Source organism: Leucopleurus acutus (genome assembly GCF_964270905.1).
Source record: "Leucopleurus acutus genome assembly, chromosome: 1".
Lineage (NCBI taxonomy): Eukaryota > Metazoa > Chordata > Mammalia > Artiodactyla > Delphinidae > Leucopleurus > Leucopleurus acutus.
In genome coordinates this window covers 157,696,877-157,768,965 of record NC_139142.1, presented here as the reverse complement: position 1 = coordinate 157,768,965, position 72,089 = coordinate 157,696,877, and the positions used below count along the sequence as shown (strand labels likewise).

Genomic DNA, 72,089 nt, shown 5'->3' with positions numbered 1-72,089 from the left:
TACTTATATTCAATACTTGTGAACAACAGCAATGAGGTGATAAATTCTTCCACAAAATTTTATAATTATATAGAGATAATTCATTCAAGAAATCAGGATATATATATATATTTAATATACAATGTTCATTTTAAAATGAATTATATGTATGTATATAATACAAACACACACATATAGACAAATGAGAATTCATTAAGCAAATGGACCCTCAGAGGACAAAGCATTGATTTAAATCATCATTTTTATAATGTTACTTAAATATATAAAAGTATAAAACTGAGTACATAATTTTCATGGTTATAATTTCTTTACAACTAAAAATTCTAAGCAAGTTTATAAATGCATGGAAAACTATAAAGTCAGGTATATCTAATAAACCATTGTTTTTAAAAATTAAGTATTGTTGATTTACAATATTATATTACTTGTACAACATAGTAATTAAATATTTTTATAGATTATACCCCATTTCAAGTTATTACAAAATTTGGCTATATCCCCTCTGCTGTACATTACATCCTTATATCTTAATTTTATACCTAATAATTTGTACCTCTTAATCCCCTTCTCCTATCTTGTCCCTCCCTCAATGTTCATAGCACCATTATTTACAATAGCCAAGATATGGAAGCAACTTAAGTGTCTATCAACAGATGGATGAATAAAGAAGATGCGATATATATGTGTATATATATATATATATATACACACACACAATATATATATATATACATACAATGGAATATTACTGAGCCATAAAATTAATGCAGTTTTGCCATTTTCAACAACATGGATGGACCAGGAAGGTATTATGATTATGAAGTAAGATAGGCAGAGAAAGACAATAAACCATTATTTTTAACATAGTGGATTATTATTAAAACTAAAAAGTTGAGGTTCCTATTGGACACATGTAACCTAAGATATGGTTCATCATTAAATTTATATTTGTGTTTCAACTTCAATATTATTATTCCAGATTTTTTATGTCATATAATAATGTATGTACTATACATAAAACAATTGCTGTAAGACTTCTCTTGCAATTCCGGGAATTATTGAGACTCAAACTTTATTCAAAATGCACACAAGTAATATTCAAACACCAATTCTAATGAATCATTTGATATATATGTAAGACTTTTTTGTTCACTGGAATATAATGTTGGTGTTATGGAATTATTGATAATTGTGTTAAATGGGCATCTAATTCAATTGTTGCTGAAACTGGGAATAGAAAAAACTTTCATTGATTTTATTTTTTTTAATCATTACACCTATTGCTAATGAAATGGCGTTATGCTCTTCTGCTTAAAAAACATTATCCACTCAATATGTCTGCCTCCAAGGTGTATATGGCATTCCTCCTTAAAATATTTTTGTTTAAGTAATGAACTAGAAGCAATTTGACCTTCATTTCTGTTTAATACATCAAAAACAAAAAAAGGCAAATTATAGCACTGAAATTGAGTGGCAGAATACTAATTTCCAGACAGTCCAGAATATGCTTATGTTGTTTTGTTTCTAGAATCATTTAAAAAATGAGAAAGTTTGTGTAGATGGTGGTAGATCCCAGAAAATGGGTTTCTAGAATGTGTTCCAAGTTTAGAAATCCTAGTTTAGTGGAAGACATGTTTAAAACTCAACTTCTTTTTATTCATTAATTCAAGATATTTAGTAGTTCTTGTTTTTTTTTACATCTTTATTGGATGATGGTTGCTTTACAATGGTGTGTTAGTTTCTGCTTTATAAGAAAGAGAATGAGCAATACATATATCTACATCTCCATATCTCCTCCCTGTTGTGTCTCCCTCCAACACTCCCCATCCCACCCCTCTATGTGGTCACAAAGCACCAAGCTGATCTCCTTGTGCTATGCAGCTGCTTCCCACTAGCTATCTATTTTACATTTGGTATTGTATATATGTCCATGCCACTCTCTCAGTTCGTCCCAGCTTGCCCTTCCTGCTCCCCATGTCCTCAAGTCCATTCTCTATGTCTGCATCTTTATTCCTGTCCTGGCCCTAGGATCTTCAGAACCATTTTTTTTTTTTTTTAGATTCCGTATATATGTGTTAGCATATGGTATTTCTCTTTCTTTTTCTGACTTACTTCACTCTGTATGACAGACTCTAGGTTCATCCACCTCACTACAAATAACTCAATTTCATTTCTTTTTATGGTTGAGTAATATTCCATTGTATATATGTGCCACATCTTCTTTATACGTTCATCTGTTTATGGACACTTAGGTTGCTTCCATGTCCTGGCTATTGTAAATAGAGCTGCAGTGAACATAGTGTTACATGACGCTTTTTGACTTACGGTTTTCTCAGGGTATATGCCCAGTAGTGGGATTGCTGGGCTGTATGGTAGTTCTATTTTTAGTTTTGTAAGGAACCTGCATACTATTCTCCATAGTGGTGATATCAATTTACATTCTCACCAACAGTGCAAGAGGGTTCCCTTTTCTCCACACCCTCTACAGCACTTAGTTTTTGTAGAATTTTTGATGATGGCTATTCTGACTTGTGTGAGGTGATACCTTATTGTAGCTTTGATTTGCATTTCTCTAATGATTAATGATGTTGAGCATCCTTTCATGTGTTTCTTGGCAATCTGTAAGTCTTTGGAGAAATGTCTATTTAAGTCTTCTGCCCATTTTTGGATTGGGTTGTTTGTTTTTTGATATTAAGCTGCATGAGCTGCTTGGATATTTCGGAGCTTAATCCTTTGTCACTTGCTTCATTTGCAAATATTTTCTCCCATTCTGATGGTTGTCTTTTCGTCTTGTTTATGGTTTCCTTTGCTATGCAAATGCTTTTAGGTTTCATTAGATCCCATTCGTTTCTTTTTGTTTCCATTTCTCTAGGAGGTGGGTCAAAAAGGATCTTGCTGTGATTTATGTCATAGAGTGTTCTGCCTATGTTTTCCTCTAAGAGTTTTATAGTGTCTTGCTTTACATTTAGGTCTTTAATCCATTTTGAGTTTATTTCTGCATATGGTGTTAGGGAGTGTTCTAATTTCATTCTTTTACATGTAGCTGTCCAGTTTTCCCAGCACCACATATTGAAGAGGCTGTTTTGTCTCCATTGTATATTCTTGCCTCCTTTATCAAAGATAAGGTGACCATATGTGCGTGGATTTTTCTCTGGGCTTCCTATCCTGTTTCATTGATCTATATTTCTGTTTTTGTGCCAGTACCATACTGTCTTGATGACTGCAGCTTTGTAGTATAGTCTAAAATCTGGGAGCATGATTCCTCCAGCTCTGATTTTCTCTCTCAAGATTACTCTGGTTATCAGGGTCTTTTGTGTTTCCATGCAAATTGTGAAAATCTTTGTTCTAGTTCTGTGAAAAATGCCACTGATTTATTGATAGGGATTGCATTGAATCTGCAGGTTGCTTTGGGTAGTATAGTCATTTTCACAAGGTTGAGTCTTCCAATCTGAGAACATGGTCTATCTCTCCATCTGTTTGTATCATCTTTAATTTCTTTCATCATTGTCTTATACTTATATGCATACAGGTCTTTTGTCTCCTTAGGTAGGTTTATTCCTAGGTATTTAATTCTTTTGGTTGCAGTGGTAAATAGGAGAGTTTCCTTAATTTCTCTTTCAGATTTTTCATCATTAGTGTATAGAAATGCAAGAGATTTCTGTGCACTAATTTTCTATCCTGCTACTTTACCAAATTCATTGATTACCTCTAGTAGTTTTTTGGTAGCATCTTTAGGATTCTCTATGTATAGTATCATGTCATCTGCATACTTTGACAGTTTTACTTCTTCTTTTCTGATTAGGATTCCTTTTATTTCTTTTTCTTCTCTGATTCCTGTGGCTAAAATCTCCAAAACTATCTTGAATAATAGTGCTGAGAGGGGACAACTTTGTCTTGTTCCTGATCTTAGTGGAAATGGTTTCAGTTTTTCACCATTGAGAACAATATTGCCTATGGGTTTGTCATATATGGCCTTTATTATGTTGAGGTAAGCTCCCCCTATGACCACTTTTGAAAGTATTTTTCTGCATCTTTTGAGACAATCATATGGTTTTTCTCCTTCAATTTGTTATATGGTATATCACATTGATTTATTTGCATATATTAAAGAATCCTTGTATTCCTGGGATAAACCCCACTTGATTATGGTGTATGATCCTTTTAATGTGTTGTTGGATTCTGTGTGCTAGTATTTTGTTGAGGATTTTTGCATCTATGTTCATCAGTGATATTGGCCTATAGTTTTCTTTCTTTGTGACATCTTAGTCTGGTTTTGGTATCAGGGTGATGGTGGCCTTGTAGAATGTGTTTGGAAGTGCTCCTGCCTTTGCTATATTTTGGATGAATTTGAGAGGGATAGGTGTTAACTCTTCTCTAAATGTTTGATAGAATTTGCCTGTGAAGCCATCTGGTCCTGGGCTTTTTTTGTTGGAAGATTTTTAATCACAGTCTCAATTTCAGTGCTTGTGATTGGTCTGTTTTTATTCTCTATTTCTTCCTGACTCAGTCTCAGAAGTATATGCTTTTCTAAGAATTTGTGCATTTCTTCCAGGTTGTCCATTTTGTTGGCATATATTTACTTGTAGTAATCTCTCATGATCCTTTGTATTTCTGCAGTGTCAGTTGTTACCTCTCCTGTTTCATTTCTAATTCTACTGATTTGAGTCTTCTCCCTTTTTTTTTGTTGAGCCTGGCTAATGGTTAATCAATTTTGTTTATCTTCTCAAAGAACCAGCTTTTAGTTTTATTGATCTTTGCTATTGTTTCCTTCATTGCTTTTTCATTTATTTCTGATCTGATCTTTATGATTTCTTTCCTCTGCTAACTTTGGGTTTTTTTTTTTCTTTCCCTGATTGATTTAGGTGTAAGGTTAGGTTGTTTATTTGAGATTTTTCTTGTTTCTTGAAGTAAGATTGTATTGCTATAAGCTTCCCTCTTAGAACTGCTTTTACAGCATCCCATAGGTTTCGGGCTGGTGTGTTTTCATTGTGATTTATTTCTAGGTATTTTTTGATTTCCTCTTTGATTTCTTCAGTGATCTCTTAGTTATTTAGAAGTGTATTGTTTAGCCTCCATGTGTTTGTATTTTTTACAGATTTTTTTCCTGTAATTGATATCTAGTCTCATAACGTTGGGGTCAGAAAAGATATTTGATACAATATCCATTTTCTTAAATGTATCCAGGGCTTGATTTGTGACCCAATATATGATCTATCCTGGAGAATGTTCCATGAACACTGGAGAAGAAAGTGTAGTCTGCTGTTTTTGGATGGAATGTCCTATAAATATCAATTAAGTCCATCTTGTTTAATGTGTCATTTAAAGCTTGTGCTTCCTTATTTATTTTCATTTTGGATGATCTGTCCATTGGTGAAAGTTGGATGTTCAAGTCCTCTACTCTTATTGTGTTACTGTTGATTTCCCCTTTTATGGCTGTTAGCATTTGCCTTATGTACTGAGGTGCTCCTATGTTGGGTGCATAAGTATTTACAATTATTTTATCTTCTTCTTGGATTCATCCCTTGATCATCAGGTAATGTCCTTCTTTGTCTTTTGTAATAGTCTTTGTTTGCAAGTCTAATTTTTCTGATATGAGAATTGCTACTCCAACTTTCTTTTGATTTCCGTTTGCATGGAATATCATTTTCCATCCCTTCACTTTCAGTCTGTATGTATTGCTAGGTCTGAAGTGGGTCTCTTTTAGACAGCATATATATGGATCTTTTTTTTTTTTTTTTTTTGTATCCATTCAGCCAGTCTATGTCCTTTGGTCAGAGCATTTAATCCATTTACATTTAAGGTAGTTATCGATATGTATGTTCCTATTCCCATTTTCTTAATTGTTTGGGGTTTGTTATTGTAGGTCTTTTCCTTCTCTTGTGTTGTCTGCCTAGAGAAGTCCCTTTAGTATTTGTTGTAAAGCTTGTTTGGTGGTGCTGAATTCTCTTGGCTTTTGCTTGTCTGTAAAGGTTTTAATTTCTCCTTCGAATCTGAATGAGATCCTTGCTGTGTAGAGAAATCTTGGTTGTAATTTTTTTCCCTTTGATCACTTTAAATATGTCCTGCCACTCCCTTGTGGCTTGCAGTTTCTGTGAAATTTCAGCTGTTAACCTTATGGGGATTCCTTTGTAGTTATTTGTTGCTTTTCTCTTGCTGCTTTTAATATTTTTTCTTTGTATTTAAGTTTTGATAGTTTGATTAATATGTGTCTTGGCATGTTTCTCCTTGGATTTATCCTGTATGGGACTCTCTATGCTTCCTGGACTTGATTGAGCATTTCCTTTCCTATATTAGGGAAGTGTTCAACTATAATCTCTTTAAATATTTTCTCAGTCCCTTTCTTTTTCTCTTCTTCTTCTGGGACTCCTATAATGTGAATGTTGGTGCGTTTAGTTTTGTCCCAGAGGTTTCTGAAGCTGTCCTCAATTCTTTTCATTCTTTTTTCTTTATTCTGCTCTGTGGTAGTTATTTCCACTATTTTATCTTCCAGGTCACTTATCCGTTCTTCTGCCTCACTTATTCTGCTATTGATTTCAAGAATTTTTAATTTCATTTATTGTGTTGTTCATCATTGTTTGTTTGCTCTTTATTTCTTCTAGGTCTTTATTAAGTGTTTCTTTTATTTTCTCCTTTCTCTCTCCTAGATTTTGGATCATCTTTACTATCATTACTCTGAATTCTTTTTCAGGTAGACTGCCTCTTTCCTTTTCATTTGTTTGGTCTGGTGGGTTTTTACCTTGCTCCTTCATCTGCTGTGTGTTTCTCTGTCTTCTCATTTTACTTAATTTATTGTGTTTGGGTTTCCTTTCTGCAGACTGCAGGTTCATAATTCCCATTGTTTTGGTGTCTGTCCGCAGAGTCTAAAGTTGGTTTAGTGGGTTGTGTAGGCTTCCTGGTGGAGGGGACTGGTGCATTTGTTCTGGTTGATGAGGATGGATCTTATCCAGGACCGTATCTGGTGGTGTGTTTTGGGGTGTCTGTGACCTTATTATGATTTTAGGCATCCTCTCTGCTAATGTGTAAGGTTGTGTTCCTGTCTTGCTAGTTGTCTGGCATAGGGTGTCCAGCACTGTAGCTTGCTGGTCATTGAGTTGAGCTGGATCTTAACGTTGAGATGGAGATCCCTGGGAGAGCTTTCACCATTTGATGAAGCTGGGAGGTCTCTGTTTGACCAATGTCCTGAACTCGACTTTCCCACCTCAGGGGCACAGGCCTGACACCCAGCTGGATCACCAAGACCCTGTCAGCCAAAGGGCTCCCACGTCTTCACTTGCTCCCAAAGTCCACAGCCTCAATTTTGGGGTGATTTGTTGTAGAGATGCAAGGTACATCAAGTTGATTGTGGAGATTTAATCCAGTGCTCCTGTGGCTGCTGGGAGAGATTTCCCTTTCTCTTTTTTTCTGCACAGCTCCTGGGGTTCAGCCTTGGATTTGCCCCACCTATGTATGTATGTTGCCTGATAGCATCTGTTCTTCACTCAGACAGGACGGGGTTAAAGTAGCAGCTGATTAGGGTCCTCTGGCTCACTCAGGCCCAGGGTGAGGGAGGGGTAGGGAATGCAGGGCGAGCCTGCGGAGGGCAGAGCCCAGCGTGATGCCCGCAGCCTGAGGTGTGTCGTTTGTTTTCCCGGGGACTTTGTCCATGGATCACAGGACCCTGGTAGTGGTGGACTGCACAGACTCCCGGGAGGAGAGGTTTGGATAGTGACCTGTGCTTGCACACAGGATTCTTCCGGCATCAACAGCAGCATTAACATTTTATGCCTGTCTCTGGTGTCCACTCTTATAGCCGCAGCTCATGCCCATCTCTGGAACTCCTTTAGGTGGTGCTCTGAATCCCCTCTCCTCGTGCACCCCAAAACAATTTTCTCTTGCCTCTTAGGCAGTTCCAGACATTTTCCTGACTCCCTCCCAGCTAGGTGTGGTGCACTAACCCCTTTCAGGCTGTTTTCATGCAGCCCACCCCAGTCCTTTTCCTGGAATCTGACCTCCGAACCCAGAGCCTCAGCTCCCAGCCCCCACTCTTCCTGGTGGGTGAGCAGACAAGCCTCTCAGGCTGGTGAGTACTGGTCATCACTGACCCTCTGTGCAGGAATCTCTCTGCTTTACCCTCTGCACCTTTGTTGCTGTGCTCTCCTCTGTGGCTCCAAAACTTCCCTCCCGTCACCACTGTCTCCACAAATGAAGGGGCTTCCTAGTTTGTGGAAACTTTTCCTACTCACAGCTCCTTCCCAGACGTGCAGGCCCTGTCCCTATTCTTTTGTCTCTGTTTTTTCTTTTTTCTTTCACTCTACCCAGGTATGTGGGGAATTTCTTGCCTTTTGAGAAGTCTGAAGTCTTCTGTCAGCATTCAGTGGGTGTTCTGTAGGAGTTGCTCCACATGTAGATGTATTTCTGTTGTATTTGTGGGGAGGAAGGTGATCTCCATGTTTTACTCCTCCACCATCTTGAAGGTCTCTCATGAGTGTCTTTTATGTCCTAAGTGGGTGCTAGGTGTTGAGTGAGTGAGAAAGACTTGTTCTAAGGCCTCCTGGAGCTCACGATTTAATGGGAGTTAATATAATTGGGGAGAAATTAGACTCTCTTACCTTGTGATTTTGAACTCTCTGGGTTCCAACTTTCTCAGTTATCTGATGAGGCACAGATGCACTCTAACCATGAGATGAGAGTCCAGTAAAGTTTTAAAGTCCTGGACAAAAGGCAAACATTGTAAGTCACACTTACTCATGCCACATCAAATCATATTCAACATAACTACTGGGAAAGTCATTTCCAAACTCGTTCAACTCCCATCACAGTACAGTGATTACAGTCAGCAATATTAATAATTTTATAGCTCTAATTCCCTTTGAAACTAGCCTGTTTGAACTCTAAATCCAAAATGATAGTTCTGATGACATTATTATGATCAATATTAAAATCAGTCATGCCTGGAGTGTGACATGACAACTGTCTGGCAGCTGTATGAAGTACTACAAATAGATGAGGATGGTAACAGGAAAGCAACTTCTTTAGATGAAATTTCAAGAGGCATAGCATGTGGCTTCCTAGCTTGGAATGCCTCCAGGATCATTAGAATTACGAACCATCCTGCACTCGTGGAACATAACATGGGTGCTTTAATGGTCATCTTGACTTTCCATCTGAAAGACATCATCTCTCACAGCCAAAGGTCTGATGGTTATAGCACAACACATGAGGAATTAGTGGGGTAGTAAATCACTGCAACACTTTCTGCAAGTAAGGTCTTGCTTCAGTTCTTTTAGTATGGAAAAGAGTCTGAAGAGCTTGAACTGCTAATGCCCTGAGCTTACTTTTACTCCATAGCTACTTTCCCCACCATTAGTGGGATTGTGCTCAGGGAGTGCTAATTTTAATATTGCCTTAAGAAAAGCATAATTAGAAAGGTAAATCTGCTGAGGGGACAATCAAATTATATCTTCTGTGTGTGTTTCTGTGTGGGTGCTTTAACCAGAATATTCCAAATTATGTCCATTCTGCTAGCACCATGGTTGATGAATGTATGCATTAATCTCTTCCAATATTCAAGTATAATCAAAAGATGAATTTTATGGCTATCCATGTCTAAAGTTGTCTGAAATCAGTTTTGAGGTCAAAGCAATGTGTACATAATTGCAAATTATATGTATATAAAAATTTTAAGTCTATATATATTTCTGACTTTAAAAGTAGTAGAAGCTTTCAGTAGAAAAATCTTAAAATATAAATAAGTAATTACTGGAATAATAACTACAGTCAGCCCACTATATCTTTGGGGTCCATATCCATGGATTCAACCAACCTTGAATCAAAATTCTTCCCCCCAAATCCAGAAAGTTCCAAAAAGCAAAACTTCAATTTGCTGGCAACTATGTACATAATATTTACATTGTATTTATTACTTTTAACATAGCATTTACATTGTATTAGGTATTACAAGTAATCTAGAGATGATTTAACACATATGGGAATCCTCCCATATAGTTATATGCATGTACTATGCCATTTTATATAAGGGTTGGTTCCTGGAATACCCCTTGCAACTATCTAGGGATCACTGTATCAGTAATCTGCTTATCCACTGATAACATTATAGGATTAACATGTTGATGTATTTCGCTAATTTGTATGCATGTACATAATTTAAATCACATATGTGTTTGTATTGGTATTAGAATGTTGTCATTCATTGTACTAGTCTTTTTTGGTGGTGGTGTTGTTTCCTGATGCTACCAAAATTGGAGTCTTCCCTTATTAAAAAATGAGGGAAATATTTTCCAGAATAAGTCCAGATTTATCATCAAGCAAATATATTAAATTAAATGTTTAATATAAAAGAAATTAGCATGTTGTGTCTTTAGGAAAAGTCTACTAAGCCAATTTAATCTTGGGTCAACACAATTCATCAAGAAAGGGCAGAGAGGACTAAAAGTGCTATAAAATTTTTTTCACCTTTATTATAAAATAGTGCTCATTTGTGTCCCTTTTTATTCAATATAGTTCTGCTGGCTTTGCAGCATAAACCAGAGGTGCCTGGAAAGTTTATTTAAAAATTTGGGAAAAGAAGTGGAGAAAAGTGTAGTGATATTAATGTGTCTCATTAATTGTAGAGAGTGTAACCTCATTTACTCAACTCCCTTGGGGAGACTGTTGCTGCTTTAAATGGAGAACAACCAGCAAAATTGGGAACCAAGAGTCTGAAAGTTTAAAACAAGCTTCTCCTTCAGAGACAAAAAGTCATGTTCCAGAGAAAGCATAGTCTCTGCTTTGTCCATTTAAAGCTGAACAAAATGTAGTGGAATTGAAGAATGCAAGGGAACATGAAACAGCTGTGAAATCCTGGGGGTTGAGGGGGAGAAGAGGCTGAGTAAAAGTGGAATTTTTGATAACTACATCAGCATTATCTTTCCCAGTGGTGACTGCCAAAATTGTATTTGTTTATATTTCCTTGAAGATAAAGAACTAACTTTGAGCTGAGGGAGAAATCCTCTATTTCCCTGAGAAATGAAGGCATTGGAGATTCTCTTGCAAAGTCTGGAAATCATGCCAGACAGGCCTGCCTGTGGGGTATTTCCTGCCTAATTTGCAGTCCTGAGGGGTGATGCTATGCTCCAGAAAAACATCCATATTAAATTGTGCTATTAATTGGGGAAAAGTTCAGAGGTGGGAAGGATACACTCGAATGCAGTTTGCCTAAGTAGCCTTGAGCTTGCAAACTAGTGTCTTTCTCAGGCTGAGTTTCTTCAGATTAGCCCTGTGTTTTGGGAGAAATATGGTTGACCCCTGGTTTGTGAGCCTGTAATTCATTCCCTCATTGAGTCATAAAGTTTCCATCATGTTGTGTTACATTATTTTATAGAGCTTTACATAGAAACAAAACTCTTTCATATGGTGTATGACACCCTCCATGATTCAGCCTTGCCTCCAACATCCTTCTTCCTCTTTCTCAACATCTTTCTCATGAGCTAGTCATTCTAACTTGGTAGTTCACATCTGTGCTCTAACTAAACCATGCTCTTTGGGGCATGCAGATAATGTCTCGAGCTTTGTAACGCCTGCAACTAACACAGATCTTTGCACGTTGCACTTGACAGAAACCAATGCACATTTATTTATCCACTGAATTTTCAGGCTACTGCAGGCAGCAGTGAAATGCTCATTGTCAAACATATGTGGCTAAAAATGGCCTTTTTTCTTTTTCTTACTGAAATGCTTCATAGTACCTGATTTGTTTTCATAGAACATAGGTGTAATAAGAATTTTTCTTTCCCTGTGATTTTTCAAAGGAGATAGTTCTACTAATATGGAAAAAATATCTAGGGTGAGTGATCAAGCTTCAAATGAGATTCAGCACTTTTTGTGAGTTCCGTAATAATAAAAGCCATGTTCCATAGCAATTCCATAGCACTGTTATTGTTCCATAACAATGAGTAAGAAATAATTCTTTCCCTTAAGGAGCTTAAGAGATGGGAAAAGATAAGCATACCCACTACAAATAGATTTGATCAGATAAACTGTGGTCAGTATTGTGGAACCCTGAGGAAGAGCGATGAATTCCTACTGGTTTTATGGAAATGTGACAGTAAATGTGGACCCCAAAGAACATGTAGATTTGGTAGGTGGAACCAAAGCACAGGGCATATTGGGAGGAAGAGATAGACTGGGTAGAGATCCAGAAGTGGCAGAAGTGTTTGTAGCTAAGTTCACCGCAAGTTAGGGAAGATGAAGAATATCAGGAAAAATTGATAAAGAAATAGGGAATGGCTAAGCCCTCATTCTTCTGGGACCATTTTGGGAATATCAAAGTGATGCTGCATAAGCTAGTGATGCTGAAGAGACAAAGCTGGTAGAACCCACTGTTTTAAGATGTTGTTAGGTACAGAAGTAGCAAGACTAGGTCTCCTACCAAAAAAGAGTCCAGGACCTGTGAGGTCAGAGAGATGGCTTAGTAGACAGGCTGGGTTGCTGTGCATCCTCACCTGGAAAGCAGAGTAGGGGTCCTGTTATACAGAATTTAATACAAGGCTACAAACAGCTGATTCACCCAAAGAATCACTAGTTGCCACAGGGGAGGAAAGCAAAGTATATGAGAAATGTACATATTAATGATATTATATTTGGGATGGGGAGATGTAATACCCAACATAAATAACAGTTCATATGTTATTTCTACACAAAACTGGTGAAACTTTACTGGGTACAGGTGGCAAGCTAGGAAGTAGAAACCCAAAGTTCAATATAGCACTTGTCTGTAGGATCTCCTGGTCCACTGGGGAAGATGAGTGCATATAAATGAATTGAAATTTGATACAACAGGGATTTTCTTTTTCTTTTGAATAAAGTATTTGTTTATTTATTTTAACATCTTTATTGGAGTATAATTGCTTTACAATGGTGTGTTACTTTCTGCTGTATAACAAACTGAATCAGCTATACATATACATATATCTGCATATCTCCTCCCTCTTGCATCCCCCTCTCACCCTCCCTATTCCACGCTTCTAGGTGGTCACAAAGCACTGAGCTGAACTCCCTATGCTATGTGGCTGCTTCCCACAACTATCTATATTATATTTGGTAGTGTACATATGTCCATGCCACTCTCTCACTTCGTCCCAGCATACCCTTCCCACTCCCCTTGTCCTCAAGTCCATTCTCTATGTCTACGTCTTTATTCCTGTCTTGCCCCTAGGTTCCTCAGAACCATTTTTTTTTTTAGATTCCATATATATGTGTTAGCATACAGTATTTATTTTTCTCTTTCTAACTTACTTCAATCTGTATGACAGTCTCTAGGTCCATCCACCTCACTACAAATAACTCAATTTTGTTTCTTTTTATGGCTGAGTAATATTCCATTGCATATATGTGCCACATCTTCTTTATCCATTCATCTGTCGATGGACACTTAGGTTGTTTCCATGTCCTGGCTATTATAAATAGTGCTGTGATGAATATTGTGGTACATAACTCTTTTTGAATTACGATTTTCTCAGGGTATATGCCCAGTAGTATGATTGCTGGGTCTTTTCTCAGGGTATATGCACAGTAGTATGATTGCTGGGTCTTAAAACTAAAAACATTTTCTGTTTTTAGTTTTGTAAGGAACTTCCATACTGTTCTCCATAGAGGCAGTAGAAATTTACATTCCCACCAATGTTTTCTCCACACCCTCTCTAGCATTTATTATTTGTAGATTTTTTGATGATGGCAATTCTGACTGGTGTGAGATGATATCTCATTGTAGTTTTAATTTGCATTTCTCTAATGATTAGTGATATTGCACATCCTTTCATGTGTTTGTTGGCAATCTGTATATCTTCTTTGGAGAAATGTCTATTTAGTTCTTCTGCCCATTTTTGGATTGTGTTGTTTGTTTTTTGATATTGAGCTGCTTGTATATTTTGGAGATTAGTCCTTTGTCACTTGCTTCATTTGCAAATATTTTCTCCCATTTGGAGGGTTGTCTTTTCGTCTTGTTTATGTTTTCATTTTCAATGCAAAAGATTTTAAGTTTCATTAGGTCCCATTGGTTTATTTTTATTTCCATTTCTCTAGGAGGGGGTCAAAAAGGATCTTGCTTTGATTTATGTCATGTAGTGTTCTGCCTATGTTTTCCTCTAAGAATTTTATAGTTTCTGGCCTTACATTTAGGTCTTTAATCCAGTTGAGTTTATTTTTGTGTATAGTGTTAAGGAGTGTTCTAATTTCATTCTTTTACATGTAGCTGTCCAGTTTTCCCAGCACCACTTATTGAAGAGGCTGTCTTTTCTCCACTGTATATTCTTGTTTCCTTTATCAAAGATAAGGTGACCATATGTGTGTGGGTTTATCTCTGGGCTTTCTATCCTGTTCCATTGATCTATATTTCTGTTTTTGTGTCAGTACCATACTGTCTTGATGACTGTATCTTTGTAGTATAGTCTGAAGTCTGGGAGCATGATTCCTCCAGCTCTGTTTTTCTTTCTCAAGATTGCTTTGGCTATTCAGAGTCTTTTGTGTTTTCATGCAAATTGTGAATTGTTTTGTTCTAGTTCTGTGAAAAATGCCACTGGTTGTTTGATAGGGATTGCATTGAATCTGCAGATTGCTTTGGGTAGTTTAGTCATTTTCACGAGGTTGATTCTTCCAATCCAAGAACATGGTACATCTCTCCATCTGTTTGTATCATCCTTAATTTCTTTCATCAGTGTCTTATAGTTTTCTTCATACAGGTCTTTTGTCTCCTTAGGTAGGTTTATTCCTAGGTATTTAATTCTTTAGGTTGCAGTGGTAAATGGGAGTGTTTCCTTAATTTCTCTTTCAGATTTTTCATCATTAGTGTATTGGCAGAGTGTAAGAGATTTCTGTGCACTAGTTTTCTATCCTGCTACTTTACCAAATTCATTGATTAGCTCTAGTAGTTTTCTGGTAGCGTCTTTAGGATTCTCTACGTATAGTATCATTTCGTCTGCATACAGTGACAGTTTTACTCCTTTTCTGATTTGGAGTCCTTTTATTTCTTTTTCTTCTCTGATTGCTGTGGCTAAAACTTACAAAACTATGTTGAATAATAGTGCTGAGAGTGGACTACTTTGTATTTTTCCTGATCTTAATGGAAATGGTTTCAGATTTTAAATATTGAGAACAACGCTGGCTGTGGGTTTGTCATATATGGCCTTTATTATGTTGAGTTAAGCTGCCTTTATGCCCAATTTCTGGAGGTTTTTTATCATAAATGAGTGTTGAGTTTTGTTGAAAGCTTTTCTGCATCTATTGAGATGGTCATATGGTTTTTCTCCTCCAATTTGTTAATATCGAGTATCACATTGTTTAATTTGCGTATATTGAAGAATTCTTGAATTCCTGGTATAAACCCTACTTGATCATGGTGTATGATCCTTTTAATGTGCTGTTGGACTCTGTTTGCTAGTATTTTGTTGAGGGTTTTTGCATCTATGTCCATCTGTGATATTAGCCTGTAGTTTTCTTTCATTGTGACATCTTTGTCTGGTTTTGGTATCAGGATGATGGTGGCCTCATAGAATGGGTTGGGAGTGTTCCTCCCTCTGTTATATTTTGGAAGAGTTTGAGAAAGATTGGTGTTAGCTCTTCTCTAAATGTTTGATAGAATTCACCTGTGAAGCTATGTGGTCCTGGACTTTTGTTTGTTAGTAGCTTTTAATCAATCACAGTTTCAATGTCAGTGCTTGTGATTGTTCTGTTTATATTTTCTATTATTTCCTGATTCAATCTCAGAAGTTTCCCAGGTTGTCCATTTTATTGACATATAGTTGCTTGTAGTAATCTCTCATGATCCTTTGTATTTATGCAGTGTCAGTTGTTACTTCTCCTTTTTCATATCTAATTCTATTGATTTGAGTCTTCTCCCTTTTTTCTTAATGAATCTGGCTAATCAATTATGTTTATCTTCTCAAAGAACCGGCTTTTAGTTTTATTGTTCCTTGCTTTCATTTCCTTCATTTCTTTTTCATTTATGTCTGCTCTGATCTTTATGGTTTCTTTCCTTCTGCTAACTTTGGGGTTTTTTTGTTCTTCTTTCTCTAATTGCTTTAGGTATAAGGTTAGGTTGTTTATTTGAGATGTTTCTTGTTTCTTGATGTAGGATTGTATTGCTATATACTTCCCACTTAGAACTGCTTTTGCTGCATCCCACAGGTTTTAGGTTGTCGTGTTTTCATTGTCTTTTATTTCTAGGTATTTTTGATTTCCTCTTTCATTTCTTCAGTGATCTTTTGTTTATTTAGTAGTGTATTGTGTCACTTCCGTGTGTGTATATTTTACAGATTTTTTTCCTGTATTTGATATCTAGTCTCATAGTGTTTTGGTCAGAAAAGATACTTGATATGATGTCAATTTTCTTAAATTTACCAGTGCTTTATTTGTGACTCAAGATATGATCTATCCTGGAGAATGTTCTATGAGAACTTGAGAAGAAAGCGTAATCTGCTGTTTTTGGATGGAATGTCCTGTAATATCAATTAAGTCCATCTTGTTTAACATGTCATTTTAAGCTTGTGTTTCCTTATTTATTTTCATTTTGGTTGATCTGTCCATTGGTGAAAGTGGGGTGTTAAAGTCTCCTACTATGATTGTGTTACTGTGGATTTCCCCTTTTATGGCTGTTAGTATTTGCCTTATGTATTGAGGTGCTCCAATGTTGGGTGCATAAATATTTACAATTGTTATATCTTCTTCTTGGATTGATCCCTTGATCATTAGACACTGCCCTTCTTTGTCTCTTATAATAGTCTTTATTTTAAAGTCTCTTTTGTCTGATATGAGAATTACTACTCCAGCTTTCTTTTGATTTCCAGTTGCATGCAGTATCTTTTTCCATCCCCTCACTTTCAGTCTGTATGTGTCCCTAGGTCTGAAGTCGGTCTCCTGAAGACCACATATATACAGGTCTTTTTTTTTTTTTTTTTAAATCTATTCAGCCATTCTATGCCTTTTGGTTGGAGCATTCCATCTATTTACATTTAAGGGAATTATTGATATGTTTGTTCTTTTTCCCATTTTTTAATTGTTCTGTGTTTGCTATTTTAAGTCTTTTCCTTGTCTCTTGTTTCCTGTCTAGAAAAGTTCCTCTTGCATTTCTTGTGAAGCTGGTTTGGTGGTATTGAATTCTCTTAGCTTTTGCTTGTCTGTAAAGGTTTTAATTTCTCTGTCAAATCTGAATGAGATCCTTGCTTGGTAGAGTAATCTTGGTTGTAGGTTTTTCCCTTTGATCTCTTTAAATATGTCCTGTCACTCTGTTCTGGCTTTCAGTATTTCTGCTGAAAGGTCAGCTGTTAACCTTATAGGGATTCTCTTGTATGTTAATTGTTGCTTTTCCCTTATTGCTTTTTATATTTTTTTCTTTCTGTTTATTTTTTGATATTTTGATTAATAGGTGTCTTGGTGTGTTTCTCCTTGGATTTATCCTGTATGGGACTCTCTGCACTTCTGGACTTGATTGACTATTTCCTTTCCCATATTAGGGAAGTTTTCAACTATAATCTCTTCAAATATTTTCTCAGTTCTTTTCTTTTTATCTTCTTCTGGGACACCTATAATTTGAATGTTGGTGTGTTTTATGTTGTCACAGAGGTCTCTGAGATTGTACTCAATTCTTTTCAGCCTTTTTTCTTTATTCTGCTCTGCGGTAGTTATTTCACTATTTTATCTTCTGGGTCACTTGTCTGTTCTCTCTCAGTTATTCTGCTATTGATTCCTTCTGGAGAATTTTTAATTTCATTTATTCTGTTTTTCATCACTCTTTGTTTGCTCTTTAGTTCTTCTAAATCCCTGTTATATGTTTCTTTTATTTTCTCCATTCTATTTCCAAGATTTTGGATCATCTTTACCATCATTACTATGAATTCTTTTTCAGATAGACTGCCTATTTCCTCTTCATTTGTTTGGCCTTGTGGGTTTTTACCTTGCTCATTCATCTGCTGTGTATTTCTTGTTTGGGGTCTCCTTTTTGCAGGCTGCAAGTTTGTAGTTCCCGTTGTTTTTTGGTGTCTGCTCCCAGTGAGTAAGTTTGGTTCAGTGGCTTGTATAGGCTTCCTGGTGGAGGTGACTTGTGCCTGTGTTCTGGTTTATGATGATGGATCTTGTATTTTTGGTGGGCAGGACCATGTTCAGTGGTGTGTTATGGGGTTTCTGTGAATTTATTATTTTAGACAGCCTCTCTGCTAATGGATGTGGTTGTGTTCCTGTCTTGCTGGTTGTTTTGCATAAGTTGTCCAGCACTGTATCTCTCTGGTCATTGAGTGGAGCTGGGTCTTAGCGCTGAGATGGAGATCTCTAGGAGATCTTTTGCTGTTTGATATTACATGGGGCTGGGAGGTCTCTGGTGTTCCAATGTCCTGAATTCAGCTCTCCCACCTCAAATGGTGAGGCCTGACACCCGGCCAGAGCACCAAGACCCTGTCAGCCACACAGCTCAGAAGAAAAGGGAGAAATAAAAGAAAGAAATAATAAATAAATAAAATTTATTAAAACAGAAAAAAATATTAAAAATAAAAAAGTAATAAAAAAGAAAGAGAGAAAGAAATAAGAGATCTACCAAACTAAAAAAAAAATCCACCAATGCTAACAAGCACTAAAAATTCTCCAAAAAAAACCCAAAAACAACAGACAGAATCCTAGGACAAATGGTAAAATCAAAGCTATACAGAAAAAAATCACACAACATAGCATACACATACACACACACAAAAAGAGAAAAATGAATAAAAGTATATATATATATATTTTAAAAAAAGGAAGAGAGAAACCAAATCAATAAACAAAGCTATGGCTGATAATAAGCTCTAAATAGTAAACTAATATAAACATAAAACCAGAAATAAATTAGATGCAGAAAGCAAACCCCAAGTCTATAGTTGCTCCCAAAGTCCACTGCCTGGAATTTGGGATGATTCATTTTCTATTCAGGTATTCCACAGATGCAGGGTACATCCAATTGATCATGGAGTTTTAATCCACTGCTCCTGAGGCTGCTGGGAGAAATTTCCCTTTCTCTTCTTTGTTCACACAGATCCTGGGGTTCAGCTTTGAATTTGGCCCCACCTCTGTGTGTAGGTCGCCTGAGGACATCTGTTCTTCACCCAGATAGGATGGGGTTAAAGTAGAAGCTGATTAGGGGTCTCTGGCTCACTCAAGCTGGGGGCAGGTTGTGGTACGGAATGCGGGTGAGCCTGGGGCGGCAGAGGCCAGCCTGACATTGCACCAGTCTGAGGTGCACTGTGTGTTCTCCCTGTCCCTGGATCATGGGACCCTGGCAGTGGCAGACTGCACAGGCTCCTGAGAGGGGAGGTGTGGATAGTGACCTGTGCTTGCCCACAGTATTCTTGGTGGTTAAAGCAGCAGCCTTATCATCTCATGCCCATTTCTGGTGCCCATGCTGCTAGCTGTGGCTCACGCCCCTGACAGGGATTTTCAAAGATTTAGTTTCAGAACACCTTTACACTCTTAAAAATTATTGAGGGGTCTCCAAGAGATTTTGTTTGTATGGATTATATCTTTCAATATTCTCTATATTAGGAATTAGAAGGGAAAAAAGCTTAAAATATTTATTCATGAAATTTATTTTTAAAAGACTATTAGAAACCCGTCACATATTACCATCAGAGTGGTGATGTCATCCCATACCCTGTAGCTTCTGGAAAATGCCACTGTACGATTTTGAGGAAAGGAGAGTGGAAAAGGCAAATCATGTTTTAGTCTTCTTATGAAAAATAATATTGGACTCACAAATCCCTAAAAGGATGTCAGGGATTCTGATAGGTTCCTGGATCACAGTGTTACAACAACTCTAATAGGACAAGAGCTCTAATAAGAAAAAAATGGGTAAACTTCAGCTGGTACCCAAACTATAGGACAGTTTGTACTATTTTGTGTAATGTAAGAATGAATAATAAATGTTACTAGCTGTCAAACCCATATATCTCATATAATATTCAAAATGACTATCAAGTATGACTTAACGTCTGTACTTTTCAGATGAAAAATTTAGCTTCTGAAGGTTTAAATAAATTTCTCAGACATAAACAACAAGTTAGTGGCAGGTCTGGAATCCAAACCAGGCCCATTTTACTCCACATCCACAACTATGACTCTGGCTAGCAGCTCAGTGTATAATTACATAACAGTACTATCCAATTCTTAATCAGGCCTTATTATTTGCCAATCATTGGGCTAAACCTCTATGCTCAGAATCATTATCCCATTTAATTCTTACAACATTAGAAGGTAAGTGTTCTTATTATCCCCACTTTATGTATGTGTAGTCCTGTTGGAGAAGCTAAGTAATTGGTCTGAAGTCATAAAATTAGAAAGCAGTAGAGCTAACATCAGTGCCCAGATTTTCCTGATGTCAAAATGAGGTTTTTCAATACAACACCCTGGAAGAGTAACTATCCCAAATAACAATACAATAATAGCTAAGATGCATCAAGTGCAAAGCTTTTTTGATACACTAACCTATTTAATTCTCAAAGATGAGTCCTTGTTAAAGATGGAAAATGCTAGAGAATCAAAGTAGTATGAGATCTGAATGACACATAAGAAGTGAAGAAAACAAACCAAGAAATAGCTTTCCAGAAGACATGGGTCAGGAAAAGACCATTCACAGGCCATGCGTAGGACATCAGGTGTCAGGTATGGGTGGGAAATGGGATTCTTAGGGCTCATCTAAGTCCTGGAGGAAACAGCTCATGATCTGAAAAGAACGAGGACCCCAAAATTTTAAAAATCAATATTCTTTGTGTCATTCAGAAGGCAAGCGGTCCATTTCTATTTTGTATATAAGTTCATTTGTATCATTTTTTTTAAGATTCCATATGGTTACCAAAGGAGAAAGGTGGGGGAAGGGATAAATTAGGAGTTTGGGCTTAATATATACATGTTACTGTATATAAGACAGATAACCAGAAAAGACCTACTATATAACACAGAGAATTATACTCAATATTTTGTACTAACCTATAAGGGAAAATAATCTGAGAAAGTATATATATATATATATATATATATATATATATATATATATATATATATATATATACACATACATACATACACACACTCTAAGTATATATACTAAATATATATATATGGGTGTGGTTGTGTTCCTGTCTTGCTGGACACCTGAAACTAACACAAATTGTAAATCAACTATACTTCAGTTTAAAATAAAGGAAAGTGGTCCAATTTCTTCCCATCCCCTTCTTGCCTTTCTTCCTCACTTAATTTGACTACAAAGTGGGTTTCTCCCTCTATGGTTCTAGCCAGGGAGGATGCCTCAGGTTCTGCTCCTAGTGGTGAAATGTCACCACAGTAGGCTATTTGCAATGCAAATCTCCAGACTTCGGCATCCGAGATTGATGTCCCCAGTGAGAACATACTTAGCTTCTGGGCTGGCTCTGAGTGTAAGTAACATAAGGTCTCTTCCAGCCTCGAGTGGTTGTCAGAGGTAACAAAGCAGGGCTGGGGAGAGATGAGCAGTGTGTCCTTCAGACACCAGCCATTAACAGCACATGGTATTAATGCATCTAAATCTGGTTGGGGCCACCAAGTCTCAGAGGAGGGCAGATGGCATACCCAAGCTGGAGCAGAGGACAAGGGGACTTTCCACAGACTATTCTGGAGCCTAATGAGAGGGAGCAGAACCCATAGAGGCAGAGCACCTGTCTGCGTCAGACTCCCATTTACATTCCCAGCGTTTCTGGGCAGCTTACGGTGGTGTCCTGTGGTCTTCAGGCAGGGATCAGAGATCCCACAGTTCCCTGGGAAACCAGTCCTGACGGCTGAGATGAGCTGTGTGCCCCCGGGGTGGGGTGCACGGGATAGTGTTGGGGTACTTGAAATTGAGCTAGGCTCTTTTGGTGCAAGAAATTCACGAGAAAGTTTGGAAATGATCTGGAAAAAAATTAAAATCCATATGAAACCCATCTTTTCTTTTATGCTGTAGTTGTAATTTTAAAAAGCAGCTTTTATTTAATACATTATCATCAGTGGAGAGTTTGATTTGCTGACAGCTATGTGGAAGGAGGCTCTCTGTCAGGGCCTAGGAATTACAGTTGTGAAACTATACCTTGGCTCATTTTCTAGATTTTTCCTTAGATTAATGTTTCTAAGAACCCCAGGAAAAAGAAAACATACACCAATGAGAAATAAAGCATAACCATGAAACTCCTTTTGTAACTGTAGTTTAGAGGATCAATATAGAAAACAGAAAATATTAGTAGAAAAATTAATTTCTTTTGGGAGTCACAAAATATCTAAATATCTAGAACTGATGACTGTGAACATTTTGTCTTTGGCTTTCTAGATGCACACACACACACACACACACACACACAAATGCACACTCAGCTTATAAATTAGCATAATCACGTGGCAATTGCAAGAAATAGGAAATAGCAGGAAATAGCAATTTTCTATCATTTTAACAGCTGCTGAGTATTAGATTATACACATGCACCACCATCAGACTTACTTGTCCCCCAGAGCTGGGCACTGAAATTTGTTTTGCTATTTAAAAAAAATTACAATAAATGTTAACATGATTTCATCTTTAAGCATTTGTCTGGTTAAATATTTTTATTTCTAAATACAAAATTGTGGAGATCATTTTTTACTCTGTTATTTTCTATTGGTCTTTCTTATTTGCACTCATAACTTCCAGGCACCTTTTAAATAAAATGATTTGGAAGAAACTTTCTCTTTTGGTCAACATAGAACTGACAACATTTCTCTCAACTTTCAAATTTGGGCTACCTTGGGAACAGGCAGAAACAAAAGGATGATGTAAATAGTAAGACCCTGGCATTGTTTTTTCTCCTACCATTATCAGGTTGAGTTTCTATATCTATTAGTGAAGATAATGTACAATATTCAAATGTGTTAGCCTAAAAATTCATTTATAAATTGGACACTTGGAACTGGGAAAATATTTTTCCATATAAATAATACAAAAAATATGTGTACGTCTCCCAAGAGAATAAAACGAAGCTTACAAAACCCTTGCAATAATAATACTTAACATTATAGAGCACCTTCTATATGTCAAGCAATTTATACAAATCACCTTTAATCCATATGGACCCTAAATTATTTATATTTGTAATTTTTCATTGTAAACAGTATGATGAAGTTACTTTTTCATTTTTAACATTATACATACATTTACTTTGTCAATTCATGATGTATTAGAGAATATTAAAAAATTTCATATTTGTTAAGTCATCATTCTCTATTTTGTTATAGTCTTAAAGAACTTGAAAAATAAGCAGCGAAGTTACATAAGAAATAGCCTTTATTTACTTAGGCTTTATTTACCTTTATTTGCTTTATTTGTTTGAGGTAGGAGGTGATCCTGTGAAGTTTCCAAAGAGGCCCTCTGATACACTTTCAAGGACTTTACTGAGTGTCAAGACCAGGGTGTCCCTGATCCTTTACCAAGCCAAAATTTCTTTTGCAATTTATGAAATTTTTACCTTGATTGATACAATTAACATAAGTCTACTGCTTGTCATGGATGAGGTAGGCTTTCAGAAACACATGAATTAAAGGTAAACCTTCTTGTTTCACTCAAGGAAATAATTTCTTATATAGCAAGAAATTATAAGAAGACAGCATATGGTAAACTCCCATTCAATGTTAGCTTCATAATTATTTATTTGTGAATTTATACATATGTGTATTAGGAGTGTTTCCCCTCAGAAAATTCTGCTCTTGTTCTCTTGACTTCCTTTACTTTTTGTTTCTCCTAGTTTCTCCTGGTGTTTCACCCCATCTTCTTTGCCTCTGTTCTTTGGTTTTCTGTCTCTGAGTTTCATGAATTGCAAAAGGAAGTTTCACATAGTAAAAGATCAGGGTCATCCTTGGTTTTGACGCTCAGTAAAGTCCTTGAAAGTGTATCAGAGGGCCTCTTTGGAATCTTCACAGGTCACCTCTTACCTTGAACACTAAACAAATGTAAATAAAGGCTATTTTTCATGTAATTTTATTGTCTTTTATTTTTAGCTCTTTGTTTAGTTCTAACAAAATGGAGAATGATGACATAACAAATATTTTCTTTGGTTTATGTCTCTGAGCCTCATAGCTCTCTCCTCTGACATGGCCTTTTGGCTTAGTGGGGAATACAGGGGAGATAGCACAGGAGGATCAATCCTGATGGGGGTCATACCCTCGAATGCCCCTCAAAGTTCTAAATTATTTCTGAACTTTATACACGTCTTTTCTCTGACTACAGGGTTAAGACTTTTTAAAAGTTATTTAAAACAAATAATCCTAAAAATAAGTTTGCACAATTAAAACACTTTAATTTTTTTAAATTATGGAAATTACCCAATTCATGAAGATCACAAGCCACATCTATAATATATCAGCAATGATCTTCAATTCTTTAAAATGGTGTGTAGCGAGTGCAGTAACATGGCACTTGCTCAGCAAGTTAAGCACACTGTCTTACATGGTTTTTGCTGTTATTTCACATTAGTTTTATCATCCATACTTAATTCCCAACAAATTTTTTTTTTTTTTTTTGCGGTATGCGGGCCTCTCACCATTGTGGCCTCTCCCGTTGTGGAGCACAGGCTCCGGACGTGCAGGGTCAACAGCCATGGTTCACAGGCTTAGCCACTCCACGGCATGTGGGATCTTCCTGGATCGGGGTGCGAACCCGTGTCCCCTGTATCGGCAGGCGGACTCTCAACGACTGCGCCACCAGGGGAGCCCCAGCAACAAATATTTTTGATGATTGTTATGAACTGTGTGTTTGTAACCCTCTCAGATTCATATATTGAAGCCCTAACCCCTAATATCATGGTACTAGAAGGTGGGGCCTTCGGGAGGTAATTAGGTTGAAGCACTCATGATGGGATTCGTGTCCTTATAAGAAGAGAAAAAGAATAGACCTCTCTTTTGTCATCATGTGAAGAGATTACAAGAAGGCAACCACCTGCAAATTAGGAAGAAGGCTCTTACAAGAACCAAATTGTCCAGCACCTTGATTGTGGATTTCCCAGCCTCCAGAACTGTGAGGAATAAATGTTTGCTGTTTAAACCACCCAGTCTGTGGGATTTTTGTCATAGTAGCCTGAAGACAATGACTAAGACAGTAATTTTCTTTTATCTTGTCTCTCCCAAACTATCAATTTAATTTTTATAGTAGCAACAACTCACGCTCATATTTCATCAATTTACATATTCATTAATTAAAGTATATAGTTGCAATAATGATAAACCTGCCATAAAAAGATTTTGAACAAACACACCTGATTTTTGGTCAGAATAATATTAATTCTTTTTAGGCACTGTTCCAAATTTAGCTAAAATGTCTAGGTGTGGCAGCCCACTGAGTAGTCTCCTTAGTACCAGAACATAGGTATACATGTGTATATATATATATATCTGTGCTGTAGTGAGAAATAGAGAGTGTATAATATCCTGTAATTCATGATATGGAGGCTGGTTCAAATCTTCTATTCCACTTTTGACCTTGAAGGTATCAGAGAAAGGAAGACCCTGTTCTCAAAGGGTGAGATATCGAGAAAGGAAATTGACTAAGTCCTCTGGTATGAGGTAGCAGACATTCTCCCCCTATTCTCAGTAGAATCTGATATGTATCCAGTGGGGGTGTTTAAAAAGCTCAGAGAGGATCTGTGAGACAGAGGCATGAAGAAAACAGAGGTAAACCTTTAAGAAAGGGAGACATGAGGAAACACTGATGGAAGGCAGTATTGACAAGTAGCACTCACAAGAGAAGGGTTGAACAGGCCAGTCCTTCCATGATGTAAGTAAAAATATTCCTATACTAAAGCTTTTATCACAAAGAGAGAGTTGAGCTCAAGTGGGCCTAGAAAATGCTCAATGACCACAGAGGAATCAGGGCAGCAAAGAAAACGAATAAAAAGCTGACATTAGAAGACCACACAATGAATAACCATGGTGAGTTACCTTGGATGTCCTGACTTTGGGACACACTCAGAGCTTTATTTTTCTTTAATATTCAATAACAGTGTAATAAAAGCAAATGTATACAAATTGCTTAAGACTCAGGATTCTTTAAACCCAGAGGCTATTTAATCATTCTAATAATTTTATGAAAGGGATGCAATTCTCATTTCCGTTATTGACTGATGAACCTGAGGCTTAGAGGGTTTTAATAACCCAACTCAAATAGCCTGAAATTCTCACCAAGGTCTCTCACTCCAGAGCCCTTGCTAGGAACTACTGCTATACTTGGTAATGCCCATATTCACATGTACCTTGAAGGTTCTGGTTTTTGTTTATAATTCTTAATTGAGATGGTAAGAGTAAGAGAGGCATTTGGGGGACAGAAAATTTGAGAGAAGCTGCCCTTTTGGATACAACGGTATACAACCAAAGCCATTCCCCTTCGTGCCTGGCAAAGAGAGTGGATTCTAAATTTCCCTCTGCTCTCTCTGTGGTCTCCATTAGAGATTACAACAGTTACTAGATAAAAGACTCATGTAGTGATCTTCACATTAATTGGACTGTAATGTATAGCCTTGGTCAAGCACATCTTTCCCAGCACTCCTCTCTACAGACGGCAATCAAGCCACTTACAGAAGATGCATTGACTACCGAGACCCCAGGGCAACCTTAAGTTTCACTGGCCTTTTAGCGGAAAACACACTTAATTTTGATACTGAAGGGCTATTAAGACTGGGGTTAAAATAAAAAATCTTTTGGAACATAGAATGTCAAATATTGGATAGGAAATGTTTTTCCCTCATATATTTTAGAAGCCCATGAGCATGCCAACCTCTGGTAACTCCACTTCAAGTTGCCAAATTCCTGTTTCATTTTGGTAAATGTGAATTGTAGTGAATAGCTGTATTAGCTCTGTTGCTATTCTGAAAGGAGATCGCTTCCATCAACTCTTTTGCAAGCAGTAGCTATGAAAAACACATGTGTGCCTGGACACCTGTTACATTCATACATTTGTAGAAACAACTACACAGATTTTCTAAACGCATGCACACATCCGTAGATAACACACCATGTGTTCCAAGTTGCTCTAGCTAATTTCAGCTTAGAGAAATCTTCCTAGAAAAAATGTTTTTGTTTAAATAAAAGGACACTCCAAAAGTAGGAGGAACACGCTGCTGTTACACATCGCTTAGAGAAGCAGAGATTCAGTAATTGGAGGATTAATTGGAAGAAAAGTGGAGTAGTGGAGAAAGTCTGCATGTGGACTTGGGAAATGTGCATTAAAGCTACTTTGGATCACTTACTTACAAGGTTTCTAACTACCAGTTAGTCAATTAACCTCTCTGACTCTATTGGTCATGGGAGTTTCTTTTTCGGTGAATTTTCTATTGACTCTATTGGTCATGGGAGTTTCTTTTCCAGTGAATTTTCTATTCACATTTATTTTCCCATTTTTTAATGGGAATATTTTTTCTTATAAACTTACAGAAGGTTTCAGTAAATGTGCATTCTGGACACTGATTTTTTTGTTGAATATATGCATGTCAAATATCTTGACCCAGGCTGGTTGTCTGATTCCACCAATATATGATTAGAATTTGGGAAAAGCTAGTGGAAATGCACCTTGGTACCACTCTTTTGAGCTGGACATTGCATATTTTATTATCCAGAAATTTCATGAGATATGTATGAGGGTGTTTCCTGCAGCATCGTTTATAATAGGAACTAATTCTTGCCAAGGCATTACTGTTTCCCAAGAACTCTTTTAAGATTTTCATTTGTACTATGTAATTTAATCCTAAAACTTATGTGGTAGGTACTATTGTTATATCCATATGAGTAAATCAAGGCACTGCAGTTAAATAATTTTCCCCAAATTACAAATAAAAGTAACCCAAAAGGGATTAGAGCCCAGGATTTCTGGCTTCAGAGCTCACACCACTCACAACAACTGTCCTGAAGTGTCATTGGTATAAGACTGAATAAATAGAGTATATTTGATAATTTAATGAAGTACTATTCTGTTAAACTATAGATTTATATGCAACAGCATGGATAAATGTCAAAATGACAAAGAAATGCTAGTTTCAAAAAGAAATGTATAAAAGTAAGCTATCATTTAAAGAACACACAAGACAGTATACAGATATAGATAAATACACATGTATTTTTATGCATTGATGTACCAAAGTTTGCAAATATGATTAGCATTAACAAATGTGAACCTCAAAAGAGAAGTAACCTCTTTAGAGGGTAAGAAGGAAAAATAATCAACATATTTCTTTCTTTCAAAATAAAAAGAGAAAAATGAAGCAAATATGGCAAAATATTTTATCTGTTAAATATGGATAGTGAGTACAAGAATACACTATAAATTGTTTTCCCTACATTTTATGTTTAAAATATTTCACAAATCAAAATTTAAAAAGAAAAAGAGGTAATACATGAGGGTCTTTTGTAAAAACTAGCATACTATACAAATGGGAACTATTTGTTTTGATCATCAAAAGTGAAGCAGAGGGGCTTGATTTCCAAATGTCTGAGTAAAGACTTCTGAAAATCCTCTCCCCTATAAAAGCTATATAAACTCTGCAAATGAATTAAAGGCTTGAAAAATCCATGGAATGTTTATTCAAGAAAAAACAACTAAATTTTAGTCAAAACAGTGAGCCCTGCAGTCTTTTAGCTTGCCATAATCCGATCACTCTCTCCCCACCTCCATGGGAGCTTTGAAAAGCAATAGTCTCACAACTATAGTAACTGTGAAATCAAGTAGTCTAGCAGCCACCGGAGGAGCCAGAATAGTTTGGAGCTTCCTAAAAAGCCCCAGAGAACTGTCACCCTTTGACTTGCTTGCAGCATGATGAAAAGTCCAGTTTCAGTACTTGTTTTTACTTGACCCAACTCAGAACTCACTCTCTGTCAACAGCCCTAACCTGTATGGTATTTGCTGAAAAGAATCAACAGCAATTGTTTAACATAACAGTTGCCTGAGGTAGTGACACCAGTCAGAGGTAAAACTTAGGACTTTGTCAGGCTCCGCATAATCAGGAAGTGAAGGCTAAGACAGAGAGGTAGACTGCTTGTCAAAACATTAAAGACATGCTCAACAGAGCCTCTAAGCAAAGGTTGGTAGACCCACTGGTTCACAACATTTAAGAAAATCTCTATTTGTTAGCTTAAAACTAGGATAACTGAGCACACATCAATTGCCACATAACAAATAATACACACTTTAAAGAAATAGTCAAAAAAATACTAAATAACAATAACAATAAAACAAATAACAATGACAACAAACCCTAGTGGGAGAGAGAATTGGATTGCTAAAGGTGCCACAGTACATTATTCTAAATGTCTAGATAATCAATAAAAACTTACAAGATACCCCAAAAAACAGGAAAGTATAACCCATACACAGGCAATGGGAAAAACAAGCAGCCAATAGGAACTGACCCTGAGAATTCTAGTAAGATGTTAAACTTACTCGAATTTAAATCAGCTATCATAAATACATGCAAAGAACTAAAGGAAAACGTATATAAAAATGAGAAATATGTGTCACCAAAAAAAAGAATATCAGTAAAGAGACAGGAAGTATAAAAAAGAACCAGGTAGAGGGTCCCAGAGGTAAGATGGCGGCTGCCCTGGAGTGCAATGTGGTAACGGCGGCAAGTGAACCAGAGCTGCTATATGACAAGGAAGCAAAGAGATATGTGTCCTAAAAATGCTAGCTATTACAGGAATCGAGCAGCCACCTTGATGATGCTCAGAAAGTTCTGGGAAGCTCTTGGAGATGCACAGCAGTCAGTGAGGGACATCTACGAGAGGACAAATGCCACCTATCTCTAGGGAATGCTATGGTGACATGTCGTAGTTTCCAGAGAGCCCTAGAACTGGGTCAAAAAAATGCTCAGGCACAACAGGAGTTCAAGAATGCCAATGCAATCATAGAATATGAGAAAATAGCAGAAACGGATTTTGAGAAGCGGGATTTTCGGAAGGTTGTTTTCTGCATGCACCGTGCCCTAAAATATGCCCCTGCCTGCCATCACTTCAAAATCCTCAAAGCATAATGTTTAGCAATGCTGGGTCATTATCCAGAAGCACAGTGTGTGGCCAGTGACATTTTACGAATGGATTCCACCAATGCCGATGCTCTGTATGTACGAAGTCTTTGCCTTGATTATGAAGATTGCATTGAGAAGGCAGTTCAGTTTTTTTGTCCAAGCTCTCAGGATGGCTCCTGACCATGAGAAGGCCTGCGTCACTTGCAGAAATGTCAAAGCACTTAAAGCAAAGAAAGAAGATGGGAATAAAGCATTTAAAGAAGGAAATTACAAGCTAGCATGTGAACTGTACACAGAAGCCCTGAGGATAGACCCCAATAATATAAGAACAAACGCTAAACTCTACTGTCATCGGGGTATGGTTAATTCCAAGCTTAAGAAACTAGATAATGCAATAGAAGACTGCACAAATGCAGTGAAGCTTGATGACACATATAAAAGCCTACTTGAGAAGAGGTCAGTGTTACATGGACACAGAACACTATGAAGAAGCAGTACGGGACTATGAAAAAGTATATCAGATGGAGAAAACAAAAGAACACAAACAGCTCCTAAAAAATGCACAGCTGGAACTGAAGAAGAGTAAGAGGAAAGATTACTACAAGATTCTTGGAGTAGACAAGAATGCCTCTGAGGACGAGATCAAGAAAGCTTATCGGAAACAGGCCTTGATGCACCATCCAGATCACCACAGTGGAGCCATTGCTGAAGTTCAGAAGGAGGAGGAGAAAAAGTTCAAGGAAGTCAGAGAAGCTTTTACCATTCTCTCTGATCCCAAGAAAAAGACTCGCTATGACAGTGAACAAGACCTGGATGAAGAGGGCATGAAGAGGTCATGCAAACAATATCTTCAAGACATTCTTCGGTGGTGCTGGGGGTTTCAGCTTTGAAGCATCTGGTGCAGGGAACATTTTTTTTCAATTTGGCTAATGAAAGGAAACCATCCAGAACCCAAAGAATGCAGACTTGCTCAGTTTAACCTCCAGTGTGGACACAGTTCGCCTCCTCCCTTCATCATGATCCACGTACTTAGAGCAGTTTCATTCTTTCAATTAGATACCCAGTGTCTGAGTGAGTGGGGTGAAGGAAAGCGAGCCAGCACCAAAGACTGCAGGTAGGGGAGGGAGGTGGGGGTGGACAGGGCAGCTTGTGAATTTTTGTTTTACTGTTTAACTTTATTAAAACAAAACAAAACAAAAAATGAACCAAGTAGAAATTCTACAGTTGGAAAGTAAAACAATTAATATAAAACATTCACTGGGGGGCTCAACAAGGGTTTACACTGACAGAAGGAAGAATCAGTTATCACGAATAAGGGTCAATTGAGATTATCCAGTCTGAGAAAGAAAATGAAAAAGGAATAAATAAAAACAACAGGACCTTTTGGTTCTTATGGGACACCATCAAGCATACCAACATATGGCTAATGTAGGCCCCAGAAGGACTGGAGAGAGAGAAAGGTGTAGATAGACTATCTGAAGATGGAGTGGTCCCAAACTTCCCAAATTTGACCAAAAAGTATTATACTGTAGTCTAAGTAGCTCAATAAATTCTATGTAGAATCAGCACAAAGAGATCCATGTTTAGAGACATCTTAGTCAAATTGCTGAAAACCAAGATAATAAAAGAATGCGGAAGTAACAAGAGAAAAGCCACTTATCATCTGCAAGCTATCTTTAGTAAGATAACATCTGACTTTTCATTAGGGATCAGGAAGGTCAGAAGGCAGTGGGATGGCATGTTTAAAGTGCTGAAATAGAAGATTGTCAACTAAGAATTCTACATCTGGCAAAATTAACCTTGAAAAATGAGGGAGAAATTAAGACATTCTTAAGTAAATAAAATCAGAGAATTCATGGATAGCATGTCTGCTCCACAAGAAATAATAAAACATTTAACTTCAAGCTGAAATAAAAGGATATTAAACAGTAACTTAAATACACATGAAGAAATAAAGAACACTGGTTGAGGTAAATACATAGGTAAATATAAAAGACAGTATCAGTGTATTTTCATTTGTAACACTTTTCTAATCCTCTCTGATTTTTAAAAACTGCATAAAGCAATCCTTATAAAACTGTGTTGATATGTTTATAGTGTATACATTTGTAATTTGTATGTCCATACAGTGGAGATGAGGGGATAGGAATGGAGCTCATTGGAGCAATCACTTTGTAATTTAGAAATATGTGGAAATTAAACATGTTCCTAAGTAACAAATAGGCAAAGAAGAATCAGTGGGATTCTTCTTTGTAATTTCCCCTATAATTCAAGGGGAAATTACAAAATACTTTGAACTGAATTAAAATGGTAGCACAAAACTTATGAGACATAGCTAAAGCAGTCATTAGAAGAAAATGTACAGCTGTAAACACTTATATTAAAAAAGAACTTAGATTAATAACTTAACCTTCCACTAGGGGAAAAAATAGTAAAAGGAAAGAATATTAAACCTAAAGCAAGCAGAAGGAAGGAAATAATACAGATTAGTGCAGAAATTAATGAAAAATAAAGAAGAAAAACAATAAGGAAAATCAACAAAATAAAAAGTTGGTTCTTGAAAAGATCAACAGAATTGACAAACCATTACCTAGCCTAACTAAGAAAGAAAGAAAATTCCAATTAGGAATAAAAGAAGGACATGACCTAAGACATATATAGAAAGTAAAATATAAGGGAATATTATGAACTATTATGTGCCATCAAACTCAAAATCTAGAAGAAATGAACACATTCCTAGAAAGATACAAACTACTAAAGCTGCTTTACGAAGAAATAGAAGATATAAATAAACCTATAACAAGTAAAGAGAGTGAATTAGTAACAAAAATTCTTTCCACTAAGAAAAGCCCACTCACATAGATTCTACCAAATAGTGAATTCTACCAATTAAAAAAGAATTAACAACAATCATTCACAAACCTTTCCAAAGAAAATACAGATGAGAAACAATTCCCAGCTCATTCTATAAGGCCACTGTTACCCACAGCATATATAAAGATTTAAACACCATAACAAAATGGAATATGTTACAGAAATTCAAGGCTGGTTCAACATATTAAAGTCAATTAATACATTCCATATTATAGAATAAAGGACAAAATTCACATAATTAGCTCAAAAGATGGAGAAAAAATTTTATAATATTCAACACATTTTCATGATAAAATACATAACAAACCTAGGAGTAGAATGGAACTTGCTTAACCTTATAAAGAGCAGCAATGGAAAATCCACAATTAACTTCATATTTAATGGTAAAAGACTGCATGCATTCCCTTAAGATCAAAACAAGACACGAATTTCAATCTCATATCTTCTATTCAACACTGTACTGGAGATTCTAGATAGGAAAATTAGACAAGAAAGTGAAATAGAACATCCAGATTGGAAAAGAAGATATAAAACTACCACTATTTGCAGATGATATGATCTTGTATATAAAATCCTACCAAACTCACCACAAAACTATTGCAGTTGATAAATGAGTTAAACACAATTGCAGGATATGAACAATATAAAAAATTCAATTTCAAAGATAAATTTAAGAAATAATTCTATCCACAAGACCATAAAATGATAAAAATACATAGAAATAAATTTTTAAAAAGAAGTGTATTACTAATACACTGAAAACTGAAAAATATCATTGAAATAAATTGAAGATGTTCTAAATAAATGGAAAGACATCCCATGTTCACTTAGTAGTGTTAAAATGTCATTACTCTTCAAATTGTTCTGTAAAATCAATGCGCTCCCTATCAGCATACCATTTGACCTCTTTGCAGAAACTGAAAAATTCCAAAATTCACTTGGAAACTCAAGAGACTGAGAACAGCCAAAAACATCTTGAAAAATAACAAAGTTGGAGGGTTCACACTTCCTGATTTCAAAACTTGCTACAAAACTATAGTAATCAAATAATGTGGTGCAGACATAGAATAGACATGTAGATGAATGAAATAGAATTAAGTCCAGAAATAAGTCTTGACACTTATGGGGGATTGATTTCTTGACAAGGGTTCTAAGAAAACTGAATGGGGAAAAGACAATCTTCTCAACAAATGGTGCTGTGACAAGTGGATATCTCCATGCAAAGAATGAAGTTGGACCCTTACCACCTACCATATACAAAAGTGCACTCTAAATGAAAGGAAGACCTAAATGTAGATGATAAAACTCTGAGAAGAAAACATAGTCAGAGTTCTTCATGACATTGAATTAGACAACAGTTTCTTAGATATGACAGCAAAATTACAAGAAAAAATAGATAAATTGAACTTTATCAAAATTTAAAATGTGCTTCAAAGAGCACCACCAAATAAGTGAAAAGTGAATTTATTGATGTTAGAAACTCATGGTGTTAGCAAACCATGTATCTGATAAAGAACTATTTTCTGAATATTTAAAAAACGATTACAACTCAACAATGAAAAAGTTTTTTAGAAACCCAATGAAAACATGTGCAAAGGTTCTAAAATGACATTTCCCAAAAGAAGATATAAAAATGGCTAGTAAGTAATGAAAATGCTCAATGTCATTAGTCATTAAGGAAATGTAAATCAAAACCACAATAAAATACCATTTCACACACACTATTATGACCATAATAGAAACGACGGGCAATAACAAGTTTCAGCAAGGATATGAAGAAACTGAAATATCATCCATTGTTGATGGGAAGGCAAAATTATGAAACTATGTTGGAAATCAGTTTGCCAGTTCCTCAAAATATTAAACTTAGTTACCATATAACCCAGAAATTCCACTCCTAGGTGTACTCCCAAGAGATATGAAAACATATGTTCACATAACAAATTATACAAAAGTATATTAATAATAAATAATAATTGCTATTAATAATAATGATAAAATTTAAAACATTATTAATAATAACCCCAAAGTGGAAATAACCCCAATGTCTATCAACTGATGAAAGGATAAACAAAATGCAGTACATACAGACGATGGAATGTTAGTCATAAAAAGGAATGAAGCTCTGGATATGTGCTACAACATAGATGAAGCTTGAAAATACCATGTTATGTGAAACAAGCCAGACACAAAAGATCACATATTATGTGATTCCACATACATTCAATGTGGCAAATCCATAGGGACAGAAATTATTATATCAATGGTTGCCAGGGGATGGGGACAGGGGTCGGGGGAATGAGGAGTGATTGTTAATGTTTATGGAGTTTCTTTTTGGAGTGATGAAAATGTTCTGAAGTTAGATAGCGCTGATCTATATGCAACTTTTTGAATATTCTAAGAAACACTGGAGAGGGACTTCCCTGGATAAGGATCTGCCTTCCAATGCAAGGGGTGCAGGTTCGATCCCGGGTTGGAGAGCTAAGATCCCGCATGCCTCACGGCCAAAAAACCAAAACATAAAACAGAAGCAATATTGTAACAAATTCAATAAAGACTTTAAAAATGGTCCACATCAAAAAATATCTTTAAAAAATGCTGGAGAGTATATATTAAATTAGTAAACTGTATGATATGGAAGTATATCTTAATAACATGTTATTAAAAAATGTGAATTGAAGCAGACACATTTTGCATTGGAGTGGGATGGTTATGCTGTCAGCATTGATCAAATTAACTGGACAATCACCAAATCTTTCAGCAACTTCAGGCCATGAAGTCACAACTGTGACCAGACGCCTCATTTTTAACCATAGAACCATGCTACCTTGCAGTGCTTTCAAATGCATATTTATTTATGAGCGAGATGTCATAAAGAGCCATACTGTTCTTATCGCCTCAGTATGGAAAACTTCCACACCAGAGTTGAAGGTAAAGTATCCGACATTCAGGGGAAATTGCATAACCATTATGAGCTCAGGGATAGAAGATTATAGTAACTGTTCAGATGGAATGGATATGATACATGTCCAAAGACCCAGGCTTACATAGACCTCTGATAAAATCCCTGTTGTCAGAGTAAGGAGAGAGTCAGAGATTCAAGGTCTCTGCTCTCACACGCTATGAGGTCTGAATCATGGGCTGTGCATCAACAGAAAGCTGCTGAGATTACTCACTAAAGCAGTCCCTACCAAGCTTTTATTCTCACCAGCCTGATTACCATCTCAGTCCATTGCTTTTGATCTTAGAATTGCTGTCTCCATAGCCAGTAAAACAGACAGATATATGGACTCCTGTCTCCACAGTTTGTCTTTTCCATGTTCAAACTAGATCCCGGTATTAATTCTCTATCCTGAATGGCTTACAAGATAAAATAAATGTATCTTTACCAAAGAAATTGGAAGTCAGGCTAACTAAAAAATGTTGTAGTAGAAGTCTTCAATCTTTAAGGTATGGGTATCTTGGTATCTTCAATTACTGAAATTACAAGGTGCAGGTGGTGAAAGCGCATCACTGATTCAGATAGCTCATGAAACTGCTTTAATATGATGTACAAGTAAGGAATAAACATTGTAGTTATCATTATGACCTCTCCTTCACTTTTCATTCCCAACACACAATAGTTTTTGCTAAAGCACATAACAGAGTACATGTAAGCAGAGTATCTTGAACAACTCTGACCAAAATTGCTGTTTGTTTTTTCTAATTAAAAAAATAATTGATATATAGTTGATGTACAATATTACATAAGTTACAGGTGTACAACAGAGTGATTCACAATTTTTAAAGGTTATACTTCATCTATAGTTGTTATAAAATATTGGCTATATCCCCTGTGGTATATAATATATTCTTGCAGCTTATTTATTTATGCATAGTACTTTGTACCTCTTAAACCCCTACCTCTGTCTTGCCCCTCCCCACTCCCCTCTCCCTACTAGTAACCACTAGTTTATTCTCTATGTCTGTGAGAATGCTTCCTTTTTGTTATAGTCACTACTTTGTTGTATTTTTATATTATACATATTAGTGATAACATACAGCATTTTTCTTTCTTTATCTGACTTATTTCACTTAGCATAATACCCTTCAAATCCATCCATGTTGCTGCAAATGGAAAAATTTCATTCTTTTTTATGGCTGAGTAATATTCCATTGTATATATATACTGCATCTTCTCTAGCCATTCATCTGTTGATGAACACTTAGGTTGCTTCCATATCTTGGCAATTGTAAATAATGCTGCTATGAACATTGAGGTGCATGTATCTTTCCAAATTAGTGTTTTCATTTTTTTTTCAGATATATACCCTGGAGTGGAATTCCTGGGTCATACAATAGTTATATTTTAGTTTTTTTGAGAAACGACCATACTGTTTTCCATAGTGGCTGCAAGACTTTTCTGTTTTTGAAATGAACAAAGACAACATCTATATGATGGCTAGTCATCACTTAAAATCCTAGGGGGTCGGTCAGTGTTACTACACTGAGTTCATTCTATTCCACTCCAAAACAGAAGAGATTAACATTTTGGTTATCCTGCACATCTTGCCTATAAGCAAAGGAACAATTTCAATTAGGATGTTCAAAATACAGGAAATAGCCCATGGTCTCTTATTGCTGCTTCCCAGACCTCTAGGGATCTGAACACTTCAGGTCAGAATTACTGGTGAGGTGGAAAAACTCAAAAGCCCTGCATTCTGATTCCAATCACTAGCTTACTTTCTAGCCTGATCGTAGCATAAAGCATGGGAAAGTCATCCTAAAATTGTGACCAATATCCTTGTGCACAATGCAATCATGAGTCAGTCAGGGACTACAGCAGGAATGGTGGTGTCTATTGCCACATGGTGTAAAGACGGTAGATGTTTTCCCCACCGATTGTTTTTTTAAAAATGGAATTCATAGAATCATAGAATCTTGGATGATTTTTTTTCGATGAATTAGTTTAAATAATGGCCCCAGAAAGGTACATTTCAATTCCTGGAACCTGTGAATGTGAACTTTTTTGGAAAAATAACCTTGCAGATGTAATTAAGTTAAAGATCCTGGAGATGAGCTCATCCTGGATTATATGGATGAGACCTACATCCAATGACAAGATTCCTTAAAAGAGACACACCAGAAACAGTTACAGAGAGAAAAGGACCATATGAAGATGGAAGCAAAGATTAGATGTTTGCAGCCCCAAGCCAAGGAATATCTGGTACCATCTGAAGTTAAAAGAAACAAGGAAGGAATCTCCTCTAGAACTTTCAGTAGAAATGTGGTCCAGCCAACGTCTTGATTTTAGACTTCTGGCCTCCAAAATTTTGAGAGATAAATTTCTGTTGTTTTTAAGCCAACATTTTTTTTTGTGGTAATTTGTTACAAAAGCCACAGGATACTAATACACTTGCTTCGACACCTAATAAATAGCTTTTCACACATAGATTTTTTCCAATTCTGTAGTAGTGTCATCAATACTGAGATGAACATTGTACCATCTGGTGACCTAGGGTGACATATTTTCAAAATCTTCTGCTAGGGTATCGGGACTGTATCCTGGTTTAGACATGTTTCCTTTTCACAAGTCTATGTGGGTTCGCTTATCCAGTAATGAGAATCTTTAAAGCAAAAGTAATAACTGTAATCATCTCTCACTTAAACAAAAGAATATCACTTTTAATCACAATAATACTTGTTAGGGCAACAATCATACCATGTTGTGTATAGATCTGGATTCTTCCTGTTAGGCCTAGGACTAGTAACTCAATCTCACTTGTGCCTCTGTTTACTCATCTATACAATGGGGATATTAACAGAGAATATTAGAGTTTACTGTGTAAACTTCATACCGAGTTCCTTAGCATAGTTCTAGATACTCAAAGCCTTCACTCCTCAGTACCATTATCACAACAAGAATTGAATAACAGAAGAAAAGAAAAAAAAATAGAATAAATCGATCTTAGTTCTTCTGGGACTCTCTTTGCTTGTAGAAAATGACTTAGCCTAGAAGGTACTTTCAAATAGTGCAAAGAAAGATAAATTCTTGTTGTTTATAAGCCAACATTTTTTTGTGGTAATTTGTTACAAAAGCCACAGGATACTAATACACTTGTTTCAATACCTAATAAATAGAATGTATTTGTTTTAAATAGTGAAAAAGGGATTAATGCTACAAATGTTACCTTACTGCAAAAAGAAATATACTCAACCCCTACTACCATTTCACTGTCCCCTGAAAATTACCTCTGGTCCTAATCTGACCACTACCCTTCAGTTTTAAAAAATAAATTTAGTCAGGTTTACCCCACTCCACCTCAACACATCCCATGCCCCTCCCTGGCTGATACAAGAGGTGCAAGGCACAGAATACACCAAGTCACCATGTCTCTGTACATGGTGTTCATGCTAACTGCAATAATGTGCCCTTTTCTTCTTCCTGGTGAACCCTATTTGTGTGTGTGTGTGTGTGTGTGTGTGTGTGTGTGGCATTTTGCAGTTAGCACTCCAGTCCTGCTAGCTGGGAGGCTGTATATGCTCTTTATTTATTTATTTTTAAATAGACTATATTTTTAGAACACTTTTATACTTACAGAAAACTTAAGCAGACAGTACAGACTGTTTCCATATATCCCACACCCAATTTTCCTTATTATTAACATCTTACATTAATTAATATAGTACATTTGTCACAATTAATGAAACAATATTGGTATGTTCTTACTAACTAAAGTTCATACTTCATTCATATTTCCTTAGTTTTTTCATAATGTTCCTTTTCTGTCCCAGGATCCCACCCATGACACCACATTACATTAGGTTGTCAGGTCTCCTTAGGCGTATCTTAAGGGTGACAGCCTTTCAGACTTTTCTCACTTTTGATGACCGTGACATTTTGAGGAGTACTGATCAGATATTTCCTAGGATGTCCCTATATTGAAAGTTATCTGATGTTCTTCACATAATAAAACCCCAGTTATGAGTTATTGAAAGGAAAAACACAGAAGAAAAGCACTACTTTCATCACATCATGAGTACATACTATTGACATGATACATGATTTATCGACCTGATTTATGTTGACCTTGATCACCTGACTGAGGAGTGTGTGTCAGTTTTCTTCACTACACTTCTACTCACTTTTAATACTCAGTATAAATGTCACCACCTCTTTGAAGTTTTCCTGGCTTCTTTCAGCCCTTAGCAGACCATTTAATCTATTTTTTAGTTATTAAGCATTTGTTAATCACTCACTACATGTCTAGCATGTTGCAAAAGTGAGGACGCAGCAATTTAAATAGGCAATACACGTTTTGTGAATGAATAAATTACTATATGAGTTAATGGTTTTATGCATAAGCAGAGTATTTTCTTTTAATATTTACTAAACATTTATATACTAAGTGCCTCTAGTTTATGTAGTACTATAGGAGAAGTGTGAGGTACAAAATAAATTAAAAGTACAGACCTTACTCTGAATCAGAGATTGGCAAAATATAGCCCTCAGAGCCAAATCCTGACCACTACTTGATTTTGTAAATAAAGTTTTATAGGAACCCAGCTACACTCATTCATTTACATATCATTTATAGTTGCATTTACCTTAGAGCAGCAGAGGTGAGTGGTTGCCCACAGTGCCTGTATGGCTTGCAAAATTTAAAACCTTTACTATTTGGCCCTTTACAGTAAAAGTTTGCTGATCCCTGCTCTAAAACATTACATTTGATGATACGCATGGAAACTCATAGCTCTTGTTAGGTAGTTGTAAAAATAAACATTTAACTCTAAATAGGAGAGATAGTAGAAGACCTTAATATATTATTGCAAGAATTCTTTGGTTTACCTGTAAATCCAGAGTGAGAATTGATCACTGTGGATGCGAGTCAGTAACCACATATTTATTAAAGATGTTATGGGCCAGCATGGTGTTGCAAGCAAGGGATTTATTGATGAAAAAGGCACACTTCTGCCACTAAAAAGTATACATTTTAATGGGATAGGGCTGCTGTATCCAATATAGTAACCACCAGCCACATGTGTCTGGTGAGCACTTGAAATCTGTCTAGTTTGAATTGAGATGTACAGAGAGTGTAAAATATATAAAGATATTTCCATACACTCAACATGATGAAAAAACAATGTTAAATACTTTATCATCAAAAGTTTAATGTCAAGTACTTGTTTATTTTATTTTACAACATTACATGGTGATATAAGAACAAAATATATTGTTAAAATAACTTTCACCTGAATCTTTTTTTAACTTTTTAATGTGGCTAGTAGAAAATTTAAAAGTACATATGTGACTTATATTACATTTCTATTGGACATTGCTCATCTAGACTTCAGAAATGTGTTGTGAATACAGTAGCCACCAGCTACATGTTGCCATTTACATTTCAATTAATTAAAATTAAATATGCAGTAATTAAAACTTCAATTTCTTAGTCCCACTAGTTACACCTCAAGTACTCAATGTGACTCAAGCCCCAAGATATATGTGGCTGTTGGCTACCCTATTGGTCAGTCCAGATATAAAGGATTTCCATCACTGCAGAAAGTTCTGTCGTACGGGGCTCTTCTAGAAAAATATGAGAAGCCTTCGTAATTTTTTTTTATTTATGATGATAAACATTCTGTTAGGAAGGTAAAGGACTACAGACCAAACTGGAGACTGATATCAGTCAAGGGCATCTATGTTTTGGGACGTGAATTATTTCATATGCAGGTCTTTGCATGGCCACATTTGTGTGCTGGCAGGAAAGGGACCGGCAGAGCCAGTACATGAATACTTAGGAAGAAAGAGAAGTAACTTCAGGACACACACACACACAAAGAACAGACAAAATACTGCTGCACATTTAGCTCCAAAGTCCTGTAAGGGAAAGTATGATATTTTAATTATTTTTAAAAATATACATGTTGGAGTATTTTGACTGAAAGACCTATGTAACTGCATTGTGTATTAAATGGATGAAATATTTTCCCTGGATACGGAGGAAAATCATTCTAATGGCAAGAAACCAAATTTTCTTTATGACCACTGTTAGTTTCAGTGGCGGATATAATATCTGCCCATGGCCTTAAAAGCTAGAATTAGAGCATCCACAGGTGTGGAAAGACTAGGAAGACATACTCCAAAGGCGTGAAACAGGCAGCACAGAGGAGAACAAGATCTAAACACCAGAGCTTGCTCTTTGGGTGGCACGATTATGAGTTTTGGAGCTTCAGAGATTTGCATTTGAATTTTTCACAACCACTTACTAGCACTGGAAAAAAGATATCAGCACCTATGGAGCTCTAACTATATTCCAGGCACCTTAGGTATATTATCTCATTTAATCCTCCCAAGAACACTATGAGACAGGTTCTATCATTATCCTTATTTTACAGAAGAAGAAAATGAGACTTTGTAAGATTAATGGTTACATTCTAATGAGTGACATAGGTAGGCTTTGTCAAGAGACTCAAGATTCCACTCCTCACCAAAACATTTTACTGTCTTCTGTGCAACCTTGGTCAAGTCATTAACTGCTCTTTAGGCTCATTTTCTTTATCTGTAAAATAAGAATTATCACATTCACCTTGCAGAATTGTTAAAAGAAGTTTTCAGTCAAGTCAGTGAAGCATCTAATTGGTATAGGTATAGAATATAAATGTTAGCTCGCTCCTACATTCTTTAGGAAATGGCAAAGTGGTTACGATTTTTCACAAAATATAGTATCTAGTGATATACTTCTCTTGTTCATGACTGACCTAAGTGAGCTTTCAGCTGGTAGGTGTTCTGCTCCACGAGGTCATCTGGGGACCTCCCTAATATCTTCATGGTTCTACCCTGTCTGGGTTCCAGCAGGTGAAGATGGAGAAGAAAGTGGGGAGAAGCCACACCCTCAATCATACGGCTTACATCTGAAGACACACACACACATCACTTGTGCTCACAGTCCACTGGGGAGAACTTAGATTTTGACTTTCTCTAGCTGAGAAGGTAGCTGGGAATATAGTTTTGCTATGTGCTTAGCTCCAACTCAATTACTGTGGAAGGAAGAATAGATTGTGGTGATTAAGGGGACACGTTAGAGGCTGCATGTTTGTGCTTCCTCAAAATTCATATGTTGAAATCAGAGTCCTACTACGGTGATATTGGGAGGTGGAGCATCTGGGAGGAAATTAGGTCAAGAGGGTGGAGTCTCAATGGGATTAGGGTCCTTATAAGAAGAGAAAGAGAGCTAGCCCTCTCTCTTGCTCTTCACCATCTGAAGATATAGCAAGAAGATGGCCATCTGCAAACCAATAACTGGGCTCTCAACAGATAATATATTTGCCAGCACATTGATCTCAGACTTCCAGCCTCCAGAACTATGAGAAATAAATGCTTCATTCCACCCAGTCTATGGTAATTTGCTATAGCAGCCCAAACTGATTAGAAACACTCACCTGCCCTCAATTTTATTGCTATGGGAAATTATGGTACTAAACAACCCTACACTCTGAAGTCCCTTCGTTTAACTCCTGCATTGCATTCTTACACTTAATACTGGATTCCTCCATCAGATTGCAACCTCCTTAAGACATGTTGCAAGTTTTACACTTTTCATAGACTTACCTAACCTCTTGGGGAATGAAAAATATATTTTTGTTTGTTTGTTTTTTTCTTGAACCCTTGAAAAATAAGATTCCTTGGATACTTAAAATCTTGACACTTGGTCTGACTTTAGAGCAAGAAGGCAAAGGAAGAATCAGAACCCCAGTACCTTTGTATCCAACAGACTTGGGTTTCCCTCCTGAATGCTCAGGCCCTATTTCCCTCAGGAGGTCTCTTTGTGGGATCGTCGCTGCTTTCTCTTCACAGAATTGTGCAATGCTCCTATGAGTTGTATGGAAACCACTAACTGATGTCAGATTTGCACAGTGGGTAGTTTTTATAAATGTTTCTCTTATAAAGCAACATCCTGGGGAAATATCCTTGAGGCATGTATAGCACAAGGCTTGCTAGCAGAATGCGCTGGATATTTCCAGCGTTGAATCCTTGCTCCCAGGAACTGATTCAATTTATGTTCTGTCAGCCAGCTTACCTGCAGGCTGTGGTGTGCTCCATGATTTCACACACAAAAGGAATATGTAAAACTGAAGTCAGGATCTCAGAGAAAATGTGAGCCAGCACACCACCATACAAATGCTACACATTGCTTGACCCCCAAATCTAGTATGTAGGCTCTTCATACAGACAAAAGGAAGTGAGGCCTAGGGCTAAAATTTGCATTGTTAAAGTGGAAATATTATTGATCCCAAATATTTAGAAAGTTGAAGCAAAATTGAGACAATTTGCTTTTGCCTAAAAAATAGAAATTTATTGATTTGTCTCAGCTCCCACATCATTTCCATTTTTCATGTAGACCAAATGTTGGTTGGGGTTTGGGATTGGTGATATAATGGGGAGACCCCTGGGCTGGAACTTGCTTGGAGCATGAGGTCACTGAGATTATTGCTATTAACCACTATAAAAACTAAGATATTGCACCAGGCAGTCTCTGATTCTTGCTTAGATTTCAAAATCTGTCATTCTTTTAGGGAGATTTTGGTCACTATCTTCTTTTTGTAATATTATATTAGATTTTGGTAAATAAAAAAATGTGAAGAACCATGAGATGTAAGGGGTGCATGAATATAGTAGTTTGAATTGTGTTTGATTGAAACCAACGACAACAAACCATACCGCAGAGGCTTTGATATGCTGAAAAACACTGCTACAGCACTTCTGAGAACTCACTCAAGAGACATATATAAAAGAAGCCTATGTACAGGTTTTTAAATTTTATTTTGTCTTTCTAATTTACAGAAGGTCGACAGATTCTGGGAGGAAAACTAGAAATCAGAGGGTCCTGCAAAGAGCCCCATAGGTCCCAAGAGCCCCAGTGGGGGTCTTTGAGCTACTGAAACATTTTAAAGAGACAAAAAGAAGCCCTACCTTCATTTCTATAAAATTACAGGAATGTTGAAATAATCTGTTTTTGATATGGATGATACAGATTCAGTATATCTTAATGTACTGTGATCTTAACTCATCCTGATCTTAAGCTCTAGTGGGAAGCTATATAAGCTTCTGGTTAAGTAAAAAGGAAAATGATAAAAACAGGTTTCTTGGTAAAATATTTAAAATGATGGGGCAATTCAGTTCAGTGCCTATGGGGAGAAAGGGCTGGAAGAAAGACCTATGAAAAGATGATGTCATTACAACATGGTATACTCTACAATTGTCGTTTACAACTGTTCCTCAGGGGTCACACAGAAAGGAAAGACTTCCTGGCTGGTGGGATGCTTCAACAGAATCGTAAAAGGCAATGAGTAGTTAACTTTTGAAGAAGGTGGTAAAGAACTTTCCAGGAAATCAAGATCAAGTCTACAAGGGCAAGAGATGTTAAAGACTTTGATGCACTTAGAGAGCTCGTAGCAGGAAGTTTGAGGGAGAGGTTGGTAAGAGATTCATCTGAAGAGGCAGACAGGGGCTCTGTGATGGAGGGACTAATGTGATGCACAGGAGGATTAGGCATTTTTGCGTGGGCAGTAGGGCATCATTAAAAGGTTTTTTTTTGTTTGTTTGTTTGTTTTTTTTGGTACGTGGGCCTCTCACTGTTGTGGCCTCTCCCGTTGTGGAGCACAGGCTCCAGACACGCAGGCTCAGCGGCCATGGCTCACGGGCCCCGCCGCTCCACGGCATATGGGATCTTCCCGGACCGGGGCATGAACCCGTGTCCCCTGCATTGGCAGGCGGACTCTCAACCACTGCGTCACCAGGGAAGCCCCATTAAAAGGTTTTAAGTGAGAGTGTGACAAGGTTGGTTTTATATGTTTCCTATAGTGAAGAAGAAGAAAGCATCCTTGTAGTTGACAAATTTAGGAACAACTGCCCTAAGTAGACAAGTAGCCATTTTAAGTTTTATTATTTCCCAGTGCATCAACTTTTACTCCATGTTTGTTGTCCAACATCTCCTGCCCTCCTAAGCTACAGCAGGGTCAATTAGCCTGAGTGTCTTTGTATATTTACGACATTTTCTACACCGATCCAAGGCTTTCTATTATTCAAGTCTTTATAATTCAAACTACCTCTCTTCTTCCCAAAATCTTCCTAAATTTTTCTAGGTCCCAAAGACATCTCACTTTTAATATGATTGGTGTATTCATTATTTCTTTTTGTGTAATGAATATGCCAAAATGCAGAAGCTTAAAGCAGTCATCATTTATCTTCTCATAAATTCCATGGTCAGGAGTCTGGATCAGTCTTAGCTGGGTACCTCTGATTCAGGACCCCTCACAAGGTTGCCATCAAGATGTAGGCCTGGCCTGTAGTCATCATGAGGCTCAATGAAGAAGGATCTGCTTACAAACTCACTCAAATGGCTGTTGACAGACCTCAAGTCTTCGCTGACTCTTGGAGCAAGGGATCTGAGAGAAAGAGCCAGCGAGGACAAGACAAAAGTCACTGTGCTGTTGTGATCTAACTTAGAAGTGACAGCCTATCACTTTTGCTGTATTCTACTCATAAGGAAAGAATTAGTAGATTCAAACTTACTTAAAGGACTTAAAGGGAAAGAATGATACAAGAGCATGAATACTATGAAGAAGAGGCATTGGAAGCTATTCTAGAGGATTTCTACCACAGGGATTACTCAACTGCCTCCAAGATGATAGTAGAATGTATCTATTTATATATAGATAGTAGAATATATCTATAGAGAATAGATAATTCTAAAGAGTCACATGTTTACCCCTCCACCTTAACATATTGGTGTAATTTCCCAATCTCAAATTTTACCACCAAACTCCATTCACAGTCCAGTTGTTTTAGTTGGATTTTTAATCAGGGTAAGAGCTATATCCTAAGAATATTCATATTTAATTCCCTTATCTGTAAAATGGAAATAATGATATCTTCCTCACAGGGCAGATGTTAGGAGTGAAATAAACTATATATTAAACAAGAAGCAGCTATAAATTGAGAAGAGGTTGCTTATAAATTTCAATGTTCACCTTGGTGACATATCTTTCTCTCCATTTAAGCCCAGGAGTGAGCAAAATTACAAAACTCTAAAAGTCTCAAAACTGAGGATGTCTAATTCAGTTCTCAAATATCCATTCATTTCTTTCTGAGGACTTTTAGACCCATATCTGTAAGACCCTTTGCAACCAAGGTCTTTTGGTGATCATGAAACTGAGCAGGACCCTGGGGGGACCTCCCAGTTACAAAAGCTCCTCCATGTCCCCTGTTTCTTATTTGTAGAAAAAAAAAAGTCTTTGGTCTTCTAGGACTTCCTCAAGTTCCAAAGAGCAGATTCAAGCAATTAGTAGGGCAATAGAGTCACAGGCCTCCTAGTTCATCCTGAAGTAATATAAATAACAATCTTATTCATATCTTTGAGTTATTCTATGGAAACTAAGACCTTAACCCAGGTGGAGGATAGTGACTATATGCTGACCAAAAGAACAAAGACCCCAGACTGGTTGGAAGCAGAAGGCTGAGATATTGGAGACATCACTCTGTTACTGCACCACCAAGCAATCAAAAGAAAGTCAAACATACTGCAGACCTCATCCCAAATTTTACTTTTAAAAACTCTTCCCTGGGGCTTCCCTGGTGGCACAGTGGTTGAGAGTCCGCCTGCTGATGCAGGGGACACGGGTTCGTGCCCTGGTCCGGGAAGATCCCACATGCCACGGAGCAGCTGGGCCTGTGAGCCATGGTCACTGAGCCTGCGCATCTGGAGCCTGTGCTCTGCAACAGGAGAGGTCACAACAGTGAGAGGCCCGCGTACTGCAAAAAAAAAAAAAAAGTAAAATGTAAAGAAAAAACTCTTCCCTGAAAAAGGATTTTGGCCCTTTTGAGTACAAGCTGCCCATTCTCCCTGCTTGGCCCTTGCAATAAACCTTTCGTTGCTCCAAACTCCAACCTTTCAGTTTGTTCGGCTTCATTGTGCATCAGGCCCACAAATTGGGTTCAACAGCATCCAATTGTTGAATTCACATTCCTGGATCCACATTCCTGACTTTTCAAAGCCCATCTCAGAGCCCCTCAAATAGGAGTACATGGGCTAATGTAACAGAGAACATTCTGCCAGCCCAGAGAAACCACTCACCTGCCCTCAATTTTATTGCTATGGGAAATTATGGTACTAAACAACCCGATACTCTGAAGTCACTTCGTTTAACTCCTGCATTGCATTCTTACACTTAATACTGGATTCCTCCATCAGATTGCAACCTCCTTAAGACATGTTGCAAGTTTTACACTTTTCATAGGCTTACCTAACCTCTTGGGGAATGAAAAATATATTTTAGGTACTCATTCAGTCAACATTCCTGGGAATTTAGAGTTGGAATCCAAATAAAGGAACACCTGCGCCATTTCTTTTCTCACATAGTGAGGTCATTCTTACTACATTGATGAAAATTCATACAGCAACTTAGCCTCTCCTTGTATTGCTCCACTTTTGGAAAACTTTGTACATATGGAGAACTGTTGGCTTTGGCAGTTCCACCTGATTGCAGGTTACTGATGATACTGAGCTCATTCCTGCTCCCTTTCTTGTCTGGAAGAGTCATAGGAAGGGACAATATAATATGTGCAACACTGAACAAGGTCACACTCCACACTTTCTCCTAAATGACAAGGCAGACTTTCAGGTACTTGAAGATGATATTTGTGCCTCCTCTGTATTCATCTCTTCTTCTGGTAAAATACCCCCAATTACTCATATAGGAATTAATTGATTTGATCAAATATTTTTCCCATATTCAATGTAAATCCAATAAGGTAGTTTGGAATGGTTACTTCATGACAAGTAGAAAAAACAACTAAATTCATTCTACTCTATAGTGGGTTGGTGTACTAGTTCAGATGACAGAATTCCAGGGCTCCTTGGGAAGAGAAATAAGTAATTATAGAAGCCAAATATCCTTGCCCTCACCAAGCCTATCATTGAAGATACGGGCTGTGTTAAACTAAAACAAAAAAAAAAAATAAAGAAGACAGTTAAAAAGTAATTAAAAAATTGAAATGCCATTTTCAAAACTCTATGATGTTTTATTTAGGACAAATACACTTTGCCTTCCTGGCAATCAGCCTGTTTGTACAAAAAATATTGTACTGTAGCCCATGACTCCGTTCATTATTTGTTCAACACATATTTGTTGATTCCTTACTATGTGACAGACTTTGATTCAGGCACTAGGGATAAGCTGGGGATGAGAAACTGAATTGGCTCTCTTAGGAAAACTATTTTAGTGGAGTAGATACAGACAACAGAGAAATGAATAAGAAAGCTTAATGAGGGTGAGGGGTCTTTTCCATTTCTATTCTCCCAGGCAATAGGTGATTTTTGATAAGGCATAAAGGAGAGACCACGATAGGTGTTATGAGGGACTCAGAACTGACCAAATGTATTTTTAGGAGCTACAAATCTGTTTGAGTTAGGGGCAAAACCTCCATTTTTATAGTCACCTGAATGCTTTAAGGTAGATATCATTAATCCTTACCATTTCAAAGACTAAGAAAGTTCAGGCTTCCAAGGTCCCAAACTGAACAATAATGTGGAAATTATGGTGTAAGTTGGTATCTGTCCTGGGAATTTGTCATAAGATGGAAAAAAAAAATAAAGTCCAGGAGAACTTTACCTGTGTTGCAGGTTCCACACCTGCTCAGACAGGGGCTTTGTGCTCTGAAAAAGGGTCAAAAGCAACCTAGGTTTTGACACAAGTCACTAAGATGTAGCTTCTTTCCCCACTCTCTTTTCACCTAAACTGCACTCATTTTACCAACTCTTATTTCTTCTTACCACCCTTTGTATTTTTCCTGAATACTTCCATTTTCCTGAATAACATTTTTTTTCTCGGTCTTTCTATAAAATTAATCTTTCAGATAATAAAATACAGTATAAACTTGTCATCAACAAATGAGAAAAAAATAAATTTAGGATGAGATATAGTTTCCAATCCAATAATTCTTTTGTTATCATGCTTTTCCCCTTTCATTCATAAGTAACTAAACAGCATTTAATGCAGAGAAAAGAAATAACCCAATATAAATATAACATTTAATTTAAATATAAGTTGTTTGGAATGTTCTGTATTCTGCTCCATGGCTGATGGGGCTTTATTATTTTTTTTCTTCTCAGTCATACCTGCTATCTTTCATGTTCAGTATATAAATTACTCTGGATTCACATTTCTGTTTTGAGATTTATCCTACAACTGACTTCTGAGAATGGCCATCTTACCAAGTCCACCAGGCCAGACCTGATTATAGTAGTTACAGGGGTTAAAAAAAATGTTATATGATAAGAGAGGGTAAAAAAAGGACTTGCCATTTGTCCACTGAAGATCTGGATAATTCAAAATATTTTAAGAAGCTAGTAGTTTTAAACTGTATTTATGGTTTAATTCTTGGAAAGGGAGAAAGAAGGCTGTGGTTGTGAATGTGAATAGTCTATGATACAGTCCAGTCAAAGGAATAGAAAGTGGTGAAATAAGCTCTTCTTCATAGTACCAGAATCTGGGTTCTTTATTTCTGGTATTTTCTACTTATGCTTAAAAGCCAAAGACATTTAACAACTGGAGAAATGAGAGATTCTGACCAACACTCTATGTGTTCAAAGTGATTATAATAATCCTACAGCCATCTTCCTCAAACTCACCTTCTCCTCACATGTAGTAAAGGAAGTCAGACTGTAGAGAGGGTGAAGTGATGTCAAGCCAGTTCACTGTAAAGGTCAAAAATGCAGTGGGTGGTGGTCTAAATAGAATATTAACCTCCAGGCCTAAAAGAAGTGTTTGTAGGTAAGAGGGACATATTGAACAGGTAGGGGAAAATCCAAATTATTTGCTTTTATTAAACAAAAAATGATAAATAAATCATAGATTAAACTGAATCAAGAAAATGCATAATAAAATATAAAGAAAGAGATAATAAAGATGAAAGCATACATTAATGAATTAGAAGAGCAGTAAAAATGGATTGATCTGAAATGGTTCTCTCAAAAGGTCAATAAAATCTGAGAACAGTTTCTTGAACAGATCTCTATTATTGAGAAGGAAGACAGAAAACCCACATAATTTTTTTTTAAATGTTGTATCTATGAAAGGAATCAATAGACCATTTTATAAGAAAATATTATTTCAACTCAGTGGTGATAAATTTGAACATTTTGGTAAAAAAAGGATTTTTCTACAAGGAAATTAAAATACACAAATTTACTTGAGAATAGACAGAAAACATTTTGACTAAAAACTTAGGAAGAAAATTTAAAGTTTGTCAAAATACAGCATCTAATGTCTACTGTATGTCCAACAAATGTATAAAGCCTAGATAGTATTACATATAAATCTTTCACAACTTGAGAAATAGATACTTATTATGTTACTTTCCAAAGATTAGAAATATATAGAAAGCTTTATAGTTATTATCATGAAGTGACAATTCCCAGTACCAAAACAAATTACTCTCACACTAAATGGCAATCAATGTTATATAATTAAAGAATACTAGTACTGCAGTATATAGTTATAGGGTTCCATGATAATATTCCATGATATTCCATGATAAATTAGGGTTTATTGTGTAAATATGAGAAGCATTCAATGTAAAAAATCAATTAATATGCTATATCATCAATATATCAAAAAGGAAACACCATCTATTCATTTCAAAATCTACCAAAAGGCATTTGATAGAGTTCAACATATTTTGCACAAAACTTTCAAAAATTATGTTGATCAAATGATATTTCTTTAGTATGATAATATTTTGCTAAAATAAAATAAGTAGCCCATATTATGCCCAACTGTAAAGCACTACAGACATTCCCATTAAAATCAGGAAAAGAGGGCTTCCCTGGTGGCACAGTGGTTGAGAGTCCACCTGCCGGTGCAGGGGACGTGGGTTCACGCCCCAGTCTGGGAAGATCCCACATGCTGCGGAGTGGCTGGGCCTGTGAGCCATGGCTGCTGAGCCTGCACGTCCAGAGCCTGTGCTCCGCAACAGGAGAGGCCACAATAGTGAGAGGTCTGTGTACCGCAAAAAAAAAAAAAAAAAAAAAAAACTCAGGAAAAGAAATTCCAACTGTTACTGTTATTTGTATTATTGTTCTTAAAATACTAACAAATGCAATATGACAAGAAAAAATAAATATACACTTGGAATAAGAAAGCAGTTATTACCATTTATAATAACTATCTAGCTGGAAAATCCAAGAGAGTTAACTGGAAAAGAAAAACTACTGAACCTAATAGAGAATTCTGTAAGTTGGTCAGTTATAAAGGCAAGATAAGAAAATAAATATTTACCTATTGAGCAACAATACCTGTTGGTATTGTAATATTTTAGAAATCTACTATTTACTATAAAATCAAAAGTGTAAATGGCTAGGAATACTTGTATCAGTAAGCCTTCTTAAGATCCACTTAAATAAAATTATAAATGCTTTTCCTGAATGACACTTAAAAATATTTTAATAAATGGTGAAACACGGAATGCTCTAATACAGAGACCATATGTTATGTAAATGCCAATTGTCCACAAGTTAATTCATAAAGATAGTACAATTCCAATTAATACTCCAGAATTATTTGAGATTAGGGACTTGATAAAATATCCTAACTTTACCTGGAATATTTATTGTTATAATAGCCAGGATTTTTTTTCTTTTTCCTAGTGAAATATTTGAGAGCTATAAAAATTCAACTTCCTTAGTACTAAAAATTTAAAATAAAAATGTGCTTGTATGAACATACATATGCTACTCATTAGCTTATATGTTGATGTGTTTATATGTGTACATGTACATATGTATTACACACATGTATGATCATAAGCTATTCATTTGTAGCAATGAACCTTGTTATGATATTTTTGGAAGGCATCTTGCACTCATCATTTCTCATCATTTCTCTCTCCAAGAATTTGTCCTAAGGAAATAATCATGAAGATTCATCATGTTATACCTAGAAATATATCCACCATAGTGTTGTTTATAACAGGTCAAAATTAGGAAAACAAAAAACAAAACTGAGGTTTCAAATATGGGTGAACTTATAGTAAATTATGATACAATCATTTGAATCAAATATTACACAAACATTAAAAGTAATGTATAAATATTTAATGAAACAGATTTGTTTCAAAAGGAAAATCTAACTATAAGTAAGGGGACCAACAAAAGATGTTCTCTGGGGACTGTCCTTGTTCCAACTGACCTAAATCACCCTAATCTGCTGAAAAACACAAAACACATGATTTTAAGGAATGTTACTATAGCTAACAAGGACTTTAAATGATCTCCTTCATAATAGATTTTAGGAAGATAGATTTCACAGGAAGTCTCAATCTTACCCTCAGTTGAATTCTTATAGCTCACTGTCTTTTGGCTACATTTGTTGGCCTTCTAAATGTTGTCAGGATAATGGTGGTCTGAGCTAAAATGCAGAAGTGGAATGTGGTGTTGATAAAAGATTTGAGGGACACATTGAAGGTAGAAACCAAAACCAGGTTAAACAGATGTGTGGAATGAGGCAGAGGGAAGTGTGGGAGATGTCTCCTGGGTTTCTTAATGTGTAACACACAGCTTCACAGCAAAGATCTACTACAACTTGCTTCTCCAGTCTTCATTACCAGCCTTCACCCTGCCTTCTGGAAGCCCCACAATAATGAGTCTACCAGATACACTTACTATTAGGGCATGGGAAACTTGGCTGCTGCTGTCTGGTGGGCAGGTGAGCTTGAGGAAGCAGAGATTTTGTCCCATTTAAAATTCTGAATCCACCTCTCCATATTTTTTTTTAACCAATATCTAGTTTTTGAGAACAATTGGCAAATGCTCCTGTTATAAAATGTTATGTGCTAAGTGAGCTTTTTGGACTTAACTGTTATGCATATGCAAAGCCCAATGTTATGATAAAATGCACTCTAAGTTCTCAGCATTGACTGAATTACCTATGGTAAATTGGGGGTTATTTAGTTTGGACTGCTTAATGATATAAGAGCATACTATTTAAGCTGGAGGCAGAGTTCTAAATATCTATTCAGTCTATTTCCATATCAAGAAAGTAAAATTATCAAGTCCACAATGTGTAAAGTAATTCATAAATATGCAACCTACACCTTAAAAGTGTACTTAAGTGTTGATCCACTAATTTTATTCTAAGTGAGCGAATATCTAAAATGCCTTAAAAAGTTGATAAAAAATGCTCTCTTCAGTTTTATTATAATTTTAAAAATGTAAAATCACAATAGTTGAGGATTACTTAAGTAAACTATTTAATGTACTATATTGGAGTAATTTGCAGATACCAAAAATATTTGAGTGTTTATAAACAGTAGGATTTATGCTACAATACTACATTTAAATGTGGAAAATTATGCATATTATGTGACCTCGACTTTGGGAACTATCTCTGGGAAAAATATTGGCAATAATTATAGCCAATACTTATTTTCTTCTTATTCTGGGTTGGAGGATCAAAATTGAGTTCCTCCTCAGATGACTTGATAATCTGTGTATGAAGATGAGCCCACTGTCTGGGAAAAATAGTTTGTGCTTAATAAACCCTGCTAAGTGCTGCCATGCCAAACACTTAACACATAGCTTTTGCTCCTCTCAGTCAATTCTACGATATAGGTACTCTTAATAACTCCATTTTGTAATGGAGATAATGACACATGAAGGGAATAATCCTCCCAGAGACCCACTGATATGAAGGGGCAGAGTTGGGATTAGACCAACTAATTGGATAGTTAGGTCTGTCCAAATGCAGCTCACAGTGACTGTTGTTTACTGCCCCACGACTCAAACACTCCAAAGTATGGGTATGTTGACATTTATAGCAAGTTTTTCTTTTTATTCCTGATATGTTTGTTTATTTTCCAAATTTTCTGAAGTGGGTATATGTTGACTCTAATGTAAGAGGAAAATCTTTGCCTTTGTCTTTTGTTTCCTTCATCCAATGAGAAAGTTAAGGGTGTAACATAAAAAAGAAGTTAAGAGTAGAAGATAAAAATGGTATTGATAAGTGTAAGCTCTCAGCTACACTAACAATTTAGCTTTGGAGAGCAATGCATTCTTAAATGTTTCAGGTATACACACCCTTTAAATTTTTTACTCTTCCACTTCTTATAACAACCCAAATAAGATCAATATGTGATACTCCTTGACTTGAAAATATGACCCTTATGCCATGATCTGGTTAATGTCTCTGGAATTCCCCCTTGAGTTGCTTTGATTAAGGCTGCAGAAAGGTTTGCCTGTTTTGTTTAGTTTTACTTTATTTGGATGCCTCAGTCTACGGTCTGGGGTGTGGCCCAGGATGAAGAGGAAGAACAGCTGGACTGGACCAGAAGCCGGAAAGCCTGGGTGCTCCTCCCAGCTACCCACTTAACCTCTAGCTGTTTCATTTTCCTCTATAAAATACTTTCACTATGTGCCCTTGAATTGGACAACCGAAAACAGCTTTCTACCTTTACAGTAAATACAGAAGATTACTTGTCTGTGTCCTTACTGGTTTCTCTATTTATCTCACCCATACTCTCTTTCCTTCCTTCCTTCCTTCCTTCCTTCCTTCCTTCCTTCCTTCCTTCCTTCCTTCCTTCCTTTCTTCCTCCCTCCCTCCCTCCCTCCCACCCTCCCTCCTTCTCTCTCCCTTTTTCTTTCTTTTTCTTTCTTTCTTTCTTTCTTTCTTTCTTTCTTTCTTTCTTTCTTTCTTTCTTTCTTTCTTTCTTTCTTTCTTTCTTTCTTTCTTTCTTTTTCCTTTCTTTCTTTCCCTCTCTTTCTTTCTTTCTTTTTTTCTTTCTTTCTCTTTAACTTTCTCTTTAACTTTTCCTTTAACTCTGGCCCCAATGCTTGTGCTTGACCACAGGGAATGCTCAGACTGAAGGATTGCTTCTGCAGATCTGGAACAGGCACTGGGGTTGGTTATGACCCCTTTTCACCATGTCTAATTCCTTTCTCTCCACTACTCCTGTTTATGGAGCCCTCCCTCCTTAATGAGGACACTACCTTTGATGTGTTATTCCATTAATTCTGACACTTAAAGAGTGATAATAATAAATCAAAGGCATTTGTGTATTAATTAATCTACTTTTGCACTTTGCAAAGCTTCCTCTTAATTGTCTTGAAAAGCTCAAGCTTGCTAGGCTGCTGTGTTAAATATCCTTTGTCCCCTAACCATGCCAGGCATTGCACTCCTGAATCCTGAGACCCATTTGGAGCAAGGGTGCCCCATCTTATGTGACTCTGAGGCCCGATTTGTAATCACCATAAACCGGAAGGAAGAGTCACAGGGCTACCATCAGCCCTGCAGAGATGGTGGAGCAGAGGAGACTAATTACCAAAATTAAGGTCTGGAAAAGACACAGGTTGCAACTGAAAGATCTGCAGGCACCTTGAGAGCCATTGTCCAAATATCTCTGGGATGTAAGAATGGAAATATGCTAACATTAATTAGCCTGTCACCAAAAGAGAATTTTTTTTTTTTTTTTGCGGTACGCGGGCCTCTCACTGTTGTGGCCTCTCCTGTTGTGGAGCACAGGCTCCTGACGCGCAGGCTCAGCGGCCATGGCTCACGGGTGCAGCCGCTCCACGGCATGTGGGATCGTACTGGACCGGGGCACGAACCCGCGTCCCCTGCATTGGTAGGCGGACTCTCAACCACTGTGCCACCAGGGAAGCCCGAGAATAATTTAAATGCAAAAAAAAAAAAAAAAAAAAAACTCACTGCCTTTTGATAGAGAAAAGTTGCCCTAGATTGAAAGTTTGAGATTTCCATGTCAGCAGTGTGTGTGCTTGTACATTACAGCAGCATGAGAGATTGGAAAGGAAAGGGATGGACATACATTTTGAAACGCTGCTCTGCCTCTTGCTGTGTGATCTCTGGCAACTGACCACTCCTCCCTAAGTCTCAGTATTCAGTTTTCTCACTCATAAAATGATGAAAATAGTACTCATTTTAATGAGATATTGTGAGGATTGAATACAATAAAGTTGATACTGTCTCTGATGGTTGAGAAAAGTCACAGGCACATTACACCCTCCAGAAACAGTCGGTATTTGCTATGTATATGTCCAGGCATCTGTGCACATATAATTTGTTACCTTTTCATCTTGGTATTGCCATTTAGTCAATTCTGCTGGCAGTTATTAAAAGGCTTCTCAACACAATAGCAAAGGTTAGTTAACAAAGGAAAGCACACACTGCAGTGAAAGCTATTGAAAAATGTACATTCACCCTCCCCACACCCTTGACCTCTAGAAACAGATCAGTAACTTCTCTCCTCTTCATTTCCCCTTCCTGTGTCCACAGTGAAGGGAAGTTGGTTGCAACCTTTTGCAGATAATGTGACACAGGGCACACAAGAGCGGAAGGGAGAAAAGCATTTCAACAAAAGCCTGGAACTTCAGTTTAGGTAAATTCAGGAAAGAGAGAGATAGGAAATGGCAGCAACCTTGCCAGGAACTAAAGGAAAAGGATTCTGACATAAGCCCCAGAGCGAAATGTTAGGTCATCTATAATAAGGGCTGGGTGAAAAACCTTCAACTCAAAATGAAAGATATAATGACAGAAAGAAACTTATCAAGGCAACTTTGAAAGCAGTTAAGAAACTAATTCCTCTTTCCTAAAGAAAGTCCTCAGATGAAAGAGAGTCCCTGATCAGCGTGTGTCGAGTTCCATGTAGGATAAACTCTCTTCACAATCTCATGAGCCAAGTTTCTGAGCCAAATTTTTCTTATTTATGAGGAAAAGGAAAGGAAACAGCAACTTAAAAATGAAATGGAGTAGATTAAGCAGAATTTTCCTCAATTAAATATCTTTAATAGGGCATTTCTATTTTTGACCAAATTTCTTGTTATTTAAGTTTTTGCACTTATTATAAATGGCACTGACAGAATACAGCTGGTAATGACAAGTGAGCCAGTTTACATATAAAATCAGAAAAAGCATATCCTATTCCTTACACTACAGTCATTTAATATTTGAAGGTGAGAGAGAGAGACATAGAGAGAGAGCTATATACAGAAAGAAAATGTATTTTTCTAAAGAGTACACATTTTGTTTCTCCTGGCACTAGAAATGCTGAACTTCTGAGAAAGATGTTAACCATGATATCAGAGCTGAATCAAGATAGAAGAGGATAGCCTAAATTTCAAAGATCCCAGGTCTGAAATGATTATCTTTCTTTGCTCCTAAGATTTGGCTCCAATCAGACATGAATTAGACTCACGGTTCTACATTAATTTCAGATTGTTTTCCAACCAGTCATTACAGATGGGCCAGTCATTTTGCACAAACGATATTCAGACCAAATGCCTTGGAAGAAACCCCTTCTTGGTAAGCAAAATGTTCTGATTTCCACCCTGGCACCTTAAGTGCCAGCATTTCAATAACTCAAAATTTTTTTGTGAAGGGGTTAGAAAGTAAGATGTTGTAAATCCACAGTGAGAAAATTTTGGGGTTAATATGCTAGAGAAAAAATCATTTTTCTCCTTAATAATCTTCCCAGTTGTATAGTAAAGTAAATGGAAAAGTTCTGTAATTGGTTGTGTTAAATCACTACCTATCCACTATCCCCTGGGGTTGATAAGGAAAATTATTAGCCATCAGTAAAACTGCTAACTGCCCTGGAACACAGTACATACTGGGTGGACAGTCACTTGAATGCTATGTTGGAACCTTCTCTTTGGACCACAGGCCATGCTGACTTACAGTTTGAGGCTCACATCTGAAACTATTGGTTTCTGGTCCATCATTTCTCCATTTTTCTGGGGGTCATTTAAGCCCCTCAGATGTGAATTTTACACACGCTACATGGGGTATATTTTAAGACACACACCTTTTAATTTTGGTAAAAATCCATCTGGCCATTTTCCTACGATGCGGTAAAAAACACATTTCAAAAAATGCGTATTTACATAGACAATGATAGCTAACACATACCATGTACCAAGTAATTATCTACACTGTTTTTCATTTAGGCTTCATATTAAAACTGCCAGGTAGATATTGTGATCATCATTTTCTTGATAACAAAAATTTTGACTCAAGAGAACTTAAGGACTTGCCCAACTTTGTTCTACCAGTAAGTGATGGCTGAAATTTGAACTTAGATTTTTCTGTTTCCTAAGTCTGTATTCTTCTGCCTTTACATTCTATGACCTTGTATTCTACAAACTTCTCCTCAGTCATAAAAGTCTTTGCCCTTAAAGCAATACATATTTATTACTAAGTATAATGATGGCTATCTCAATAAGCAATGAGATGCTTTCCCATAATTTGTTTTCATATTTGTTTCAAACAGGATTGACATACTTTGTGTCTCTTTAGATAAAGGGTAAGCATCCCACCTGCTGTTCGGTCCCTACCTTACCACCATCCCTGCCCCCATACCCACCCCAAGTCTCTTCTGTTTGTTTTTTGGTGGTTTTTTTTGAGCTACATGATTCATGCTCAGGACACTATTGATTACTAATTGTCTTGAAAAGCTCAAGCTCACTAGGCTGCTGTGTGCTCAAGCTCGCTAGGGGACTTTGGATAGGAGTTTGGGCTTTCTCATTCTATCACTATAAGCACTGCCAGTAGAAAATTAAAAAGAAAAATAAGAGCCCAAAAGGGTTCTAGGCATAAGTGACTTGATTAAAATTATTTAGCCATTCAATTAGAGCTTTAGAAAATCCATGTGGATTTCTTTCTATTTGTTGTCAACCCTGTCTATAGCTACATAGAGTTTTTTGAAATCGATTTAATTACATACATAAAAATGCCCCAAACTTATGTCCCAAACTTAAGCAGTTGGAATACAAATTTCCCACTTCCCCCTACCCGCTGACATTAAATTCTTCTCGGCTGATGTGGTTTTAAAGCTAAGAATGTTTTCTTTCTTTTACAGCTTAATGTTACACAAGACTTTCTCTGGTTCTTCCAACCTAATGCCACACATGACATTCTGTCCCCATCAAAAATCAAATCATTTCTCAAAGAAAACTGGCATCAAGGGAAACCCTAGAGATGAAAGGAAGGGTTAAGTTTACTTCCAATATTAGGGAATGATTCGGAAATAAATGTCGAGGTTAAAAAGTCCAGATGGTAATTCAGCTGTATCCTTACTATAAACATGATTTGATTTATGGGAACTACTAATGGTATCTCAGTTTAGATCTGCACGGCTTTGCTTTCTCTCATCTGAGTTTTAAATTCATCAGATTCTTTTACTCCCACTATCAATCCTTCACTACAAAGAGACACTCCTAATCAAGAATTTGGGAGTATTTTAAAATGCAGAAATTGATCAATGTTAACAACCTTAATCCATGCAAATTACTGTCTGTTGTCATTATTTATAACCTGGCGGAAGTGCTTATTCAAAAAATCCTCAAAGAGCTCTGACAATTCATGCTTCCAGTTGTGAATCATCTTTTGCTCTTTTTCCCTCTTTCATAAGGGATCACACTGAATTAGTTTTCACTTTTTTTTCTTTGCCTGACATGGCAATTATTAGCTTTCTTGGCTTTGTCAGAAAAATCCATCGGAAATGTTTATCTCCTGGGGCAAATCTCAGGGAAACAGCATGTTTATCACTTCAAGGGACTGTAATCCAAAGGCAGCCCCAGGCCCACCAGTTTTATGACACAAGAACTGAAGGAGAAACATCCACGTTATTGAGAAGCTATGGTACAATAATCCTCTGTCCTGAGCTTCACTGTCACCCCAGCCCCTCTTTGTTCTCCGACCTCTGCTTGATTAAATGTACGAGCTGAAGTAATACTACTTTAATGTCTTATTTGCAGCTGACTTCATCAACTACCAAATTATTGGTCTGGAGAGTAGACACCCTTCACAATTAGGTCGCTTTCTTCCATAGTGCGAATCAATGTGTTTTATGTGGTGGCTACTGCTAATATCTAATTTGAATATCATCTCAGGAAAGAATATCATTGGAAATAGAAGGATGGCAGGAATGACCAGATCAGCTGTATTTTACTTTATTCCATTATGAGGATAAACATAACTGAGGTTTCTTGTTCTATGATAGACACACAATTTTGTATCTTTCTTCACATCCTTTCAAGGCCCAGTTCTAATGTCATTTGTTATTATAAATGACATATTATGACATATAGTCATTCCCAAAGCTGAATAAACTACTTCATCCTCTGGGCTTCCAGTGGTATTGTGGACACACTTTGATTCATTCACTATTCAGCACACATATAAAAAAACAAACAACCCAATCCAAAAATGGGAAGAAGACCTAAATAGACATTTCTCCAAAGAAGATATACAGATTGCCAACAAATATATGAAAAGATGCTCAACATCACTAATCATTAGAGAAATGCCAATCAAAACTGCAATGAGGTATCACCTTACACGGGTCAGAATGGCCATCATCAAATAATCTACAAACAATAAATTCTTGAGAGGGTGTGAAGAAAAGGGAACCCTCTTGCACTGTTGGTGGGAATGTAAATTGATAGAGCCACTATGGAGAATAGTATGGAGGTTCCTTAAAAAGCTAAAAATGGAACTACCATATGACCCAGCAATCCCACTACTGAGCATATACCCTGACAAAACCACAATTCAAAAAGAGGCATGTACCTCAACATTCATTACAGCACTATTTACAATAGCCAGGACATGGAATCAACCTAAGTGTCCATCGACAGAAGAATGGATGAAGATGTGGCACATATATACAATGGAATATTACTCAGCCATAAAAAGAAACAAAATTGAGTTATTTGTAGTGAGGTGGATGGACCTAGAGTCTGTCATACAGAGTGAAGTAAGTCACAAGAGAAAAACAAATACCATATGCTAACACATATATATGGAATCTAAACAAAATAAAGGTTCTGATGAACCTAGGGGCAGGACAGAAATAAAGATGCAGACATAGAGAATGGACTTGAGGCTATGGGGAAGGGGAAGGGTAAGCTGGGACAAAGTGAGAGAGTGGCATGGAAATATATACACTACCAAGTGTAAAATAGATAGCTAGTGGGAAGCAGCTGCACAGCACAGGGAGATCAGCTCGGTGCTCCTTTGATGACCTAGAGGGTTGGGATAGGGAGGGTGGGAGGGAGATGCAAGAGAGAGGGGATATGGGGATGTATGTATACATAGCTGATCCACTTTGTTATATAGCAGAAACTAACACAACATTGTAAAGCAATTATACTCCAATAAAGATGTTTAAAAAAAATGTTCTAAGTTGTGTTAGAGCTTGAAATACAATCAAGACCAAGACAGAGTTTATGCACTCCAGGGAGAAAGGTAATGGGCAGTTACAATAAACTACCCATAAGTGGTAAACTCAATATATGATCAGAGCATGTAAGAAGGGCATCTTCCTTGTTAAGGACATGACCCTTCCAGAGTTCACAAGGAGAGTCCAGTCCCAGTGAGTAGGAAAAGGGATAAGGCAGAAAAAGCCTCCTTAGTTTAAGGAAAGAGTTCACAATTTCTCTTTTCAGAAGGGAAGAACAGATTTGGGGGAGAATTGCTAATAGAACATATTGTTAATGCACAAAATCCAATATTGATAATTGACTAAAAATAGACAGGATAAATAAGCAGAGGTCAGTTTATAAAAGATTAAGTTAAGAATTTACATTGTATTATGGGCAATGGAGGCTGGGACTTACAGTGATGATAATGGAGATTTGAATGCAGCAAATCATTATGGGAATAGAGAAAAGTAAAGAAAGTTGTCAATTATTAGAAGATAAAATCAACAGATGACTATCTGGGTGCAGGAGCCAGATAGATGTAAACACAAGGATGATACACAGGTTTCTGTCCTGAGAACTTGGGAGGCAGGGATAACTTTGGCTGAGGTAGGGAACTCGGTAGAAAGAACCACTTCAGGGGAAAAAGTACTGAGTTTGGTTTGGTGTTGAGGTTAGGTTGCCTGTGAAACATTAATTTGAGATATCTAAGAGATACCTATCTTGTATGGTGGGTTTGCCTTCAGAAAGACATCTAGACTGCAGATGGGTACTGGGAAGCAACCACCAAAGATCTGGTAACTGATAGATGAAACTACTTAGGAAGTGTGTATAGCATGAAAAGAGAAGAGAGCTGAGGTTTGTACACTGAAGAAATATAACAATTGTGATTTGGATGGGAACTAAGAAGAACTAGCCAGAAAGGAAAACCAGGGGGAATTAATTACCACCAAGGAAACCAAGGAAAAAGAATAGTTTATGAAGGAGATGAGGCCAGGGGTAGTACATTTCAAGGAAATAATAGAAAATTGAAAACCAATAAGCATCCATATAATTTTTAGAAGTAAATAAGTTATTGGTGGACTTGGCTAGAGCATTTTCAGGAAAGTGTGGAGGTCAAAGACAATTTGCAGCAATGTGAAGAGGGAAAAATGGAAACATGTAGAATAGTTTTACAAAAGACTTGGATAAGGGAGATAAATACCTTTATTATAAATCACAGTTTCTTTTAATGTGCAAAATATCCCCTCCCCCCCCACTCACTGCCCCAATTCACAACACTAGATTGAATTCTTGTAGTCACTTGAGTTTTTCATATATTTAGAGATTCTCGGTGACTAGCCTAGTGCCTGGAGCTCCATAAATATTTTGAAATAAATGAGTGACTGGGGCAGAAGTGATGAACAGTTTTTCCATCACTATTTTCCAGGGAAACACCAATTATTTGGATAGAAATTATTTGGGGGGACTGCAGTACAAATCTAAGTCCAATGAATTAAGTCTTTAAGAGGTTAGGATGTCACATATTTAATTACATTTTCAATGGAACTCAGTGATACCCTTCTCTCTGATAGAAAACTGACTTTCTAAATTGAATTAAAACTTGTGTATGACAGGATTATTATACTAGAACAGTCCCACTGCAAGTACAGAAGACTCTATTATGGCAATAACTGAAGAATTAAAATAGATGTCTATGTAGACAGCTACACATTTACTGCCTGAGGCTTAGAACTAATCATAACTCTAGGTGAAATCAATTCCTCAAAGCACCAGGGGAAGCCAAGGAGCCTTCCAGGTGACCTCTGGTTGACTGGCTTCTGGGATATATATAGCATAGGTTGAAGTGTGCTATCAAAATCAGCACTTAAGTATTCTCAAAGCCATTAAAATATTCTTTTCAAAGAGAAAGAACTACAGACTGAATATAAGAAGTGTCTGTTTTATGACGTGGGATTTGGAGCTCAGGAGGGGCAAAGGTGCTGAAGATGTGGATTTGGATGGGACCAATATGCAAATGGTGACTCAAGAAAGGAGGGTCTGTAAGAGTGAGCAGAGAGCATTGCATCATTGGAAGAGGAGAGAGCTGTCTCCAGATCCCTCTGGTACATTGGTCAGGGAGAGAATTCTTAACGGGACTTAAGAGGAATGGTCTCCATGCTACAGTGGCATGCATTCCATTTCTAATCTTCCTCTTCTGCATTTTGAAAAAGGAAAATACAATCATCAAATTAGGCATCAGTTACCTTTTGAGATATGTTTTAAAATATTGTTTCTTTCCTTTAAAATATTGTCCCAATGTATTGCATGTATTTTTTTTTTTTTTCCAGTATGCAGGCCTCGCACCACTGTGGCCTCTCCCGTTGCGGAGCACAGGCTCCGGACGCGCAGGCCCAGCGGCCATGGCTCACGGGCCCAGCCGCTCCGCGGCACGCGGGATCCTCCCGGACCGGGGCACGAACCCGCGTCCCCTGCATCGGCAGGCGGACTCTCAACCACTGTGCCACCAGGGAAGCCCTGCATGTATTGTTTTTGACCTTACTGTGAACACTCAATCAGGATTTATTGAGCACCTACAATAGACTCCATGTCCCGAGAAACATCTAGACACTTAAATTTGAATTATTTTGTATAGTGGCCACCATCAATGTAGAAACAAGGAATTAAGGTCCCCAGAGAAAATGGTCCTGGATTACATACCAGAAGGAGGCAGGGCCAGAATTTGAACCCATATATTCTGAATCCTATGATCTTTCTATGATGGTTGGTATGGCTATTTGATACATACATTAACCCATAAGATACGTGTTTTTATATCTTTCTCAACATTTTAAGACTCCAAGGCCTGTAGAACCAGTCACATCATTACACAGTGAACTTGTGAATGTTGTAAGAGCCATCAGATATATGAACCTCCTCCCACCTTCCACAGATGTCTCTGTAGCTTAATTCAGAGTCTGCATGACAATGGGCCAGAGGTATAGTACTGAGTGATTATCCTCTGAGCTTGGGTTTCTCCAAATTCCAGTGTATAGAAATACATGAGAAAATGTGTATATTAAGCTGGTCCAATGTCAAATACAAAGAATCATAGCCTACATATGACATGGAAAGTATGGTCTTCCGTGTTTTAGAAAGTGTGGCGGGCATCTTTTTGCCTTAAGGCATAATCTCTGACAATTGGAAGTTCAAGTCCGTTTGGTCCTTTTCAATCAGTAGGGGGTGGCTCAATTACATTGTAGAAGCACGAGCAGTTTAAACAAGGTATAACATACCAGCCCCCATATTTTGACAAGAAAAGAGGAATTTTTAAGTGGCAGTCCATGTTCACAGAACATTAGATAACTAAGTCAAATTTCAGGAAGAAAAGCAAGGGAGAGACTAGATGCTATCAGGTTTCTGGGAGATCAAAGAGGAAGAAACTTCTTTTTCTCCAGAAAAACGTGGGTGGAGGAGAGGGCTGTAGGGATCTGCTCTGTGATCTTTAGGCAACCTGATGTGCAGTTAAAACCTCAAGGCGCTTGACAGTTTCAACTGTTTATCCTTATATGCTTTAATTATTGTGGTTATAAAATATACACACACAAGAGAGTATCAATGACACAATATACAAGAGCTCAATGAGTGATTATAAAAACATGCATGTGTAATCAGCAAGTGCTTCAAATTTTAGCATGCTCCCAAAACCTTGCTTGTCTCCAACAAATGCCTTCCCAATCACAGCACCATTCTTTCCCCCAAAGATCACTACTCTTGTGATTTTAGAGGAAAATTTGCTTTAATCTACATTAATACCCACATATGCATCCCTAAACATGATAGTTGAGCTCTGCCTGTTTTTGAACTTTGTGTAAACTTTATTCTTTTGTGTCTGGCTTTATTTATCCACATTACGTTTGGTACATTCATCAAGGTTTTATGGGTAGCTATAGTTCATTAATCTTCTCATTGTATATTTCACTGTTTCATGATCATAAGTTATTTACTCATTCTATTATTGATGAACATTTGATTTATTTTTGGTTTAGATCTATTAAAAATGATGCATTTATGAACTTTCCCATATCTATGTGTCTCTTGGTACATATTTGAATACGCATATCTTCAACACTAAAAAAAGTGCTATACTGTTCTCCAAAGTGACTGTGACCAATTTACACTCCTGACAGCAGTGTATGAATGTTTCATATAGCAGGGTTTTTTTACTTTTTAAAAATTATAGACAGTCTGATATGTATTTAATTGTATCACCTTGTGGTTTTAACTTTGCTTCTGTTGTAAGTGATGATGTTGAGCTTCATTATTCATTTGGATACATCTTTTATGAAGTGTTTCCTAGGTCTTGTGTCCATTTTTCTATCTATTTTTTCTTTTTATTGATTTATAGAGAAGTTCTTTATATATGATAGACACAGCCTATTTGATAATTTTATAAATTTTGTTGGCAGGTAGAAAAGAAAATAGTTTTTATTTGTTGCTATGTATCAAACAACTTTGCCAAATTCATTTATTTACACATTGTACTTATTTATCAAAATGTATTTGTTGATTCTCCTGAATTTTATACATAAAAATGTGTCATCTGTAATAATAACAGTTTTGTTTACTCTTATCCAATACTTAGGCCTTTGATTTAATTGTCTTGTTCACTTCATTGGCTAGTATCCATAGAAAGCATATTTTTTTATTGTCGTTGCTGTTTTCAGTCTCAAAAGGACAACTTGGAATACTTTACCATTAAATGTGCCCTTTTGATGTGAGTTCTGACATACACTCTCTATTGGAGAAAATAAATTTCTTTCTATTCACATAATGCTGATATTTTTTAAAGTGTTATGAGAGATGTTGATCTTTATAAGATTCAATTTTTCCATCTATCAAAATACTCCTATCATATAAAAAATTTATTCTGCTAATGCAGTAAATAACAGTAATTTTATATTTCAGATGCCAAATTAGCCTTGCATTCTTGGAGTAACTCCAAATTGGTAATTGTATTTTTGAATTTTTATTTAATAATTTTATCTATATTAATGAGTGACATAATTACACTATAATTGTCTATTATATTAATGTTGTTTCAGATTATGATATCAAGGTTATGCTGACCTCATAAAACAAATTAAGAATTATTGCCTCTTTATTTATTCTCTGGAATATTTTGCATGAGATTTTAATTTTCCTTAAAGTTTTGTGAAGTTTTCTGGCAAAACTACCTGGAGTTTTTCTTGAGGCAAGTATTTCAATTATTGATTCAATTTTTTTCTGAAAGGAGTGGTATTCAGCTTTTAAATTTATTTTTGTATTTATTTTGCTAAATAGTATTTTTCTAGGAATTTGTCAGCTAAAATTTCAAATTTACTGGCATAAATTTCCTCAAAATATATTTTTTTCTTTGAATGCCATAAGTTTAGTAGAGATGGCCTTGATATAAATTATTAGTTCCTTTGCATATATTTCTTTATCAAACTCATCACAACTGTAGTAATTTTTTAATTTTTTCCAATAAAAAACTTTTTACCTGGTTGATCTATTATGATTTGTTTTTTATTTCATTTACTTTTATACTTATATTTATTATTTCATTTTTTGTAATTCTTTTGAATTTAGTTTGTTGTTCTTTTTCTAACCTGAGATGGTTTTTAAGATTATTACTTTTCACCCATCCTTATTTCCAAAGATGTGCATTTAAAGCTATACATTTTCCTTTAATCATGGCTTTAGCTGTTTTCCAAAAGTTTTAAGATACCTTACTTTTTATTATCACTCAGTTCCAGATACTTTTTAAGTTCTCATTTTGATTTTTTTCCTTCACCTCTGGGTTATTCTTCCATCTCCTGGAATATAGTATACATGTTTACTTTAAATTCTATGTTTGATAGCTACAGTATCTCAAGCCCTTAAGAGGCTTTGTGTAATGTCTGAAGTTTCTTCTGGTTTTTCTTCATATTGCTTTAGTTTCTTATAAGCCGGTGATATTTTATTATGTGCTATAAATTATACTTTCAAAATTGTTTGTAGAAATAACACAAAGTCTGTTGTATCTTCCTCCAGATATGATTTACAGTTATTTCTGCCAGTTACTGGAGGCATTAGCAATCTGGAATTCTCTTCATCCAGTGTGCTGACTGAGAAAATTCAAAGCTAAGCTGCAGTCTCTATGAGGTGCAATCTTTCCCTAAACTAGAACTTTTCTGTGGCTCAGCTTAAATGAGGATTTTCATCTGGGCCCCCTTTACTGAGTTCCAAACTCTAATCCCTGATTCTCTGGCCTCCACAGATGGCTAGAATCACTGATGATTCCTTCATCCACTCAAATACCAGATACTGAATGGCAACATCCCTCAGTGGAAAAGTGACCCCAAATCCTAGACTCACTCTCATTGGACCTCTGTCCCCCTCCGGTATCCTGGCCTAGTCGTTTTCAGAGTCCTGTTAGTAATCTTATACTTTCCAAGAGAATACATATCCAGCTTTTCTCTGGATAAAGAAGATACTCAAATTGCTTGGTTCTTCATTACTCGAAGCAGAAGCCCAGCCAGAGATATTTTTCTTCCCTAATATAAATAAAAGACAACAAAAGGCTTCTTGTTTCTGATGTATCAACTTAACTAGGCAACATAAGTTACAGGCTTAACTTATTCACTGTCTTAACTTTTGTCCTGATGCAATTGGATCTTAACTCAATTATATCATTTTAGCATATTGCTCTGAGCAATTTTTCCTGTCAAAAGCATATGGTGTTTTTAGTTCTACTGTTAATTCCTTTCCACTGGACTTGTTTAAAACATGCTCATTTTCAATTTAGAACCTGGGTTATTCATGCATTACTTTCTAAAATGCCTGGCTAGTTTCCTCAGGAGATTAAATTATGAACTGGTCACTCAGAGTTGCCTAGATTTTCCAAGAATTATTTGTAGAATTATCAAGTACCAGGTATTCAAGCTTGAGAAAGGCTGTACCCTGCCTTGCTAGTCTAGGAAGCATTGCCCCCCTTATTTCATGTGGAATGCCTCTATCAAAGCAAAAGAAAAATGAGAGCCCGGGAGCCCTCACTTGAGAGAAGATTTGACTCTAAAGTCATATGAAACTATTCCAAAATTTATTCAGGGTGTTCAGTGAAGACTCACAAGAATATGGAGCCATGCACCTACATACATGTCACAGTGAACTGGATTACCCAGACTTCCAGGAATCTGCCAATCAAAATGAGGGAAAAGAAGTCATTTTAAGAACGCTGAAAATAAAAATCCTCTTGTTTAGATTTCTAGTTAAAGTGAATATTATTATTTTTTTCTGTTCTGAATCTCTCTTTCTTTCGGAAATCTCCTCTTCCCTACCTTGGAGAAATTGCTTCTCCCTCGCTTTTCAAATATGTGATCTGAAATGGTGCCATGGTCAGTATACTTCCATCGTCATTATAGTTGATCTAGGTGTGGGAATATTTCACAATCTGAGGACCATATTCCCCTTTCACAGCCATTGCTCTGAGGGGTGGGTGGCAAGAATCTGGGCAATCAAGCTAGAACCTGTGATTTAAACTAATTTTTTTTTTTTTTTTGCAGTACGTGGGCCTCTCACTGCTGTGGCCTCTTCCGTTGTGGAGCACAGGCTCCGGACGCGCAGGCTCAGCGGCCATGGCTCACGGGCCCAGCCGCTCCACGGCATGTGGGATCCTCCCGGACCGGGACACGAACCCACATCCCCTGAATCGGCAGGCGGACTCTCAACCATGCGCCACCAGGGAAGCCCTAAACTAATTTTTAAACTAACTTTTCCCACTGTGATGGCCCAGAGTGACCATCAGAGATAATGATGCTCACTCAGAGAAAAGCAAAGAGGAATAATATTGGGTTGGCCAAAAAGTTCCTTTCATTTTTAAGTAACAATAAAAGACACATTTTTCACTTTCACCAAGAACTGTATTAAACAATGTAATCACCATTTTGTTCCACTACCTCCTGTCATTTTTCAGATAACTTCATAATTCCATCTTCTCAAAACTTTTTCTCTTTTTGAGCAAAGAACTGTTCTGGATGCCTTTTACAGCCTTCCAGGGAATTGAAATTTTTTCCATTAAGAGAATTTTTTAAAGTTCAAAATAAATGGAAATCCAAAGGTGCAATGTCTGATGAATATGGCAGATGAATCAGAACTTACCAGCCAAGCTGTAACAGTTTTTGCCTGATCATCAAAGAAACATTCAGTCTTGCATTATCCTGATGGAAAATTATGCCATTTCTGTTGACTAATTCCGGACACTTTTCATCGAGTGCTGGTTTCAGTTAGTCTAATTGGGAACAGTACTTGTTGGAATTAATTGTTTAGTTTTCTGGGAGGAGCTCACAACAGAGGACTCCCTGCCAATCTCACCATATACACAACATCATCTTCTTTGGATGAAGACTGGCCTTTGGTGTGGTTGGTTGTGGTTCATTTCACTTGTCCCACCATCTCTTCTGTTCCACATTATTGTACAGTATCCACTTTTCATCACCCATCACAATTTGCTTTAAAAACAGAACGTTTTCATTACATTTCAGTAGAGAATCACATGCAGAAATACGGTCAGGAAGGTTTTTTTCGCTTAACTTATGTGGAACCCAAACGTCAGAGTGATTCACATAACCAAGCTGGTGCAGATGCTTTTCAGCACTTGATTTGGATATTTTGAGTATGTTGGCTATCTCCCACGTGGTATAACATTGATTGTTCTCATCTAATGGCTTGATTTAATCGCTATCAACTTCAACTGGTCTACCCGACTATGGAACATCGTCCAGTGAGAAATCTCCAGTATGAAACTTCGCAAACCACTTTTGACACATTTGATTAGTCACAGCACCTTGTCCATACATTGCACAAATCCTTTTTTTCTTTTGCATTTCAGTTGTGCTTTTACCTTTCTTAAAATAGTAAAGCACAATGTGACGAAAATATTGCTTTTTTCCTTCCATGTGCAATATTCAATTGGCTACACAAATATTCACCAATTTTGATATGTTTTTTTAAATGTACACTGATATGACAGCTGTCACAATGCAATCGAACAAAATTGTTTCGAATGAAGGTAAAGACAACTAAATGCTACGAGAACTGTCTTGCGGAAAAATTTGAATGAACGTTTTGGCCAACCCCTAGCAAAACTTCTGATGACACTTAAGCACAATACTCTGCTGAGCAGGAGGCCCAGTTGTACTCCTTGCCCTTCCACCAGTGGAACAAATGGTCCACTAAGTTCCTCTTTTCTGTCTAAACTACTTTAAGTTGGATTCCTTTCATTTGTGACTAAATTTGTAGGGTTGACAGATAAAATAGAGGATGCCTAGTTAAATCTGAATTTCAGATAAACAACAAATAATTTTTAGTTTTGTTGCAGTATATGAATTCAAATTAACCTTCAGTTAATATGAATTCAGGTAAACAGAAATAATGTTTGAGTATAAGTATGTCCTAATTATTGCATGAGACCTACTCATACTAAAAATTATTTTTTTATGTACCTAAAGTTCAAATTTAACTTAGTATCCTATATTTTTCTTTGCTAACTCTGACAAAATTGAGTTAAAAGAATCTTGATCGATGGACTGAAACCCACTGTGTAAAGTAAATGAAGTAAGACAAATACTATATGATATCACTTATATGTGGAATCTAAAAAATAATATAAATGAATCTATATACAAAACAGAAACAGACCCACAAACTAGAAAACAAACTTATGGTTACCAAAGGAAGAGGGGGAGGGGTAAATTAGGACTTTGGGATTAACGTACAAACTACTATACGTAAAATAGATAAGCAACAAGGATTTGCTATACAGCACAAAGAACTATATTCAATATCTTGTAATAACATATAATGGAAAATAATCTGAAAAAAATATATATGTATAGCCGAATCACTTTGCTATATATCTGAAGCTAACACAAGATAG

The 72,089-nt window shown here is 36.6% G+C and overlaps 1 pseudogene across 1 annotated transcript; it reads left to right on the top strand.

The window, feature by feature from the left end:
- Window positions 1–29,591: 29,591 nt before the first annotated feature.
- On the top strand, window positions 29,592–30,956 carry LOC309960019 (dnaJ homolog subfamily C member 7-like; annotated as a pseudogene). Its single transcript has one exon. The product of its transcript is annotated as a dnaJ homolog subfamily C member 7-like (transcript).
- Window positions 30,957–72,089: the final 41,133 nt, after the last annotated feature.